The sequence below is a fragment of the Equus przewalskii genome, chromosome 28 (genome assembly GCF_037783145.1).
Source record: "Equus przewalskii isolate Varuska chromosome 28, EquPr2, whole genome shotgun sequence".
NCBI lineage: Eukaryota > Metazoa > Chordata > Mammalia > Perissodactyla > Equidae > Equus > Equus przewalskii.
Genome location: NC_091858.1, coordinates 24527718 through 24599806, shown reverse-complemented (window position 1 = coordinate 24599806; position 72089 = coordinate 24527718). Strand labels below are relative to the sequence as shown.

At 41.9% G+C, this 72089-nt stretch overlaps 3 long non-coding RNA genes across 6 annotated transcripts; 2 read left to right on the top strand and 1 right to left on the bottom strand.

Annotated features, from left to right (window-relative positions):
- Positions 1-19202: 19202 nt before the first annotated feature.
- On the bottom strand, positions 19203-56670 carry LOC103549130 (uncharacterized). 3 transcript variants are annotated; one of them, XR_011534149.1, is made up of 5 exons: positions 56406-56663; positions 24831-24932; positions 24002-24197; positions 22186-22312; positions 19203-21670 (listed from the first exon to the last, which is right to left on the bottom strand). It is a non-coding gene; the product is annotated as an uncharacterized lncRNA (long non-coding RNA). The 3 variants fall into 3 exon arrangements; XR_011534150.1 differs by lacking the exon at positions 56406-56663 and adding an exon at positions 25977-26182; XR_544434.2 differs by lacking the exon at positions 24831-24932 and having other exon boundaries at positions 56406-56670.
- On the top strand, positions 24293-34375 carry LOC139080031 (uncharacterized). The gene is made up of 3 exons (XR_011534152.1): positions 24293-24475; positions 32546-32824; positions 33143-34375. It is a non-coding gene; the product is annotated as an uncharacterized lncRNA (long non-coding RNA).
- LOC139080032 (uncharacterized) lies at positions 39916-61456 on the top strand. Of its 2 annotated transcripts, none has more exons than XR_011534154.1 (3): positions 39916-39993; positions 57035-59384; positions 60761-61082. It is a non-coding gene; the product is annotated as an uncharacterized lncRNA (long non-coding RNA). The 2 variants fall into 2 exon arrangements; XR_011534153.1 differs by lacking the exon at positions 39916-39993 and adding an exon at positions 55767-56528 and having other exon boundaries at positions 60761-61456.
- The last annotated feature ends 10633 nt before the right edge of the window (positions 61457-72089 follow it).

Sequence of the window (72089 nt, the reverse complement as noted above, 5' to 3'; positions counted from 1 at the left end):
GACAGAAGGAAAGACTCCTGGGCTTGGAGAAAGAAGATGTGATTTCAGAGCCTGGATTCTGGCATTATGCAATTGTGTGATTCTGAGAAAGTTCCTTTCCACGCTTCAGTTTTCTCCTCTAAAAAGTGACAGAAGCTTTAAGGTTCTTTCCAGCTATAGAATCAATGAGATTCAGAAGTTGTGACCCAAGTCAGCCCATGTTGGCCAACATCAGCTCCTCTTGGTCCTGTTAATACATCCTAGTTTTGTCAGCCCATGTTGGCCGTTATTGCTCCATGTCAACACTTACCTTCTGTAGAAATCATCAGTCTTAGCTCCTCAAAGTTCTTGCCCCAATCCCTGACCATGGCAGGTGTCCCATCTGCCCTCTCTCTGGTCAGGCCTTGGAACTAGACTCTTAATATATTTCAAAGGATTGAAATCCTACAGAATATGTTCTAGATCCAAGAAAATGGTCTTCTAAAATTAAGATGAAATAAAGACATTTTCAGATGAACAAAAGCTGAGACAATTAGTCACCAACATACCTGTACGACAAGAAATACTGAAGGACGTCCTTCAAGTTGAAGGAGAATAATACAAGATGGAAAGTAAGATCTACAAGAAGAGAATAATGAGTATCAGAAATGGTAAATATGTGGGTAAACATAAAAGACTTTATTTTTCTTTTCTTAATGTCCTTAAAAAGCAACTGTTTAAAATAAAAATAATAACACTCTGATGGGATTTATACATTATAAGTTATAAAGAATTAAAAGGTATAAAAAACAGGAACTTAAAGACAGGGGTATGATGTTTAAATGGAATTAAACCACTGTGACATTTGTTTCATTTATGAAGTGGGAAAAGTCAGATGTAAAGAATAAAATCTAAAGTGATCAAATATTAATTCTAAGTAGATTGTAATAAGAATGTATATTGCAATGCCAAGAGTAACCACTAAAAAATAATACAAAGAGGCATAGCTAAAAAGCCAAAATAGAAGTGAATGACCTTAACATAATAAAGGCCACATACAACAAACCCACAGCTAATGTCATACTCAATGGTAAAAGAGAGAAAGCTTTCTCACTAAGATCAGGAACAAGACAAGGGTGCCCGCTCTCACAAGTCCTATTTAACATAGTCCTGGAATTCCTAGCCAGAGCAATAAGGCAAGAAAAAGAAATAAAAGTCACCCAAATCAGAAAAGAAAGGTAAAATTGTTCTCTGTTTTGCAGATGATATGATCTCAGATATTTATATGTATAGAAAATCCTAAAGAATCCCCAAAAAAGTTTAAAAAAAAACCTGTTAGAACTAATAAATGAATTCAGTAAATTTACAGGAGACAAAATTAATATACAAAACCAATTGCATTTCTATACATCTACAATGACTTATTTGAAAAAGAAATAAAGAAAACAATCCCATTTATAATAGCATCAAAAATAAAATACTTAGGAATAAATTTAACTCAAGAGGTGAAAGATTTGTACATTGAAAATTACAAGACATTGATGAAAGAAATTGAAGAAGACACAAATAAATGGTATGATATCCTGTGTTTATAGATCAGAAGAATTAATATTGTTAAAATGTCCATACTACTCAAAGCCGTCTATAGATTCAATGCAAGTTCTATCAAAATTCCAATGACGTTTTTCACAGAAATAGAAAAACAACTCTAAAATTCTTATGGGACCATAAGAGACGCTGAATAGCCAAAGCAATCCTGAGAAAGAAGAACAAAGCTGGAGGCATCATACTTCCTGATTTCAAAGGTATGATAATATAAATAGTATGGTATTGGCATAAAAACAGATGAATTGAGAACCCAGAAATAAACCTACACATATACAGCCAACTAATATTTGACAAAGGAGCCAAGAACACTCATGGGGAAAAGATAGTCTCTTTAATTAACGGTGATGGGGAAACTGTATCTTCACATACAGAAGAATTAAATAAGACCCCTATCTTACACCTTTCACAACAATTAACTTGAAATCTGTTAAAGATTTAAATCTAAGAACACACAGGTGTTCTTGACATAAGTCTTGGAGATGATTTTTCAGATATGACACCAAAAGCGCAAACAAAAGCAAAAATAAACAAGTGGACTACATAAAACTAAAAAGCTTCTGCACAGCAAAAGAAACAATCAACAAAGGGAAAAGGCAGCCTGTGAATGAGGGGAAATATTCGTGAACTATCTATCTGATAAGGGGTTAATATCCAAAATATATAAGGAACTCAACTCAACAGCAAAAAAAACAAATACTTTGATTAAAAAATGGGCAAAGGACCTGAATAGACATTTTTCCAAAGAAGACATCCAAATGGCCAGCAGGTACATGAAAATATGTTTCACATCACTAATGGTCAGGGAAATGCCAATCAAAACCACAATGAGATATCACCTCAGACCTGTTAGAATGGCTATTACCAAAAGACAAGAAGTAACAAGCGTTGGTGAGGATGTGGAGAAAACAGAACCCTTGTGTACTGTTGGTAGGAATATAAATTGGTGCAGCCACTATGCAAAACGGTATGGTGTTTCTTCAAAAAATAAAAATAGAACTACCATATGATCCAGCAATTCCACTGATGGTATGTATCTGAAGGAAATTAAATCACTATCTTGAACATGCACCCCCATGTTCACTGCGGCATTATTCACAATAGGTAAGACATGCAAACAAGCTCAGTGTCTGTTGATGAATGAAAGGATAAAGAAAATGTGGTGTATATATATACATTAGAATATTATTCAGCCATAAAAAAAGGAAGTCCTGCCATTTGCAACAACATGGATGGACTTTGAGGGCGTCATGCTAAGCAAAATAAGTCAGATGGAGAAAGACAAATACTGTATGTTCTCACTTATATATAGAATATAAAAAACCAAAATCATAGAAGCAGAGTGTAGAATAGTGGTTGCTAGGGGCTGGAGAGTGGGGAATTGGGGAGATGTTGGTCAAAGGCACAAACCTCCAGTTACAGACAAATAAATTCTGGAGATCTAATGTACAGTATGGTGACTACAGTTCCCAATTCTGTATTATACTCTTGAAAGTTGCTAAGAGAGTAGATCTGACATGTCACCACAAAGAAAGGTAATTATGTGGGTGATGGAGATGTTAACTAACCTTGTGTTAACCATTTTGCAATATATGTGTATCAATTTTAAAAAAGCCAGAGCACTCTGCAAAGTATTAGAGTTAAAGGAGAAAAGGAGTAAAAGGTAGCATTAAAGAAAATGCATACAACAATTATTCATTATTCATTATCCATTTATTCCTACTAGGAAAGTAGCCTTTATCTGTGCACATTTTAAATGAAAAAGGTCTCCAAGAACACACTCCCTATATAAAGGGCAGCTGACTAGGCAGGATCACATGGATACTAAGTGGAACATCTAGAAACTCTTAGCCTGACTCCTAAGCTCATGCTGTGGCACTACCTTGCCATTTTATGGTGGGGAGCAGGGACTGTCAGTCATCACTGAGTGAGAACCCGCTTTCAGCCTTCAGGGAAACCCCAGACTCACGTCTACTGTGGTGGATCCCTGGCCTCACCTCTCTAGAGTACAGAAAAAGGCTGAAACATTCCACCAGAGTTTCAGTCGGTAAGACTCAGCTAATATATATCTTTTAAGGTCCTTATATGATTTTGATCAAAAGCCACACTTGGGAACCACTGCTGCCAATGTCCAATGACAGCAATGGACAAGCCTAAGCAAGGCCACATCATCATCAGATTTGCATTTTAGAAGCAGGCGCTGGGTGCCTGTGGAGGCAATGAGAGTGCTGGTGGAAGCAAGAACGATAATATCCGCCTTCCTTGATATAAGGAACTTTAGGGGCAATAATTCATTTAGATCTTCTGATAATTTTGTACGTAGGTATTTATATCCCTGTGATACAAAGGAAATCAAGGTTCAGAGAAGCCCAAGATCAAATAGCCTGAAGTGTTGGAACTGAAATTCAAGCTCAGGTCTCCTTTATAGCCCTCGATTTTGGGGAAATACATTCAATTTCTGAAATTAGGGAGAAGAATCAAAACCTGTGTAAAAGAAAAAATCATAAGCCCTAAATATCTTTAGTTTATCTTGATTAAACTGAGTGGGAAATAGAAAATTGCCCTTAGAACGCTACAGAAATAACTGCTGCTGGCAACATCTACCGATGGATGGGAGAACCAGAAAGTAAAGAAATGGTCAAAAAACCAAAGGATGGGACATGCCAAAGGGACACAGGAGCCAACCTGAAAGAGCTCCCAATGGCCAAAGCTGGAACAATCTGAACCATAAAATAATGCAATATTGGAATATTGACCCAAGAATAAAATAAATATATAAGTCCATACTGACATAAAGAAATAATGGAATAAATAAACAGGGGAGAAGTGAGGAATCTTCCTTACACAAGAATTCCCGATAATATATGTTGATACCTTCGCTCCAGGAAGTGAAGCTTAATCCCCACCTCCTCCCCATCAAGGGTAGGCTGGACCTAGTTACCCACTTCCAAAGAATAGAGTGGGGAAAGGGGAAAATAGCAATTTTGCAGTGGGGAAATTTGGCAAACATGGCATTACCCAAGTCCTGAAGGTTAATATCACCAGTGATATCATGTGGACATCATGTACCCCCTCATATCATAAGAGGAGTTGGGCACTTCATTCTGGGGTGTTCTTTCCAAAAATCCATAACCCCAGTATAACCATGAGGAAAACACCAGACAAACCCAGACTGGGGGATATTCTAGAGGATAACTGGCAAGTACTCCATAGGAAGTTCATGAAAAACAAGAGAAGACCAAGAAAGTTCAGAAACCAGAGGCAGCTAAGGAGACAGGACAACTAAATGCAATGAGGCATGGGATCCTGGAAGAGAAAGAGACATTAAGGGAAAAACCTGTAAATCCAAATAAAGTCATCTAGTTAAAAGTATTGTACCAATGTTCATTTCTTTGTTTCGATGACCATACTCTGGTTATATAAAACGGTAACCTTAGGGGAAATTGGGCGAAGAGCTTATGGAAATAATCTGCATTATTTTTGCAACTTTTTGGTAAGTCTAAAATTATTTTCAAAATAAAAAGTTAAAATTAAATGGAAACCACAGAAGCCTGGTCATCCATAACAGGAATCTTGAGAAGATGTCAGTATTTTTGAGAATACAAAGCAATGAAGTCACAATCACCTTTTGTTTAGAAGCTAGAAGAGGAGGTTATCTCGAATATATACATACTACTACCACAAGAATGAAATATACACTTACTTTGCGTCTTGTCATCATAAAGTTTCTAAGTCTTCTTACTAAAGAAGGCAAAAAGATTTTCTATAATATCAAAACATTTGTTTCAGTGGTTCCAATGACAGATAGCTTATAATCCTGTGACCAAAAAAATGTTTGTTAAAGGAAATCATGGATGCCATAGAAAGCTGTTTGCTTCAAGATACAATTTCTTATGTTTTTCATAGAAAATTGGTCATATTCACCCATTTTGAGAAGATGAATCAGTAACTTGTCTGAGGTCTGACGCTGATGTCATTCTAATTTACTAAGCCAATATAAAACGCCTGTGTAGATTTTCTTAGAATTAGAACACGGTTTAAAAGTATTCCTTCTTGTTTTAAAAAAAACAGTAAAATTAAAATAAAGTGTCTCTAATATATTCTTTGAACTATAGTCCAGTATATCACTTTTTCTTGATAACTGGGAAGTGATATATGCAAATATATATATATATATATATATATATATATATTTATAATATATATCACAGAGGATTAGTATCCGGAATACATAAAGAACTCCCAGAAATCAGAAAAGAAAAAAATAAGAGAAAGAGCAAAGGATATAAATAGTCAAGTAACAGGATAAGAAATATGAACAGCAAAAAAACTTATGAAAAGATGTTCAACCTCACAATAAATCCAGGGGAAAGCAAATGGAAACAACAGACACATTGCATGTCCTCATTCATCAGATTGGCACCAAAAATTCTTGTGCAATGCTGGTATAACCCTTTTGAAGAGCAATGTGACATTACCTAGTAAAGCTGAAGGCACACTTAGCCCCAGACCTAGCAAGCCGACTCTCAGGTACCTACCTAGAGAAACACCATGGTCTTTACTCAATAGCCCATAGAAATTATTCACTGCTTCTGCCACTTATGAATAGTTCACTGGAATCAAGTTATTGAACTGCTTCCTGTGCTTTGACTTCCTTCTTCTTTGTGTATAAAATGGGGACAATAATAGTAGTTTTCTCATGGGGATATCATGAACACTGAGTGAATTAGTTTATGTAAAGCAAGCCCCATTACATATGGCACTTGACACCACAGTAGATGTATAAATGGTAGATAACATACACTGGCTAAGTGGAAGAGGCCACTCAAAGCTACAGCCCAGATGCTCCTAGGGACTCGGGTCCCACCCACCTGCCCCACCAGTAGAGGAGATGAAAATTCTGGCACCCTTGTACCCATTTAAAGGACACCACTGTGCTACACTAGCGTGAGGACATGAGTGCTACAGTCCACTGTGCCCTAGAGAAGCTCTCGTAGAGTTGCTTCTACAAGGAGATACGTACATGGATATTTATTGCAGAAGTGTCTGTAATGGCAAAAAATTAAAAACAATCTAAATGTCCATTAACAAGAGGATGAATAAGTGACATTAATATTCATGTAACAGAACACTACATAGCTGTTCAAAAGAATAAACTAGACTTAAATGTCTAGCTCTTGGATAGAGCTCAAGAACAATGTTGAGCGAGAAAAACAAGTTTCAGATGGATACATAGAGTATAAAATGTTAATAGAAAAACATGCAGCACAATACTCTATACAATAATAGCACAAAAACCGTGGAAATCATAAATACCAAAATCACGATTGAAGTTTCCTCTGGAAAAGAGCGAAGAGAATGAAATCAGAGAGAAGTACGCTGGGAGTTTCAGCTTGGTCTGTAATGCTCTATTTATTAAAAAAACAACAATAAAACTTGAAGTATATATATATATGACAAAATGCTGTAATTTCACAAACTGGAGGGTTGGTACACAGGTGCTGTTTAAATTATGCGCTCAGATTTTCTGTCGGCCAGAAATATATTATAACTTCTTTTAAAAATCAGCAGGCCTTGGTGATTAATTGAACATGTGGGTGGTAAGGGAGAGGGCAGGGTCTTGGATGATTCCCAAGGTTCTGCCTTAGATGACGGAGTGGTACCATTTGTCAAGATCAGTGCTGGAGGAGAATTGCCATCTTTAAGCAATCACTTCATCATATAAATCAGAAAAAAGAGGGAAGTTAACCTAATTCAAACCACGATCCAGGGTAACAAAGGAACTTTATCTTCAAAATAGAGCGAGGGAAATGATCTCAACACACCCATCACGAATGAGCAATTCTGAGTCCTGGCTCAAATACTCTTGTACAAGTGACCTAATGTTCTCTCCTTACGTCTTTGCTAGATACATAGAAATCATCGTGTATGCAGAGGGAAAGAAAATGGATTATTTAATAATTGTACAACAGTTGGATGTAAAAACTCACTTAAAACCAATAAAAACTGCTCCATGTTTTTTTTTTTTTAAGAAAACTGGAAAAATGGTCAGTCAAAGCAATACGTTTGAGTTTACGTTAAATACGTGACTATGGAGGACAAGTTTAGTAGCGTGTAAACCAAAAATGCCTTGACAGAGAATGTCACATCTAGGTTGCTGCCAGAGGGAAGAACTACTTTGTAAAAGGAACCTGAATCATAGAATTATAGAATTGTAAACACGGAAGAGATTGTAGAAATGACCCAGTCGTAATCTCATCATTTTGGAGAAGAGAAAGCTGAGCGTCAAATGGGTGAAGGGACTTGCCTGAGGGAACAGGAAGGCAGATAATGGCAGAGTCTAGAGTAGGCATCATCCCCCAGAGTAGTATTTTCCCAGATTTCAACTTTATTTATTCTGTCTCTCTTCCCACCCCACCACCTTTTATTGTTTATTTGCCTGTAATATACTTATTAGTTACTTTTAATGGTTCAGGTCCACAAGCCCTTATTTGAAACTCTTGGGGCCGGCTATTTTTTGGAATTGAGGTATTTTTCTGATTTGAAAAGGTAATGTGGTATGTACAGAGTATATTCCTTAAACACCTGCAGCATCTGAGGCATCACCCAAAAATAAAATCTGTTAATATTTCTGCAGAAAAAGGTATACCCATTCACACTACATGGGATGGATAAAGGCCATAAGTAGCCTTACATGGGATCAAGGTGAGGATATGCCACCTGGTAAGTTCCCGTAAGATCAGGACTTTCCCCAAGTAATTATCAAAATCTTTAAGTGTTCAGAGCTTTTTGAATTCCAGGATTGTGGATAGGGGCATCAACTTTATGTCTGGGGGAAAACTCTAAATTCACTAGGTAAGGATATCCACTTTGCTCTTGGTCCATAGGGAGTGGTGGGGCCTTGTCTGTGTGGAGCATTGTTAGGAAGAAAGGACAGGCCTCCCTACGTCCTAAAGAAATGCCTAGTGCATGGGGGGCTGTCAAACATGAGGGTGACTGAGCCGAGCATGAGGGAGGAAGGAGTTGCTAATTTAGAAAACAACAAACATGTACGTGATTGTCAATTAGGATGTAATCACCAACTACCTTTGTTTTGCAGGATCTTAGTTTCAATCTCAGCAATAGGCATTTGTCCACTCTGGAGACAAGCCCCTTCTAAGGGTTCTCTTCTGAGTAGTCCTGCCCAGCCCCCAGCCTGTACTGGAGAGCAGCCTTAATGGGAGCCATTGACTCTGTGTATGGCCTAACCACAGCTGAATGGACAAGGGTGGGCCCCTGACCCAAGGGCAGCTAATCCAACAGCCTGTGATGGGCCTCCTAGGATACCATGAGCATGACCATAAGATTCTCTCCTCTGGGAACTGGCACTTGGATCAGTGTCAGAGACATACGTAAGCTGAAGCCATGAAGAAGCAGAAACTGTAAATAAGCAGAGGAATCAAAGAGCTAGACAAGAGCAGACGAAGAGAGAGAAGCAGAGATACTTATGGGGGAGATTGTATGTCCATAAAAGAGGGAAAGAGGGCATCACCAGTCCTTCTTCTGCTTGGATCCTTGCCAGCTCCATTTCTAGTCCACAGTATCCTTCCACTGAACTCTATTCTTCACAAGGGGGTCTGAGTGAGACTGATATTTGCACCAACAACACCTCTATGGCTACTAATTGCCAAGCACACAAAGTATCTCCTTCCTGCCCAGGCTCTCACCAGTGGGTTCCAGAAAAAAGTCTCCAGTTTCCTACCTTGAGAATCTGCTCTCTAGGCCTGTGTTTATCCAGTCAGAGGAGTTTGGTCTTGCTTTGACCCAAGTCCCCTCTTGATCACAAGGGGCTGACTCAAAATGTCTAGTTATTGGGAGCCCATTCTTGAAAGGATTCATGGATTGAAGCAATTTCCAAATATAAAGTTATTACAGAGATAGTTAACAGAGACTGTTTTTGAACACTAAATGCTGACGTTATGCACAAGTTGTGCAGCACTCTCATATCTTATGTTGTAAAAGAGCTAGATATACATATTGCAAAAAATTATATTCCAAGTTAATGTATGGTCCTTGCGCCCCAAGTTTAACTTTAATTTGCTTATAGAAGTGTAGTAAATAAAACCCTTAAAGAGCCTGATGGGGATGTCATTTCTGGGAATGTGAAGAACTGAATACCAAGACTGACCTGCTTGTTGAAAACAACCAAAACACCATGTGATGTCTTTAAAATTATTGGAGCCGGAAACCAAGTGAACACAAGAAGACAAACTGATCAGAGCCCTAAAGTCAGTTCTCACCAGGAGCACATTTGCCAAACCGTGGTGATCTGAGGGTTTGCTTTTTAAAGTTTTCCTCCTGGCAGGAAACAAGAGATAACTTCTAGGCCAAACAACAATGAGGAGTCTAAAGGAATCATAAAGATAGGACCCTAAACAATTGATGAAAGACCATCACTTAAAAAAAAAACAAAAAAGAGACCCTCACCACCACTCTGAGAAAAGAATAAAGGAAGTCCGCCCATCTTGAAATCGAGTGCCTGATGGATCAAAAGTCGTGAGTATTCTTAGCCACAATCCAGCCCTCAGGGGAGTTTGAGCCCCAATCTGCACTATCATGTAGTCAAATAAACATCAGGAGAAGAATTTAGCTGCAAATTACCCCAAGTTGATGATGCTCACAGGTACCTGGAATTAGCAAATGCTAATCCTCCCTGGAGTATTCACCTTGAACTTGAGACCCCAGGAATTCCCACACACAAAGTTCCAGGAATAGGAGGCTGGAGTAAACACACACACACACACACACACACACACACACACACAGGCACGTTGCCGAAAGGCAGCACAAACAACAAATGGAAGAATCAGATATTGGGATTACCAACTACACAATGTAAAATAAATATCTTTGACATGCTTAAGAAATGAAAGAAAGGATGAGAAACATAAGTAGAGAGTAAGAAAAGATTTATAACAGAAACAGATATGAAAAAGAACCAAATAGAAATTCCAGAACTGAAAAGTAAGACAAACATGATTCCAAACTTAAAGGAGGTTTTAATAAAAGATTAGACAAAGCTGAATAAAACGTTAATGAACTGGAAGACAGAGCTGAAAAAACTATGCAGAATGCAATACCACATAATCGACAAAAGAAAGAAAATATGAAAGATGATTAGGAGAGTTGGAGGTTAGACTGGTAAATATTTAAGTATAATTCTTAAAGTAGAGGAAAAAATAGGACAGGGTAATATTTGAGAGATAAGAGCTCAGACTATTCCAAAAATGATAAAGATCAACAGCCCTCTGATTCAGGAAGCCCGATAAATTCCAAATAGAGCAAATGAAAAGTTATACTCATGGATGAACCTGGAGAGCATTATGCTAAGCGAAATAAGCCCGACATAGAAGCACAAATACTGCTTGAGTTCACTTATACATGGAATCTAAAAAAGTCGAACTCATCAAAGTGAAGAATAGAAAGCTGGTGTCCAGGGGCTGAGCAGTTGGGGAAATGGGGAGATGCTGGCCACAGGGAACAAATTCTCAGTTATGCAGGATGAATAAGTTTTGGAGATCTAACGTACAGCATGGTGACTATAGTTAATAATATACATTGTACACTTGAAATTTGCTAAGGGAGTAGGTCTTAAAGCGTTCTCATCATATACACACAAAAAAGGACTACTGTGTGAGGTAATGGGTATGTTAACTAGCTTGATTGTGGTTATCCTTTCACAGTGTTCACGTATATCAAAACAACACATGGTACTTCTTAAATATATGCAATTTTTATTTTCCAATTATTTCTCAATGAAGCTGAGGGGTAAAAGAAAGGAAGATTCATCTAGGCAGATAGTAAGACTGTAGACCACCAAAGACAAAAAGAAAAATCTTAAAAAGCAGACATGGTGAAAAGAGAGATTACTCAATAGGAATAAAAATTAGAATAACGATTACTTTTCAACAGCAACAATGAAAACCAGAAGACAATGGAGCCATATCTTCAAGGTGTTAAATAAAAAATAATAGTCAACCTAGAATCAGGGGAAATAATTTTCAAGAAGAAGAGCAAAATAAAAGTATTTTCAGACAAAAACTGAGTTTGTCTCATGGACCCTCATCAAAGGAAATTCTAGAGGACGTGCTTCAGGTCAAAGGCAAGTTAGCCCAATTAGTTTAAGAGGCAAGAAGGAATGGGAAACAAAGAAAATGGTGAATATGTGGTTAAATTAAAAGAAACATTGGTAGAGAAAATAATATTGATAATAAGGTCTCATGGAGCCAAAAATAGACATAAATACACTACAACAATTACAAATAAATTGAAGAAGATCTAAGGTGATTGTTGTTGTTTTCTTTTTAACTGAACACTTCATAGTAAATTTTATAAGTATGCATTTAAAATATATAACTACAAAACTAGTAGGAGGGGGAAAAGTGAGAAAAAAATAACCAATCCAAAATAAGACAATAAAGATAGAAAAAAACAGAAAAGGTTGAACAATAGGAAGATGATGGGGAACGAAACATGATGAGAGAAACAAATTCAGATGTAGTATTACTTACAACAAATTATAGGACTAAATTCTCCCCCTTTAAAGACAAAGATTATCAAATTGGGTTTTAAAAATACAACACACCATTTATAAAAATATTATTTAACATGTAAGCCTATAGTGATGTTGAAAATAAAAAGGCAGCTCATAGATTCTACACAAAAGTCAACAAGTGTGGCTCTATTAATATCTGACAAAATAGAGTTTAAGGAAAAACTGTAACTAGAGATAAAGAGAAGCATAATAAGAAAGTTTAGTTTGCCAGGAAAATGGATCAATTTTTTTTTTCTGCTTTATCTCGCCAAATCCCCCTGGTACACAGTTGTATATTTTAGTTGTGGGTCCTTCTAGTTGTGGCATGTGGGACACCGCCTCAATGTGGCCTGACGAGCGGTGCCATGTCTGCACCCAGGATTCAAACTGGCGAAACCCCAGGCCGCCGGAGTGGAACGTGCCAAGTTAACCACTCAGCCACGGGGCCAGCCCAATGGATCAATTTTAAACGTCTAATAACTTAGTAATACAATCTCAAAAGATATGAAGCAAAAACTAATAGAACTATGAGAAACTGAAAAATCTACCACCAAGGTGGGACATTTTAAACCCCTTTCCAAGTAACTGACAGTTCAAAATAATTAAAGATGCACAGCTGAACATCACAATCAACAGGAATGACCTTATGACAGATATTGAATATTGCACCAAATAAGCAGAGAATTTATACTGTTTCTGAGCACACATGAAACACTGATGCAAAATGGACCATAAAAATACTCAACAAATTTCAAAATTTGGTACCATACAGCCCATATTCCCTGGCCACAATCTAATTAAATTTTATATCAGCAGTAAAAAGAGAACTTTCTACATATTTTTCTAATGATAAATTTCTGGATCACATATGTTTAGCAATTAAGAAAACATTGAGTAATTCCTGAATAATGAAGAAATTGCAATGAGAATTAGAAAATATTTAGACTGGAATTTAGTAATAATACTACATGATAAAACCCATGGGATGCAGCTAAAATTGGATTTAGAGGGAAATTTATAACTTTAAATATTTATATTATAAAATAAGAAAGCTGAAAATTAATGAGCTAAGTATACAACTTGAGAAATTAGAACTAGAACAACAGAATAAACCCAATAAAAGTAAAAATAAGAGCCAAAATTAAGAAATAGAAGTGAACATGAAACAGAGAAGATCAACAAACCCAAAAGTTGGCAAGTTCAGTATAAAGAGACAGGGAAAGAGCATGTACACAATAACAGAAATGAAAAGAGAGACATAAATACAGATCCTGTCATGATCAAAAATTAAATAAGATATCCTGAATAACTCAATGCCAATATAGTTGAAAACAGAAGCAATTGCCAAATTTCTAGAAACCCATAACCTACCAAAATTGACTCAAGAATATTAGGTTCTAATAGTACTAGAAATTAAATAACAGAGGTCAGATAGAAAGAGGTACTGTAACAGAAGCAAAGATGCTAAGCAAAAACGTATACTACATAGAAATTGAAAATGACAATAAAAATCCTGACATATTTTTTAAGTTGATAGCTCTGTTCACCAAAAAGACCTAGAAGCAATGTCATCTTAGTAGCAGTGAGCTTGCTGAGGGAGAGGCAATCAAGTGGGTTGCCTCCCCGCTGAAGCTCCTTGTTTTTGATGGTCGAAAGGTAAGTGCCATTCAGTAGCAAGAGAGATGAATGAACTGAGCTCTAAGGACAATAGTTAAAAGACCAGAATCTGCAGGTAAAACAATTACATGTCAGTCAAGATGATTGACTGTAGTTACTTGCTCGTGAAGTTGACAGATAAAATAGATTGGCAGCTTTTTATATTTTTAAGAGAATTATATTGCCAAAGAAAGTACAACCCGGGCCTGGAAAGGGTGGTCATGGTTCATACCCGTAAGTCGTTCCCCAGGCCCTTGAAACTGCATGGATGGGAAGTGGGCCGTGAGCACCGTACAGCCTGACAAAGGGCAGACTTATTACACCCGCCTCAAATGTGGCCGAAGAGGAAACTGAACAAGAAAGAACATTCCAGAGGAAGAATCAGGGGCAGAGAGGATGATGGACAGGGGAGTTCCCGCCAGAGGATAGCTGGACACACCAGCTGGGCTGATCCCAGAACTCAGGGCACACCCCGACAGGGAGATTACTCTGTGCCAGCCCTGCAGGACCTGACAACTGCCATGGGCAGTGGCTGCTGTGTTTCCCTTCTGCCCTTTCCTGAGTAAGAGTTGATGTTGTAGTGGTCTTGTTCCTACTCCACCGTGGGGTATTGGCAGGAGGTGGGCAGGTGGACAACCTATCTTCTCTTTTATAGGTTGCCGGACCACAAGGAGCCCCAGCTGAACCTGTTTAAAGGGCTCTCCATTGCCCAGAGTTCCCAGACAATGAACTAGAAGGGACTCTGGGCACACAGAGAATTAGGCTAAAGTCACTGCGCTTCATTCCCACTGGGCCTGTCTGTGGTCACTGGCCTCCTGACTTGGCTCTTTGGCATGTGTGGCTGCTTTCTCTCCACGGTGCCTCAACTGGGCTCACAGGGTTACCATATTTGACATTTTACCTTACGAAACACAACCTTTTTACTGCAGAAGTTGCTTTTTTTTTCTTTCTTTTTTTTTGAGGGAGATTAGCCCTGAGCTAACATCTGTGCCCATCTTCCTTTATTTTATATGTGGGATGCCTGCCACAGCATGGCTTGCTAAGCGGTTCGTAGGTTCGCTCCTGGGATTTGAAGCGGAGCGCGTGAACTTAACCACTACACCACCGGGCTGGCCCCTGGAAGTTGCATTTTTTTAAACTGTGAAATGTCAGAAGCAAATCTTATATAAGGGAACCCAGAACTCTCTAAGAGACAAAAGGCACGCTGGTTCCTGTTGCAGAACAATATCATCAGATGACGCGTCTTTGCAACAGGGCTTGTCTGGGGAAGCAATGGCCACTGTCTTAGCTCCTACATGACAGCACTTGTAGACTTGAAATCTTTGGGGTTCTGTGTTTTTATATAGTATCGGTTCTGACAATTTATTGGGCTTTCTTTCCACAAAGTTTTCCTTCAGGGAGAAGAGACAAAGAAGATTTTTTAAATTATAAAGCTCTCAATGGCTAGGTAAAAAGGGCCCTTGCTCTGATGGCCTGGGTGACTATGGAAGGGGGTCCGCAGGGGTGATGGTGAAAGTTGTTCACGGAGGTCTGCACTGAGGATGAGGGCAGGCATTGCTCCCTTCATTGTCCACCCGTTAGGTCAGCCCCAAATACCATTTTAAAACATGCGCAGTGTTTCTACCTATCTATACCCACAGACCTGAGAAATGGCCCTAATTCTTCAAAGATTTGTCTCCCTCTAGTGGTCAAAGATATTTTTTCAGGCCTGCAAGGGACCTAGGTCCACTAAGAACACAAAACTTTTACATTTTTGTGCGGAATATGTAAATAATCTTTGAACTTGGAAATATCACTATAGCATATAATTTTATAAGTTTTGTCATAGTAAATCCAGGAATGATGATATCAATTTCAAAGGGTTATTGTGAGAACTAAATCTGAGCATCATTAAATGAGATCATCAAAGGCATGTTGCGACGTCCCTGCTGGGAGGCAGGCTAGGCTCACTCACTGGTAAGGTGCTGGCCTTGGCACAATAGCGTAGAAGTAAAATGGGCAACAATTGTACTTCATGCAGCCTCGTTATCACTCCCAAATGGTTGAAACCAAGAACCTTCAAATCTTCAGAGGTCAAGACTATGAATGTCAAAGGTCTGCTCTAAGGGACTGCTCCTGACAAACTGGGGATGCCCTGTGGCAGGCAGAACAATGGCTCCCCCAAAGATGTCCTCGTCCTGATCCCTGGACCCTGTGTAAAGGTAGGTTACATGGCAAAGGGGAATTAACATATCAGATGGGATTAAAATTGCTAGGGAGATTATTCTGGATTATTGGCACATCCAACGAAATCACAAGGGTCCTTCAACGTGGAAGAGGAAAGTGGAAGAGGAGGTCTGAGTCACGTGTTGTGAGAGCTACAAGAACTTGAACCAATATTGCTGGCTTGGAAGAGGAGGAAGAAGGCCATGAGCCAAGGAATGTGGGCAGCCCCTAAAAGCTGGAAAGGTCAAGGATATGGATTCTCCCCAACAGCCCCCAAAAATGAGCGCAGCCTTGCCAACATCTTGATTTCAGCCCCATGAGACCAATGTCAGATTTCTGACATCCAGAACTGTGAGCTAATAAATTTGCATTAAGTCCCTAAATTGGTAGTAATTTGTTACAGCAGCACTAGGAAACTCATACACACCTTAATTCCTCTCCTGGAGGAAATATGAGATACTGTCAGACCTTGAATTCACTTATTGTTCAGAAACGATCTACCAGGGAGGCACGTACCACGGGAAGACTCAAATCTGACCAAGATTCAGATGGAAGAACATGGTGTAGTTACTTGGTGCTCCTTCCCGGCTTGAGAGGGGACGGTCCTGCCATTTTCCCTAAGCCAGTCCAGGAAGTAAGCATGGGGAAAGAGAGCAGAAGTCCCCTACACCACTGACAGGCTGCTGGACAACAAAGGCTCAGATGCCGAGGCTGCAGGACATGCTAACTGCTTATAGAAGGCTTCCTTCCAGCTGAACTTTCCCGCCAGAACTTTCCCACCTTCGGCTTTCTTACCCAAGTCTCCAGTAAAGTGGAGGCGTTGGGCCTGCAAAGGGTGGTACTGTATTTCATTAAACCCCAAAGAACCCACATCACTATGACTCAGCTGATTAGGGGTTTCTTAAGGGAGGTATGTTTCCAGAATGAGTTACGAGACCTCTTGTTCCCCAAGCTGGACTACTTTGCCTACGTGCCATGCCAGTGGCACAGGAGGCTGCATCTGGGGCTCGACCGTGATTTTGGTGGGGAGCCCCTGCCATTTGCTTTGGCTCAGGCTTTTTGGGGGGCCTTTGCTGTTGACATTCTCACTCTGCCTGCATGGTCGGTAAATACCTTTTTCCAGCCCCATTCTAGGCGTAAAAGCAGTGTGGAAAAGTTTATACACACGTTTGACTCAAGTGCATCATGTTTCTATGGAAACCCAGGCTGCTCCATAACCTTAATCCCAACATCCTTTCTGCCCAGCCCAACCTTTCACTCGCAGCTCTAAAGTAGGTTTTCACCCTCCCTGGGTATTAACCTTTGACTTTCAGGGGCTGGGGTAGCTTTGTGGAAGGCAGAATCTCCATATGCAAAGAGCCCACAAAGAGCCAAATCCAAAAAAGCCGTTTTACATCGTGTGGTCTTCAGACACGGAGGCCCCACTCCATCATGAAGACCAACCTGGTGAATCCTCCAAGAAGGATCAAGTACACCTGTGATAAGAAGGATTCTGAGGCTGCCCTCAAGCTCACCTGTAGAGTGCTGTGGTTGATTGGCAATGCCTGCCACAGGCTCAGGGGAGGCCATGAAGACACATGTTCTGCCTGAATTACACAGTGATGTCCACTTCAGAGAAAAGCAGCATATTCAGTCTCTCCTTCACATGGGCCTCTAGGAGCTCAGATCAGGGGTCAAGCAAGAAGGTCACAGGAGTCACCTCTGATCAGTCCGGAGCACACCAGCCTTCCAGAGTCAGGTTCCTTGGGGTATGGGCGCTGACGTCCCAGGCCTTTTGTCTGCGTCAAGCTCTGTGCTTATCCTGAGCATTTGGTTTAAACCATTAAGATTTAGGCCCCTCCTTAAATGGGGGCTTCTTCTGCACAGAGAAGGGGCAACGAGTATCCGATTCCTCCTTCCTGGAACTAGGGAGCCCCTGAGTGTTAACTAGGAATTCTGTGGTTGTTGCTGCAAGAGAAGGAAAGCAGCTTGAACTGGCTTAGGTGAAGTGCGAGACTATCCTCGAGAGACGTGGAGATCTCAACGCATCTCAAGAGAGGGGCAGGATGCAATTGGGTTTCGGTGCCAACTGTCCTAGCAGGACTCTCCCACCATCTCGTGATTCACTCTGTCGTTAGCTTCAGACTCTCCCACTGGCTCTTTGGATAAGCAACCTGTCTTCGCCAGCTCCTGAGAAGGATTGACTCCTTCTCTTCAATCCAATTCAAAAAGCCCGGGGAGAGAGTTCACTGGCCTGCCTTGCACAGGTAGGCCTCGGGACTGACCCCTGGGCCCAGGGCTGAAGTGCCTGCCTGGCCTAACTTAGATATCATACCCACACCTGGATCACTTAGCCCGGGGAAGGGCCAGGCCTGAGGCTCCAGAGCCGTTCCCCAAGGCCCACCACCAAGTCTCGGGGCCCCTCCTGGACAATGAGCAGAGCAGCCACCGGTTACCCCTCACTGCAACCACCACCCCACGAGCCAGGACTGGGCACAGGAAAGGGGGAGCAGCCCTCAGCTTATAGAGTAGAATAGAGCGGTGAGAATCATCAAGGTGACAGAGGCCTCAGGTGATGGAAGTGTGTCCAAAACATGGAGTCTGAGAAAGAGCGCAGCCAGCAAAGGAGGAGGAGTAATCATAAGAGAAGTCATCGTTGTAGTAGCAGCAAGAAAGATAATAATACCATTTGCTGAGCATCTATTTTGTGCCAAACATGAAAAGCACTTTACAGGTACTATTTCTAATCCTTTACAACCCTGAAAAGTAGGTGCTGTTAGTCCCATTTTGCAGTAAGGAAATGAAGATGCACAGATATTAAGAGACTCTCCTAAAGCCTCAGAACTAATAGTGCCAGAAATGGTTCTAAATGTTGGGCCTGGAAAAAGGATCAAGCAGGACGCAGCAAGCCATTCAGGAGGTAAAGCTCCTGTGATGCCCTGGGGCAAAGGGACCCAGAGAGGGGAAGCCTTTTTGGAGGGATTCTGCAGAGCCCTGGGTGGGGAGGGAGATGGTAAGGAAACAAGCCAGCCCTGAGAGTCGGTGCAAAACCTGAGAAGCTGTGCGCCAGGGACAGTCCTGAGGGCACCTATGGCTCCTACATATGTGTTAACAGCATCTCCTTTCCTTCTCAAAAGCAGTGGTGCACTGGTAAATGTTTAAAATAAGGTCTCAAAAATATATATGTATATATGATATAAAGGATGAGTAGTACACAATCTACAAATAATAATAAAATATACACTATTCTTTATTGTAAATTCCATATGTCCGATTGATTCCAACTGAATGCTTTTGTAGGTTTTTGACAAAATCTTACATCCTTGGCCAACCTGTGGTTGCAATTCAACCATGATTTGATAAACGGAGTTGCCTTCCAGTCTGCTAATTCTTTTCCTAATAAATTTATTGTCATTAAATCCGATATGTTGATCTACTCTTTTCCTAATAAATTTATTGTCATTAAATCTGATATGTTGATCTACCATTAAACTATTTCTTATGCTTGTACAAGTTATATTCGTTAAAGAGAAATCTCGGGGCTGGTCCGGTGGCCAAGTGGTTAAGTTCACGTGCTCTGCTTCCGCGGCCCAGGGTTTCGCCGGTTCGGATCCTGGGCACGGACATGGCACCGCTTGTCAGGCCATGCTGAGGTGGCGTCCCACATGCCACAACTAGAAGGACCCACAACTAAAATATACAACTATGTACTGGGGGGCTTTGGGGAGAAAAAGCAGAAAAAAAAAAAAAAGAAGATTGGCAACAGATGTTAGCTCAGGTGTAAGGCTTTAAAAAAAAAAAAAAAAGAAAAAAACCCAGAAATCTTTTCGAGCTTCAGTGCTACTGATTGCAATGTGCTGATGATCTTCACATAGCTGCAGGAATTAGAGCATTGTTTGAATCTGCATTATTTGATAATGACTGTATTTGACAACTGGCTCCAAAAAGTCCAGAAAATTTAGCAATCGACTCATTGCCCGTTGCCAGTATGGGCCAGCTCGGGTACACCACTAAGAAAGTCCCATGGGGCCAGCCCAGTGGCACAGCGGTTAAGTTCGCGCATTCTGCTTCTTGGTGGTCCGGGGTTCGCCGGTTGGGATCCCAGGTGTGGACATGGCACCGCTTGGCACGCCATGCTGTGGTAGGCATCCCACATATAAAGTAGAGGAAGATGGGCATGATGTTAGCTCAGGGCCAGGCTTCCTCAGCAAAAAGAGAGGGACTGGCAGTAGTTAGCTCAGGGCTAATCTTCCTCAAAAAAAAAAAAGAAAGTGTCCCAGTTCTAACAATAAATGGGATCGTCACCTATCTTTTAGAAGAATGATTCTAACCCTCTCTCCATAACTGTGACGTTGGTGACTGTCACGTTATGTTCTTAAGGAACCAGACGAGAGGAGGCACAGAGGACATGGCTGTGGGACTCAGCGCTCTGCATCCGTCTGTGACCCGGGACCTGGGTTACCCGGACTCTCCCACTTTAAACCGCTCCTCGCTGGTGAACAGACAGGGACACTGAAGGACGTCTTAGGAGATGCTGGCCTGTGAGTTAAGTGGACTCGTGCGATTTTCTAAGTGCTCCAGCTTCCCTACTTCTCACAACCAAGGAGAAGATGTTCTTACAACTTCCCTGTACCTGGGCAGAATCTGACTCTGTCTTTACAAAACCGAGTTTCTTTCACCTTTTTAGAAGCTTCGCTATGCAGGAAAAAGTGAATCCTGGCTTGGACACTTTTGTGAGTAAGTTACGCAGTCTCTCTCTAAATCCCCACATTCTTGGCTATAAAATGGAAATAACAAGGATGCTAACACTTAATGCCCATGACTGCGTTAAGTACTGTTTAAATGAGATAATATACATGAGGGAATCCTTATAAACTACAAAGAGAAGGCACTATTGTGTTATGCTGTTTAAATTTACTAGGTTTTAAAAGTAGTGGCATCAGTAAGGACAGCCAACAGGGCTCCAGCTGAAAGTCACACGGAAACCACATGGGAGCAGTGAGAACTGGGTCTCTGTTATGTTTGAAATTTCCTGTTCATGATGAGGACACAGCAGAGATACAAACACTTGAGATTTTTTTTTTTAACTCCAAATTTCAAAACAAAAGCTTAATTTTCTCCAAGCTATTTTTTCCAATTATTTTAGAAAGATGAATAATGTTCAAAATAGTTCCATAACATTACCCGCCTTTACATTTCCAGACAATTTCCAATTCAACAATTTTTCATTGGGCACATCCCCGGTGTCAGACACCGTGCCAGGCTCAGGGGACTCCTACCCTTGAAAAGTTCTGAGTAAGCCACTTTCTAAAAACTATGAACATGAAGATTTTTGTGTAAATCACTACTCATGTCAGCATCTCATTTCTGAGTGCTCAAATGTAACAATATTGTCACGCAAGTTCTAAAACAAACTGGTTGGTGAGGGGAACTCCTCCAGCAATAAGGAGATTCACGGGGACATAAAAGGAAGATGCCCCATCCCCATGGACCAGAGCTCCCGTCTGCAGGAGTCTACGCTCGTGGATATGAAGCCCCAGGAGAGGTATGCTTCTGGAAGGAGCGGTCGGAAGATAGAGTGGGTGACACAAGTCTCGTGAAGCCAAAGCTTGTATTCAGTGTTTTGGCCGGGCTCTTCATCAGCTTGCTTAATCCTCTGTCCAAAATTGAAAGCCGTCGTCCACTTGACGGAAGCTAGAAACAGAAACCAGAAAACCAGTAACTTTGTTTAACTAACTATACAACATTAATGGACTATAAGCTGATAAAAGCAAAAAGACTCCTTAACATTCTACAGATTATAGCTCAATTTGAAATAAATGAAAAACATTTAGGAGGTTTATAATTATTTTCTAAATAAATAGACTTATTCTCTAACGAAGAGGCCACATTTAACTTTTCTTTTTTTTTGAGGAAGATTAGACCTGAGCTAACATCTGTCCCCAATCCTCCTCTTTTTACTGAGGAAGACAGGCCCTGAGCTAACATCCGTGCCCATCTTCCTCTACTTCCTATGTGGGGTGCCTGCCACAGCATGGCTTGACAAGCGGTGTGTAGGTCTGCGCCCGGGATCCGAACAGGTGAACCCTGGGCCCCCGAAGCGGAATGTGCGAACTTAACCACTACGCCACTGGGCTGGGCCCGTAACATACATTTTTAACTCTAAATCAATCAATGGTTACCAAAGTAAAGGTCACTTGGTGACTCACTTTTGGGAGGATTTTTTTGAGTGTTGTGTTACAGTCACCCATGGGAGAGGAATTTAGCCACGTGCTTCTTGAGTCTGGAAAAAATTCATAAACTTTGGTCCAGTAATTTTCTCTCTAGGAATCCAATCTGAGGTAGTAATCAGATAAATAGAAAAGATTTATGTACAGATATGTTTGCATTAGTGCTATCTATTATAGCAAAAATATTGGTTCTAAAATTAGGTTAATAGAACTGAATATTGAGAAACGTTAAACATCATGTTTTCAAAACAATGTTTTGGGAATGTGCAATACAATGTTTACAAAAATAAATAGGATGTAAAACTATGTTTATAATAAAACATCATATGCAAGATACATAATATATTTATTATATAATATATTTAATAATACATATATGATATATATAATACACATATCACAGAAAAAATTGGAAGGAAATACACTAAAAATACTAAAAGTAATTTTCCCTAGGTGGGGGGATTATGGGTAGTTTTTATTTTATTTTATTTTTTTTAATTGCAGTAACACTGGATTATAACAATAAATAGCTTTCAGATGTGTATTGTAATATATGTCGAATTCTGTGCAGATTATATCCTGTTCACCACTCAAAAACTAACTATAGTCCATCCTCTCACATGTGAGCCTAATCACCCCTTTTTACCTCCCCCCTTCTCCTATGGTAACCACCAATCCAATCTCCATTGCTATGTGTTTGTTTGTCATTGTTTTTATCTTCTACTTGTGAGTGAGATCACAGGGTATTTGACTTTCTCCCTCTGACGTATTTCACTTAGCATAATACCCTCAAGGACCATCCGTGTTGTCACAAATGGCTGGATTTCATCACTTCTTATGGCTGAGTAGTATTCCATTATGTATATATACCACATCTTCTTTATCCATTTGTCCCTTGATGGGCACCTAGGTTGCTTCCAAGTTTTGGCTATTGTGTATAATATTGCTTTTCTGTTCATTCGGGTTTCCCACATAAGACTAAAGATTTGCCAAGAAGAAAAGAATATGTTGGCCAGGCTGACACAAATGTCGTGCTTCCTATGACAAATGTACATCCAATTCTAAAATAATAAACTGACATTATTTTTAACATCTTAAGACAAATATTTAGTGGCAATAAAAAAAAAATACCACCATGATGAAAAGTTAGGCAAGTACAGAAAAGTAAAAGAATCAGGGAAAGACTCATCCAGAATTCCACCAGTCAGAAGGAAACGCTGTTATTAAGATCCCCCAGTTGACTGAGTCGGCGGCTCTGAGCTGTGCCAGCGAGTGGGCTGTTTGCCGAGGAAGCACCTCAGGAGTTGTCACAGTGCGGAGCGGGGATGGGTGGTCACCCAGTCTGAGTGGGCACCAGACCAGAACCCTCTTCCCCGCTTCAGTCAACCATTTGCATACTAGACTTTCACCTAATATTCGACTTCAGAAAAGACTCTGTGGTGAAACAACTACAGAAATAGCCCTCGGACACCACCATCTTAAACCTCTTCTCTAAAGCTGAACGTTTAGGTTGTTTCCAGTTTTTCTCTAACATAATGGAAGGTGGAGTATCTTTGTATAGTGATCTTTGTCTGCATTTCTGCCTCTATGATTGAAATTCCAAGAAAAGGATAACCATCATTTTCAAAGCTTTTGAGGTTGCCAAATTGCCCACACAAAGGTCACCCTGTTTACACTCCCATCAGCCTTCCCATCGCACCACACCTTTGCTTGCACTGAGCATAATTTTTTTAAAAAAAGTAATCTTTGTTAATTTGATAGATTTAAATAAAATACAGTCCTTCATTGTGCTTACCCATTTTAAAGACGGTGTTTTCTCCCCCTTGGGTACGTTTTCCAAGAGCTCTCCCATCAGAAAAATCCCTTGTGAAGAGGACGTGGGTGTCCCATCTCATTAAAGTGACAAGAGCTTGTGTTGGGTTTTCTTCTCACTGGGACCCAGGCCAGGTGCATGACTTGACCTTAGAGAGAGCCAAGCTTTTGGAACAGGCCTGTATGAGAAATGGCAGATGCCAAGGTCTGAAGTCCCTCCTCCTTCTCGAACACCCTCTAGAACCATAGAATCTCAGAACTGGAAGGTGCCCTTGATAGTATTCTTCCTTCAGGCCCCTGGTTACATAGACAAAGGCTCTGAGCGCTGGAGGGGAAGCAAGTGTACCAGTTATTGGTACAGCCAGGACCAAACCTGGGTGTCCTGGGAGTCTTAGCTCAGGGTTCCCACCACCACCAGCCTCCAGCTGCCTCCAATAACCATCAAACAGCAGCCAAGGTGAGGAGTGCTCCTTCATCCTCTGTCCAAACACTCTCTAGGAAGGGTCTGTCATCATCATCTAGACTTAAGAACAACACACAAGGGTTCCCGACCTAGGGGGCGAGTGGCAGCTGAAGCCTAACTCAAGGGCAGGGGTAGAAGATAAAGGCAGAGAGAAAACAAATTGGGAGAGAGGCTCTCTCCCAAACTGGCGAGTTCTTAGAACTCAGCTTTAGAAGTCAGCATTCGAATGGCCACTAGGTGGAGCTCTATTTTTCAAAATAAGGTCTCAATCCCTTAGCTCTGAACTGGTTTTCAGCTCAAACGGCCTTAACTTGAAAACATCAAAGGCTTGTTGCAAGGATTTGCTCACCAAATCCACTGGCTCTCATCCAGATTTTATGCCAATCTATAGTCTACAGTCTTTAGTGACGCCATGAGCTAAACCTTTCCATTTCGGTCCCTTGATCATTGTCTGAAAAGTAAATACAACGGAGACATTTATAAATATTTAAAACAGAACCGGGGTTGCGGGGGGCGGATGGTCGGGGGGGTTAAAAAACGTGTATTTATCTCAGCAGCAGAAAATTTAAAATATGCATTTAAAATATATTCTAACATGAAATATATATTTTATATATTATACAAATAAAATGTAAAATACACATATATTTCTGTATAGTTGTATATAGTATACTTTTAAATATATTTTAACATAAAATATATATTTACTGCTTTTTATATATAATTATATATTTAAAATTCTTTCTGCATGTTTTTAACTCCAATTACATATAAAATAACTATTAAATATATTCTATATCATATTTATATAAATACATTAAATATAATTTTTATTTAATAAAATATTTTAAATATATATTTAGAAGTCTCTCTGTTGCTGAGTGATAAGTCTATACTTTCTAACTCCTCTAGTTCTGTTTTCTCCGTAATAATCACCAAAATCTTGAAAAAACAGAATACGTAACCTTTTTATTGACCCATTCAAGAGTTTAATTCTATATTTCTCTAGTTTATATCAGTTCACATATAGTTGAAAATAGAAAAGAAAGTGGGGATTAAAATCGAAGGGAAACAGGCGTTCGCCGTGGTTCGTCGCTTCATTAGGACAGAAAGCACAGAGACTCTATTGTAGCTAAGAGGAGGAAAGGCTTTAAATAGTCTCAACCAAATGAGAAAATACAAAACTCCTCTTCTAATTTCTTTTAGTGCTGGTTCCTAACATACAGCTGATTGAGAAAAAAGCATATATTTAACAGTCATTATTTATGCTACCTTGAGGAAAATCATCTCAGTGTCTAACAAAAAATAATAATAAATTTTTTTATTTTAATGAGATCTAATCAGCAACCCTAAAATGCAACTTTTCTCAGCCTCCCAGGAAAGCACAAAGATTCACACCATCCCCCAAACTAGGCTTGACAGATAACCTCACGGAAAATACGGGCAGACGCCATTAATGATCCGGCAGGTAGAGCTGGGTGGAAGGCGCACCTACCACAGGCTCCTCCTCAAGCATAGCCAGGTTTCACCTCAGGAAACAGAGACCACTTCACAAAGGTCGGAAGATATTTCGTGCATCCTTGCAGTTCTGCCCCTCATTCCAGGACCCGGGATCTGAACAACCAATCACACCGGGGTTCCTCTTCACCGCAGCCACTCCCATCCATTCCCCTTTAATCCATGTTCATTCAGAGACAGGAACTTACACAAACAAAATCAAAAACCCTGTGCAGAAGGTAGAAGGAACTGGGGGTAGCTCATCACATTTTAGGAAAAACAGTCCCCACAAGTAAAGTTCTCTAAGAGAAGAGTGGGAAAGAAACCTGTTTAGCGGGATGTTAGAAACCTACGTTTTTCATGCGCTTCTTGGCCTCAGATACAGTATCAGAGAACCAATTAGATAAGGTAGAAGTGGGCAGTTTGGTAAAATAGAGCTTCCGTAGGTGAGTGTCTGCCAGAAATTGGGAACAGGATCTTGTATTGTCCACCTACCCTCCAGCTGTCGCTCTGAGAGTAAGATTCCACACAACTGGATGCGACCACAGACAATCAGCTCGCCCGAACTCTTAACAAATACCAGCTCTCCACAGATGTCACTTCACTTAAGGATGAATAAATAAGGAGGGAAAACCCTATGGGGAGAACTAATTTTAAAAAGCTACAAAAAATCGGAAAGGGATTTCATCTTGATGATCCAGAAGAATCATATCTCTAAAAATAATCTACAGTGGGATCCAGAAGACTCGACAACTGACATTCTCTATAGGATGTAAAAAGATGTAGTCTCTATTAAGCAAAAGCAAGAAAACCATAAGGAAAAAGTAAGTGGAGATGAAAATTGAGTAATATAAGATAAACAAATGCTTTCAACAAGTACTTACTAAGAAACCATTATATGCCAAGCACTGTGCTCGACGTGGGGAATACAGAGATGAGTGAAACAGACATAATGCCACCTTTGTTGTAGCCTATACTTTGATGGGGTTCGTAGACAATACAATAATAAACAAATAACTTAAAATGTGATAATTGCTATTAAGAAAGTGAACAGGGTGCTGACTTAGAGTAACTGGGAGGGACCTACTCAGATAAAGTCACCAGGGAAGGCTTCTGTAAGGGGCGGTATTTAATCTGAGCCAGCTATGAAAAGAGCAAGTAAAGGGCATTACTAGCAGAGAAAGCAGCATGCTTTGAGGTAAAAAAAAAGAGTTCTGCATGCTTGAGGAACTGAAAAAAGACCAGCGTGCCTGGTGAGTGGTAACAGGTGAGAAAACATAAGCAGTGGTCAGCTCACACAGGACCTTCACAGTGAGGAAAAGCACTGTGGATCTTAAGTACAAAAGGAAGTTATTGAGTGTGAATATATATGTATATGTATGTGTATATGTATTTATATGTATCTATTTATATATAAATATTTACACATACACACATATATATACATACATTTAAATATATACACATAGTCAAGGGCTGCGTAATAACATTTTGGTCGACAATGGACAACATATACCATGGCGGTCTCATAAGATTGGTACCATATAGCCTGGATGTGTAGAAGGCCATACCATCTACCTTTGTACATGCTACGATGTTCACACAATGATGAAATCGCCTAACGACGCATGTCTCAGAACACATGCCCATCGTTATGCAGTGCATGGTTGTATATTAATTACTACTGTATAGAGAACAGACTAGAAAATACAATAGAGGAAGCAAAAAGACTCTCAATTCAGGGATGAGATGATGGTGTCTTGAACTGAAGTGATGGCAGTAAAGAGGGAGACAAATTGACAGTTTAAAGCAATATTTTGAAGGTTGAAACAACTGTGAATGGTTGATGAACTAGAGGAAGACATAAGGGACAGCAAAGGGTCAAGCATGATTCAGGTTTCTGGCTTGACAACACGGCAAATGGACACAAAAGGATAGTAAGAAAGACTAAACACCCAATAGCAGGGCCGGCCCCATGGCTGAGTGGTTAAGTTTGCACGCTCTGCTTCAGCGGCTGAGGGCTTCACCAGATCCCATCCTGGGCACGGACCTAGCACGGCTCGTCAAGGCATGCTGAGGTGGCGTCCCACATAGCACAACCAGAAGGATCTACAACTCGAATATGCAACTATGTATTGGGAGGTTTGGAGGAGAAGAAAAAAAGAGAGAGCGACAAGGTGGGCAACAGTGTTAGCTCAGGTGCCAATCTTAAAAAAATTTTTTTTAAAAACCCAATAGCAAAACTAAAACCACGTTGGAGGTAGTGAAGAGCAGAACTGAGGAGGCAGAAAATAGAAGGTCTGATGGGAGGACAAGCTTGAGAGAGTCTCCCAGAATGCAGAGCAAAAGGGAGCAGAGATTAAAGAGATGGCAAAGACGACAGAGAATATAGAACTAATAACTAGCATTTCTAAAGAAGAAACCAGAGCAGTTGAATAAAAGCGACAGTCAGATAAAAAACCAGTTTCCTGAAACGAACAATACCTAAGTCTAAAAATGTAAAAACCTGTCCTTCAACCAGGAAAATTAGAGTCCGACATCTGGATATTTCCTTGAGAAATGCTTGAATTTACAAAACAAATAATCAGATTTTTTTTAGGTTTCTGTAGAGAAAAATGCAAAATCAATGTGGCCTTAGACTTTTGCTCCAGAACGGTAATTACCAGAAGGCAACCGAACTACATCTAGGGGTTTGAAACATAACAAGTATGACTCAAGAATTCTACAGCAAGCCAACGTCGTTACTCATTTATGAAAACAACAAAATGATATGTTCACATCAGCAAGAACTAAGAAAATATACTCTCCACGTGTTCTTACCCACAAAAAAATTACTCCACTCCTCTCTAACAAGGGCTGACTTACGAATGAAAGAGTTGTGATATAGAAGGAATGAGTACAAATAGCTTTAATTTAGTCACAGAAATAAGTCTAAAAAGATGTGTTAAATATAATTTCAAAATAAAAAGTAAATGAAAGGTACATTATACTTGAAAGAAAAGTTATACAATAAAAAACATACTACTAATAAAAATTATATCTAAAATCCCAAATATCTACAAAAACTGGGACATGTCAGTAAAAGTTTTGACAGCAAGTGAGAATATTCTATCTGATTTGTTTTGGATAATTGCTATGAAGAAAATAAATAGGATGATGGTTTAGATAATAGCAGAAGGAACTACTTAGATGGAAATGCCAGGGATGATCTCTAAAGAACTACAGTTTCCTGACTCTTCTGGAGGCGGAGTGAAGATGCTCTGAGAGAACAAAGCATTTGTATGTTGATCTGTAGTGTTTATTATGTCCAGAATTGACCCAATTGGAATGATATGACATAGCTGGAACTCATAGCCAATACAGAAATAGGAATTAAAAGCACGTTATTTCTTAATTCAGCTTTAGCTGATAGATAGGTAGTTTAAGAAGATAGAGCAGGTAGCTTACTCTTCATGTTATAATCAAAAGAGCAACATTTAGTGAATATTTACAGAACCATTAGCACATCATTCAAGTTAAATCAACCCTTATTCTGTATCTTGTCCTCATAAAGCTGAACAGAATATCTGTTTATAAAGAGGAGCAGAGAGCTTTTCTGTAATATTGAAAAGTTTGTTTTCATAGTTTCAAGGGCAACTGGCTTGTAACCATTACACCATGAATATTTATTGCAGGAAACAACGTTGGTTTAAATTTTTTCTGTTGTAGAACATTGTTTGTTTACTTAAAATTGTAAACTATGGTGAGTTCAATATCCACTTAGTTCAAAGGTGGGAAAATTTTTTCTTTAAAGGGACGGATAATAAATATTTTCGGTTTTCCGTTCTGCCACTGTAGCATGAAAGCAGCAATAGAAAATACATAAATGAATGGGCACGTCTGTGTTCCAATAAAACTTTATTTAAAAAACAGGTAGCAGGCTGGGTTTGGCCAGGAACCATAGTGTGCTGGCCACTGAGTTAGATTCAGTCCTCTCAGTTTGTGGAACTTATTTCTCTAATGATTATCCGCCTTGCCCTGCCTCAGCCGCTTTCATGATGGTACCCTGAGCCACACTCACGCCATTACTAATAACCGCCACCTCTCCATAACCCCCATTCATCTGCCCCGCTCAAGGACCACCATTTTATCTTTCCCACTTACTCCCTCTAGAACCCTGAGTCATGTAATCCTTCAACCTCAGCTTGTCCTTCCGCTCCCCTGATGTCCTCTGTCCTCCCTCCACAGCCCTTCATCCGGGGCGGAAATCAGCATAATCTCCCCCTTGCATAAACCTTCAACTCCCTTGCCCTTCTGCTTCGTCACTCACTTGGCAAACTTCAACCTAGTTACCTCCAACTCTCCACATACCGCACAGCTGACAGGGCCTGGAGAAAATTCCAAAGCCATGCCAACTGGCCTCATTTTAACTTATAACCATAAATCTCAAGAGGGCACTTTCTCTGCCATTTCCAGAATCCAGTCAACCTCCCACTCTGACTTCACACCTTCTCTCTCCATAAACCACCAGCACCTCCTCCACCACCATCACTCGCAGCCCGTGACAAGGCTTATCATTTCTCTGTAAGTTAGAAGCTGTCAGAATAAAAGTTCTGCAGACACCTGCCGGCCAGTCCCCACCTTGCCTGTACATGTTCCTACCTAGGGCTACTGCTTCACGTGTGTGCTAGATCCATGACCTCTTACCTACTTAAGGACACACTCCAGCAATTCCTCTCTCTCTCCAGGGTCTCTACTGAATGATTTCTTTGGGTATTCAAACAGCTGCTATTTCTCCTCTCATTCAGCTATCTATTTCTTTCTCTCTCTCTCTCTCTCATTCTGGGTGGTGGTGGGACCACGGGGCACGGCAGAAGACCCCACTCTGAGAAGGAAAAGCAGGTCAGGTAGAGTGAGATTGTCCTCCCCCAACGGGCAGGACCAGGGCAGAAGGAGATCAAAACTACAGCGTAGCCCCAAGGCTGCCCAGCCCCATCCCTCCAACTTTCCAGACAAGTGCTGAAAGAACAAGAAGTCCAACTGGTGCCAGCTGAGTTTATTTGAAAAGGCAAAGAGTTTAGTCTAGTTTCCAACAGCCCGGGGCCCATGCCCTGAGCCCAAGTCAGCCTGTGAGCAGAATTTAGATGCTTGTCAGGAAGGCCTATGCTTGCTCACTAAGCTTTTGAGTTGTGTTGTCCTTTCCCTTCTTGTTCTATCAAACGATCTTTATAAGAAATTCTTGATTGTCTTGACAGAAATCAGTGAAATTCCCACACTCGTGCTGGGATGGCTCAGATGATGCGAATGCTCGGTGAGGCCAGGCGTGGTGGCTGCAGGATCTGAGAGAACATAGGGTGCACCCAGGTGGGGAGTGGGATGAAAACAAAAGTGGGGCAGAGGAGGAGGAAGGGAAAGGCAGCAGCTTGGGTTGAGCTCCTTGCCCGGAGCTTGGCTCTCCCACGCTGGAAGGGAGGGGGGCCTCTCCATCCCCCACCAGAGTTCCAGGAGTCAATTTGCATATCGGCAGAGATGAGATGGGAGTCGGCTTGGTGCCTTGTGCATGGCATGGAGAGGCCTCTGGGAAGTTAGGAAGATGGAGCTGGTCTCTTAGAAAATGGCCCAGTGGGCAAGTTAACCATTGTCACATGCCCTTCCCCAAAACTTTGGGCATCCAATGCCCACAGACTCAAGGCTTCATGCCAACCTGAGCACCCTACCATGGGCCTGTCCTAACAATGCCCATGTTTCAGATTTTCCTAGATTCTCAACCCTCCCTCCAACTCTGGATTCCCTATTTTCTATGTATTCAGGGCCTGCTAGGTATGCAACCACATTCTGATAAACTCACCACAGGGTCCAATGAAGTCTCGACTACTCTTTGTGTAAGATACTTGAAATTTTGCAGATCTGCCCAGTCTTGAGGACAAAACTGGATGCTGAGAATTTCTAGGTCATTTCCTCAGTGTTGGATGTTCACTAGCGGGTTTTAGTCAACCCACACAGAGGCTTTGCGACCGTCACATATAAATGTCACAAAAATAACACAAATGTACTTTCAACTTCAAGATGACCATTTGGGACCAGTAACCATAGTAACATCCAGAGGCACCCGGAAGAAGTGTGGTGGATTCCTCCAGCCCCTGACATGGGTTTCTTCATCTCTTACTTTCCCTCTCTTGCTTTTCTACTCTTTTTTTTTTTCCTCCCCTTTCTCCCTTTTTTCTTGATTCTTTCCTGCCCTCCACACTCTGGAATTATTTCTGGAAGACAGGTGCATGCCAGAATGTCAGCCTCAAGAGGGCAAAGAGGGGGTTTTCTGCTTTGTTCCCTGTGTCTAAGGCAGTGCCTAAAACTGTGCCAAGCACACAGTGGGAGCACTGTCTGGTGAATAAAGGAATGAATGAATGACGTATGTGGTCACCATCATCACATTTCTAATTCCCACCAGGGTTACAGGTCAAAGCCTATTGCTTTCTTAATGCCTCACATCGACAATGAGTAATTGTTTTCTAGAATCACACCCCTCCTCCAACAAAAAGTCTTCATTGAGATTAAATAAATATTGCCTTTGTGAATCTACGTTTTCAGGTACCATCCACTTCGCAGTCACTGCTGGACCAGAGCTTGCCTCTTGGGATGCTCCAGAGCTGGAAGGAGACCTTGGAGCTCATGCGGCTTCCTGCATGGGTTTCCATAGAGAATGTGACACACGACTGTGAAGACCATTTTGTTTTCTAGAGCTCTGTTTCCTCTTACTCCATCCCCATTCAGTCTGTGAAAATTGCCCAATGGAAACCCCACATTCTGCTCTTATCAGTGGCCGTTGTAAGTGTGGCTGTCACAAAATATGGCTGTCGTAAGGGCAGGGTGAGTCCCCCCTCCTCTCCCTCACACTTTAGATCAATTCTCCAAACATTCTGTGAACGCAGACTGTCCATGAGCTCCTTGGTCTGGTAACAGTACCTGACCAGATGCTCCACCAAGCACTTTCCATGCGTTCTCTCATTTGATCCTTATAAGAACCCCCGGAGACATGAACTGTTATTAGCCCATTTCACAGGTGAGGGAACTGAGGCTTACTCAGGTTAGATGACTTGCCCCACATTACAGATTTACTAAGTAGAGGAGTTAGGATGTGAACTCAAGTCTGCCTGGCACTAAAATTTATTCTCTTAACTTCCACAGAGAACTCCAGGTGAGGTGACAAGAATCAAGCACAGGTGCTTGGGTTTCGAACTCTCAGAAAGAGTCTTCGCCCTGGGCACATTTCAGAGAGCAGATGCCTCACTTGTGAACATCTTGCACATCGAAACTGCTGACAAAAATGTTTTTTGCTTCTGCACTTTTTGTTATAAGCATATAGTGAACCACCTATATTTAGCATAAATGGGCGTTTGTGAGTGGTCTTGGGAATCTAAATATAATGTATTTCGTTTCTAAATTACAAACAACCAACTTACAAGGGGAATTTTGGTCTTTAGCCTATTTATGAAATCAGGCACTTTCTGAACTAAAAAAGAGGAGGAAAGGAATGAGCATTTATTGAATGTTCATTATATACTACCCACTTTACAGAAGGATTCCATCTAATCCAGTAGCCCAAGGAGAAAGGCCTCTCCCTCATTTCACAGGTGAGGAAATGGAAGCTCGGACATAATGAGTGGCAGAATCAGGATTCGGACCAAGTTCCAGCTCCAAATCTGACTGTTTCCATGGTTCCTCTAGTTGGCTGGCATCCTCCCCACACTGAGCATCCTGGGGCCAGACTGAAAGTGGGCCATCTCCCTCCCAAGCACTCCCCTAGCAAGGAGGAATCCTGCGGCCGGGACGCCCAGCACAGTGCAACGCTGAATGTCAGCTGTATGTGTTTAGCGAGGCTGCTAAGACACTCAACATGAAGGGGACCACCTCGGGCCAGTGACCAAGAGTCTGTCCTTGACCAAACTCTAGCCAGGCTCCTCTGAGCCCTCTTCTCAACTAGTGCTCAACCTTGTCCCATAAAGACTTAAACAAAACACTAACATAGTTTTTAACAGCTCAAGACCGTATCCCTAGGATGACCCTAAACCCCACTTAAGGTATTGCCTGAGAAAACTCAAGGCTGCCGAAAGAACTGACTGTTCCAGCAACACTTGAAGACAGGGCCCCTGTCTCCCTGCCAGTGTGGGAGGGTAGGAGCCTAAGTGCCAGCTAGCAAACCCAGATGGGTTTCCCATGGACCAACCCCTGCCCCCATAGTTTGTAATTTTTCACTTCCCTGACTGTACGGAGCCCCTGGTCACCCCCCTCCCCATTCCTTCTTTCTTCCTTTAAAACACTCAGGTGCTTCTGTGCAAATCAAAGTTGAGTTCAGTTCACGCTGGGCTCTTTTCCCTATTACAATGGTATGTTACTGATTAAAATCCGTCCTCACCACTTTCACGTCCAGCTTGGTTTATCTTTGACGCCAGTCAGCTGGGGCAGACAGCGCTGCCGCCCCAGTGACTGTCACTCTTAATACTCCACTGCCCCCCGCCTTGCTGCTAGCACCCCTGTCCCGCCCCCAACACTAGTCCTAGCAATCACACCAACTGGCCTCCACTTCCCCAGCCTCCTGATTCCTGCCTTTTTTTCACGTCTTCCTGGATTTCCACTTCTTGTTTCCAGAAGAAAAAGTAGGAGTCACCCAAGTTGGGCTGTGGTGTGAATTAGAGAAGTGTTTGGCCCAGATGGGTGTTCAGGCCACTGAAATAGCCCACCCGAGCCCTACTCCTTCAGATCCTACAGAGCAGTTTATTAAGGGGATTGGGAAAAAGCAGCACACTTTTTGGAGCTCAAGAACTGGATGCTGGAGAGAAAGGAGATGTTGCTGGGGACTCTGGCTGTTGCCTCTATGCTGCTGGAGCAGCCTCTGCAGGGGTCAGCGCCCACCACTAGGGAAGAGGAGGACTCCAGGGGAGAAGGAAGCAGAGCTCCTTGGCTCTTGGCCACCTTTCGGGGGAGGAATTCTTCAGGGCTGGCTTCTTCCCTTCAGTCTTTGCTGCCTGCTTTTCAAAACCACTTTGTGTATCTGCAGACGGGGCATCAACTGGGATTTCCATGGGAGTTGGGTAATTTCCAGATAGCTCACTGTTTCCTCCCGAGCTGGGCACAAGACCTGACACATCTAATGCTTTTAAGTTTTGTTAAGTCATTACTTTGCTTTGTGACGAGTGTTGAGGGCATAGCGCAGCATCTGAGCCGGGCTCTTCCTTGTGCATTTGGGCAAGTAGTTTGAGTCTCTAGACTAAAGTATGTTCATCTGTAATGTAATGTAATGTAATGTAAGATTCTTGGAGTTATGATATATAAAGTATCTTTAAACTTTAAAATAATATTTGAACACTCCACATTTTTATGTTTTTCTAGCACTATGCTGGGCAAACAGTGGTAGCCTGAGAAGTTGAATTATGGAGTGCTTACATATGAGTCTTGGAGAATTCTGGGACTCTTTCTCCCACTTTATGACCCATCTCCTTACAGTGTGGCATCAAAGGAAATATAAATCCAACTCCAAAAATAGATAGGGCAAAGTCACCATCCATCTCAGCAAAACTGCGTTCAATTCCACTAACCCCCAGTGTTCCTCTGCCGAAATTTCTCATCTTTCTTTCTCCCATCCCCCCTTCCCAAGGTTGTGAGCTATTCCCTCCCACCCAAGGGAACCTCTCTGCCTACACTAAACTTTTTCAATTCTGCAACCCTATACATTACCACTGAAAGGGAGGAGGAAGAGGATAAGGTCTTCCTATTCTTGTCTCTGTCATATATGAGTCTAAATGCCATGTAACAACATTTTCCCAAGAGATACAGTTTTACTTAAAGTGCTAGCAATATAGATCCTTGACCTTTCGACACAAAGTTCCTCTAGTTTCTCAAGGCATTTTAGGTCAGTGCCTTTCAAACATTAATGTGCATTGAAAATCTCCTGCAGATTCTGTTAGAAATGCAGATTCTGGGATAGGACCTGGGAGTCTGCATTTCTAATAAACTCCCAGGTGATGGCCTGTGCAGCCGATCCTTGGACCTCACTTTGAGTGGCAGGGTTTAGATGACCTCATTTGTTCTATAATTCCCTTAGAAACGCTGCAGTGAAGTTATTAAAATTATTTTCATTGTTGCATTTCTCATTTTACAATGAGGCAACCTAAGGAATCCTGGCTGGCCTGTGATTTCACCTCCTCTTGGCTTGGAAGCCAGAGCTGGAGGTCTCTGGCCAGTGGATAGTGTGTTGGAGATGGTGCCATGTGGTGCCCTGTCTGAGATGGACAGAGACATGTTAACAGGAAACAGTAGTTGGGACATTTCTCTATGGGTCTTTCATGAATCAAAGATCTGGCTACTGTTTGAAAGAATGTCTTGAATGGGTTTGTTGGAAGATCCAAGGAACCACTGTTTAGGCCGGTTCTCAAATGTCATTGTAGCCTGAGGCAGGAGCAGTGTGAATGAGTTTTTTCAGTTGAAGAGAAAAGGCAAGAGTCTTGAAGCAACAGGGAGCCACTGGGCTAATCATTCAGCTGAATCTGCCCAGCTCTTGTTAGCATATCCTCCCTTACAGAGATGGACTGAAAAGGGAAGTTGGAGGATTCAGGCTATGGAAGGGACAGAATGACCTGGGGGCTGAGGGCTGGGGACTAGAAGTCTGATGTTCACTGGAGAACAAGACCCAAGAGTTGATGATCACACTGCTGGGCAGAGAACATTAGAAAGGGGAAAACATCAGCCAGTTGCTTTCTTAAACATTATTGTAAAGCAAACCATGTCATAACTGAAGGGACCTCAGAGACCTTCTGGTCCTAACCCTCCATTTGCAGATAAAGGAACATCCAGGAAGTTGGGGGACTTGCTCAAGGTCATACTACTAGTTGGGGCTTTTAGCTGGCTTTTGAACTCATGGTCCTGAGCTCTTCATGACTGAACGTGTTGTTTCTCACATTCATTAACACTAACACATGAAATTGTGTATAAAAATATTGTTCCCAGGAATTAATTTCAACTCTATTTCTGAAACTATATAGGCAGTGACCAGGAAAAAGTCAGTGAAAGAGGTCATCGTCATGTCCCCCAGAGCCCAGCGTGGCACCTGTGGGCACAGTCTGAGGCTTGCTTAGATGTCCACACGTCTCTCTAATGGAGAACTGACTACATACCCATGAGCATATTTAATTCCCATAACAGTCCCTTAAGTAGAGAGTATTACTCCAGTTTTACAGATGGGGAAACTGAGGCTCAGAGTAAGTAAATTGCCATAGGTCATGCATCTGCTGAACTGGGATTCAGATCTGGGCCTGACTTCTCCAAAATCTTGTGCTTCTGCCACCCTCTGCCTAGTCCTTCACCCTGCTGTTCCCTCCTTGAGTGTGCCAGGAGCCCTCACCAGATGCTCTGGGAACAAGACTTGGTTTTCTTCAACACTGGGAGAAGGAATGGAATCCAGGGGAAATGGTACCTGAAGCTTGCCTAGTGGGAGAGGCAAGATAGAGGGAGGACAAAGCAGGACAATCGACGGCAGAATGCTTGCTTGGTTTTCAACCTTCATTGTACGGTTTTTCCTCTCTGCTCTTGTTTCTATGAAGGGATCAATCAAGGTACTTTCCAGCAACTCTTCAGACTCTTGTTTTGATGAGCTGGAACAATAGTAGTTGTGTGGGTGGTGGGAGCCCCCTTTCTCACTTTTCTTTCCTTCTTTCCTGTCCTGACTCGAGGAGCAATAAGTCACCCATAAAACACCCCAAGAGTGTGGCAGGTCTGGGCAATACCCAGGTTTCTGCTACCATTTATGTGTAGTAACTACTCAAGGTTTCCTGCCCTTTAACAACATGTGTTGAGTGCTTGGGAGAAGAGCAGATAACTTCCATAACCCTCATATCTTTGCTCAACATTGACCATCAGATTGGACTTCTGTTCATGTCTGCAGTAAGGTAGTCAGCTCGAAAGCAGATTTCTATTGGGAGAGATATTTTTCTCAATTTTTTTAATAGGTCAAAAACCAAATTAGATGACCCACATTGTAGACCCAGACCATTTTTCCACGTAGATAGAGAAAATACCCCCATCCTTCAATGACAGGTAAGCTGGTTAGGCTACGATCCTTAGACAGAAGAAAGTTGTGACGTGGAGGAAATGGAGAGCCCAGAGCCTGTCCCCTCTGGAACTGAGGGGTTTCAGAAGAAAGGAAAGAGATAGATTAAGGAGGACAAACTCTGGGGTTTTGGTTTACCCCGTCTCTCAGGACCAAGTGTCCTGAGACCTCCCAAGGAAGGGAGGAACATTAGAAACACTGGATCACTGACAGGAGCCTGGAACCTCAGAACTGGCAGTCTACTTCTCTGGGCAGAGGAAGGGGAAGCTTCAGGTCCTCAGAGAATGCCAGCCTTCAGCCCCCCCGCACATCCAAGATGGCACAAGATAATGGCAAGTGGGTGACATAAACCTAAGGCAGGGCTTCTGGATGCACTGGGTCTACAGTGGCACACTGGAGTCCCAACAGTCCCAGGTGCCACAAGAAGGGAATACAGCCGTCTGAGAATGCCATCAGCCAACAGAGATCTCAGATCACTTCCGAAAAGCTTTGTAAGAATCCCGATATCAAGATCAGAAAAAGTGACCAGGTCCCCAGACTCTGGTGGGGGTGAAGCACATCACTCCAAAGGGCCAGATGAAGCCAGCAGCCCTTCAGAGGGACCAGTGCAGGAAGCTGCCCAACCCAGCCACTTTGTTGCACTGACTGGATATAGATAGTGGACACAAAATGGACCTAATCGTCTTGTCTGCCATGCGATTGCGTGAGCCACACCTCTCCTCCATAACCAGGTGAACAAACTTCACTGGTTCACGCCTGTTGTCTGGAGATAATTATTAACTGTGCCCCTTTTCCCTCTCAAACGTGTCCTGAATTGATCTGACATGAGTGGCCATAAAATAAATATTATAGAATATGGTGCATATTGTGATTCCATTTATTAACTAGAAAAAAAATCACCTATATGTCTAAGATTTCTTGATGTTTGTACATCTGCAAAGAACATGTTTAGAAGGACACTGCTAACAGTGGTTCCCTGGAAATTGAGTGGAAACATGGAAAGTGTCATGCTATCTTTATATGCATGGCTTGTTGTACCAGGCATGTGTTTTTTTAAATGGAAAAAAAAAGCATCTCATTTGGAGGATGAATTATAATGGTCACCTTGAAGAGGAGCCAGGAAGGACAATGGAAACTGAGACAATGAGAGCCTGAGCATTTCTGCTAAAGGAACTGAGCATTTTTCCTACACTGAGACAGTTTATGTTACCACAAAAAGACTAAGTTCACCAGATCATTCTAAACATAGTTTAGTTTGTTTTTCCTATTACCCAATGGGTTTGGGCTCATGAGGAAAATCAGATCAGCCACAGGGAAGAAAAGTAAACTTTTTCTGTCCCCATCTAAGGATAAGGTGAGTAGTTTTGTGACCAGGCTACAGTTGAATCCTGACTACTAATTTTGAAAGGTTTGTTACTCATTTCTTCCAATAGACAGAAATTGCACTATTCTTTTGCGAGAGCATAACCTGCTTTATTTCTCATCTTAAGGTTTCACTCTTGGTTCACACTCAAGCCTATCACCAGTGCTAGATCCCAACAAATGAGAGTGCATAGCAGGTCACCGTGCGGCAGATGCGTCACAGGGTATGGCTATGATACCCTCGGCCTTTGAGAGGTCAGGTAGGGCCGAGCAGCTGGAGCCCCCTGGGCAGTCACTTCTGGTCTGGAGAAGCCTCTCCATTGGCCCCAGGGCTTGGATACATATTATCATTTGCTGCATATGCCATGACATGAAACAGCTTGGGAAACACTCCTAAGCAAATGAGATCTTGTGAAGTATTGTGGTGTCAACAGAATCATTATTGCATCAAAATCTGAGAACACTCAGATAAAAGTTGCCCTACCTATGGGCTCCTGGGGACATTTTCATGCCTTCATGGCAGCAAGTAGACTTCAGAATCTACCTCTGGCCCTGTCCCTTCGTGGCCACAAAGGTAAGAATAAAGGGAGAGTCAGGGTCTGTAGAAGTTGGCAATTTGGGAACCCCTATGGAACAAACTCTTCTCTGGTTGCCTGCATTCCTCATTGCAGGAAGAGGATGTATTCATATAAGTCACTTGAGTTTTAGTATCGGGAGAGGAAAAGGGAAACTAACATTTATGGAGTTATGGAGAACCAAAAATATATACTCTCTACGTGCTGCACACTAGTCTCTCAACTAATCTTTCAACTACTCTGTGATATGCTATATGTCATCAATTTTAAGACACAGGATTTCCCCCCACAATTTAAAATCTCCGAAACTGAGAGCACCTTCAAATAAACAACCTCTTACAACCATTGTTTGCCAAGTAGAGGTCATGATCTAGTTATCATTGCCTAAAAATGCAAGAACATAAAAGTGTCAACACAAAACTTAGAATGACTTGGAGGAACGTCCTAGAAATAATAGTATAACCTGCTTTCAACCCCAGGAATCAAACGATTGTGAAGAGGAGGTGGGGAAGGCAGTGAAGCAGACGTGTTCAACAACATTTCTGAAGGAAGAGACGAAAGTTAGCTGATGCTACATAATTGTAAAGCCAGTTTGAGAGCCAGGCCAATGGTTTTGGTCTTCAGTGGATTATTTTAAGAAATGCTGCATCACTAAGGTTTTTGATAGTAACGTCAAGAAAAATTATCCAGGGGCTGGCCCCATGGCTGGATGGTTAAGTTCGTGCACTCTGCTTCAGTGGCCCAGGGTTTTGCCTGTTTGGATCCTGGGCATGCGCCTAGCACTGCTCGTCAAGCCACGCTGAGGCAGCGTCCCACATAGCAGAGCCAGAAGGACCTACAACTAAAATCTACAACTATTTACTGGGGGGACTTTGGGGAGAAGAAGCAGCAAAAAAACAGAGAAGATCGGCAACAGATGTTAGCTCAGGTGCCAATCTTTAAAAAGAAAGAAAGAAAGAAAGAAAAATTACCCAAAACTTGGAAATAAGGCAAAGAGAGGTTGGCATGTCATTTCAATGTCGTATAGGTCATTCAATTGTCTAATGGAATGTACTTTTGTTTGACTTGCTAACTGCTACTGGGTCAAGATTCACAATTTGTGAAGTTACATGTTAACTTATAGGTTTTTGTCTGGTAGGGATGCAAATGATCTTTGTCTAATAGAAAAGATAACTCTGAAGGTACGTTTTATTGTCCTGTAGGACACTAAGCAGTTTTGTTTCTAATCTAGCAATCTTATTCCCACATACTTTTTCAATACCTATACAACCTTCGTTCCTGTCGTTCTCCTCTGAACCAGGTTTACCATCCTACTGGTTCTCACATTAAGCTTTGACGGTTGTTATTCTATACTTGCATAAGAATCTTGTTTTTTTAACTTTTTGAAAAGCATATACTCCAACAATTATGGGGAAAAGTGATTCAAAAGAGACTCTGACTATGAAGAAGTTCACCAATTTATTTTACATTTACTTTCTTTTTAGGTGTACAAAAGGTGATTCTATATTCAAAATATAATTAAGTCCAAGAGAGAACTTACAGTAAATTTATAATAAAAATTCTAAGTGATAGGAAATTATCAAATTATCGTATCATAATTTAGTGGGCATTGGTACACAAAGGAGTCAAAGAAATGCAGATCCAACTGAAGCAGAAAAGGAAGTCAACTACAATCTGGGTGGGAATTGAGGAGGAACGCAAGATCTAAATATCTCAAACCCAAAGGTGTGGACCACTACACCCTACAATTTGAAGGGCATGGGCTATGGCGGCTATAAATTATTCTCCTGTGTCCCATTAACGTCATAGGATGGATCGGTACTACAGTCCGGGGGGCTGACGAGTAACCTTGAGCATCAACATAGAAAGCAGAATGGACATGGGTCAGGTTGACATACAGTTTCTTTATAGGGTAAATGCTTTTTAACACCAAGAAGATTTGGATTAATATGTAAACCAAATCCATCATTAATACCATTGTATTATATTTCAGGATAATCTGTGTTTACTTGGAATGTAATGTACTTATCGTATTAAAGATCATTTGCCCTATTGAAGGATCTAACTAATGAGCCTTGTGATTCCAATTTAAAATGTGCTTTTGAGTTATTTACACATATTAAACGGAAAGGAACAAGATTAATTATTTTATGTTTGAAAACAATATTGAGTCATTTCACAAACTTAACAAACTGCCTTATTTATATTTTGTTTCATCTGATTTTAAAAAGTTATTATAAAGTATTTGGAAAGGCTTTTCAGGCAGATGTGCTCAAAAAGGTGTCTTAATATGATAAGTTTACAAATGGAATTACAATGTTTGAGGGGATCCCATGATAAACTTAATTGGCCCCCTTAAATATTCTAAGTGTATTTCCCTATTTTTTAATATTCAGGTTTCTTCTTAAGTATTTCAATTGCTGATTGACAGACTTTCCCAAATAGTAAATATGATTGTTGTGAACGTACTTTACTAATAAATAAAATAAGATTTGGAAGTTGAACGTAAAAACTAGCTTATTTTTTAAATTTTGTAACTCCCATAAGTTGAATATTAATTTTTCAAACCATATAGTCACTGAATAATCTTTTCTACACCCGGACACCCACATTAACTTTTTAGGGGGTGGGGGGTAGAGGAGGAGGATTGGCCCTGAGCCAATCTGTGCCAATCTTCCTCTATTTTGTATGTGACTTGCTGCCACCATAAGGCTTGATGAGTGGTGTGTAGGTCCACACCTGGGATCCGAACCCACAAGCGCCAGGCCACCAAAGTGGAGCACATGAACTTAATCACTATGCCACTGGGCCAGCCCCCACGTTCACTTTTGAGTAGAGCAAGCCTGGTGCAGAGCAGGAAGACGGCCCAGCTCATCGTCACTTCCCCTTTCTGAACCTCCATCTGTACAATGCGTAGGTCCTCAATGAATGAGAGCTCTTCTAGTCTCTTCTTCCTTGTCCCTGCACAGTCTGATTTTTCTTTCAGTCCTAACGTTTCAAACACTGGGTGTCAGTATTGCTCAAAAGCACAGACCTATTCTCAGAGTCAGGATGTAAATTGTTTAAGTAAATCCATTGACAAATCATGCAAGAAAGCTTTTAAATGTCTTTGCAAGCTGAACGGCAGCAGCAAAGCCAATTGTTATTCAGATCCCTGAAGTTGGCGTGCAGGTTTCACGAGTTCTTCCACTCGACCCGGGCAAGTCTGCAGTTCTGTTAGGAACTTTCCAACCCCATCTGCCCTTTCTAGGCGCTTCCTTTCCATGCAAGGAACCACTTGTTATAAAACAATGGAGGGACTTTGAATTGCTGGTCCCCTTCATTAAGAGTAACTGCTCCCTGCAGGCCTAAAAGCAAGAGGGAGGGGAAGAGGATTTAAACACAGTAGAGGGAAAATGGACAATGAAAGAGATAAATTAAATTGATCACAGCTTATTATTAACAATGGCGGAAATAAATCGAACTCAATAAATTGAGGCTCTCAGCTTCTGGAACCCATCTGGGCACCTGACGTTCACCTGCAGCATCGGAAACGCTTCATCCTGTTGCTCCTCATTTTATGCTTCCTCTTCTCTATCCCCAAACGCAGGTAGAGACATGGATTTGTTTGGTTGGTTGATTGCTTATTGTAATTGCTTTAACCACAACTGCCCAGTGCTTAGGACTCAGATTATTCTCCACTTGGGGGTTTTCAAATTGGACTTTCTTCTGCCCCCTTATCTTATCTTGCTGCTCTTCCCCCACTCCACCAAAGGGAGAGCACAGTGCCGCTGGCAGCAGTGGGCAGTTAGAAATAAACAGTCATGTGTGACTCTGGCAAACTCTCTGGTCTGGTCGTTACCTCTTCTCTCTCTCTCTCTCCTCTTTCCCGCTCACCCCTTCTTTCTGTTCTCTCTTCTTTCTCTCTGTTCCTTTTTCATAAAGTGAAATCTATCTACTCCATGAAAGAGTTTCTCTGTGAGTAATTCTACCACTTAGTTTTCTAACATTCATTCTTGACTTTTGAGGGGGACTTTTGCCATTTTGTCTGACACTTCTCATGATTTAATGAACACGAACCACTTTCTCGATAAGCCAAAGAGAAAGGGGCTTGTGGGTGTTAACCACCTAGCATTGCCCTAGGAAGGCAGTATGGGGCTCGGTGCTCCATGGAGGAAATGAAGAGTTGAGTCTGGAATGCATGTTGTTATTCAGCAACTTGCAGGTGCCCTGCGCAGTTGGGGGTCACACTCTCTAGTCTGAAAAGATCTTCCAACAGGAGGAAGCCATTGTCCTTGGCCTGACCGAGTCCCCGCTGAAGAAGCTGGAGGAAGGAGACAAGACTGCCTTGCTGCTGGTCACACAACCAGTGAAGGATCAGATTCTCTGGGTACAGCTAGGCCAACTGCAGTTTGGGCCTGGACTCCAGAAGGGTCTGGAACGAGCAGAAGTTGATACTGATTCACCCTCAGCAGCATCGTAGCACTTTGCTTCCATGCTCCACCCAGCTGCCTGGCCAAGCTCTCCTCTTTGTCAGTTTCTGTGGCTCTTGGTCATTCCATCATCTCAGTGGGATCATTATTTCTATCACCCACATTGTTGTCTTTGGTGTTACGGAGCCTTTAGAAAGCCTTTTGGCTAGCATATTTTGGAATCTGACATCTCTGCTTTGGACCCATCAGTTGACTGGTATTTAATTACACACTGTTTGGTAATCTGCTTTTTCCCCTGGACAATTATGGTGGACATTTCCCTTCTGTTATTTAGTAGACTTCTAAATATTATTTCGACAGTTGTGTTGTAATCCATCACGAGATATCCCACGATGTATTCCTTCCTGTTGGACATTTAGGTTATTTCCAAATTTTCAGGACTCCAAATAATGCCTTGATAAGTATCAGTGTAGCAAAATCTTTGCAATCATTCTTTTAAATATTTTAAAAATACACATGTACTGAATGAACACATGCTCTTGGTAATAAAGCATTACAGATGTGAGTAAAGTCCCTATTAATAACCAGCTTTAATCTGGTCACAGTCATTGTTATAGAGATAACTACTGTTATTGGTTAATGCATGTCCTCCTCTTTTTTAAGGTGTTTGCATGTATTTTCATGGATCTAAGTAAAATATATAGTGCTGGATAGTTTTTATTTGTGAGGCTGGAAGTGGTGCACAGATGCTAACACGCTGTATACATATTCACTCAGCAGCGTATCTTAGAGGTGTTTCTATGTCAGCAGAGGAAGCTCTGCACCCCTCTCTGTAAGTGCTGCGTAGGATTCCACAACGAGGACAAACCCCTGCTTATTGAGCTATTTCCCCCTTGCCAGGTATTTGGGCTCTTTTTAGTTATTGGTAAGACAAGAAAGGCTGCATTAGATCTTTTCCTCCTGCACATGTGCAAATGTTTCTCTGGGAAGATTCAGAGAAGCAGAATGGTTGGATCATAGAGAAGTCACAGTGGTCTAATGGTTAAGGTCTGGTGTACCCACCGCCCCAGAAGCAGCCCAGGTTCAGTTCCCCAGTAAGGGAACCACACTGCCCATCTGTCTGTTGTCATACTGTGGTGGCTGTGTGTTGCTGGGATGCTGAAAGCTATGCCACTGGTATTTCACACACAAGCAGGGTCACCCGTGGTGGACAGGCTTCAGCAGAGCTTCTCGATTAGACAGACTAGGAAAAAGGAGCTGGCTGCCCACTCCCAAAATACTTGACCATGAAAACCTATGAATAGCAGCAGAGTGTTGTCTGATACAGTGCCAGAAAGTGAGAGGATGGCACAAAAAGATTGGTCAGGGTTCCACTGTGCTGTACACAGGGGCGCTAGGAGTCGGAATCAACTCCACGCATTAACAACAACAAAGCGAAGGCACGTTTTTAATTTTAAAGGATCCTGTCAAATCTCCCATCAAAGTGGCTACACAAATAACACTTCCACTAGAGATCTGATGAGGGTGTGTGTGTCACTACAAGCCTGCCCATGTTTATGTGATAAAACTTGGAATTGTTGCCGCTCTGATTAAAAACAGTCTCTTGTATTTTATTTGCATTTCCCTGATTTCTAGTGAGATTAAGCATCTTTCCAAGTTGATTGGCTATGTTAGGTCACATTCCTGAAAGTTTAGTTGCTGGGTCAAATGACATGCAGTATATGTGTGTAAGTGCATCTCTATTTCTATATCTGTGTATCTATGCCTTGGGGTATGTATGTGTCTTTCTCTTTATTTATTTATTTTTTGCAGGGAAAGATTCACCCTGAGCTAACATCTGTTGCCAATCTTCCTCTTTTATTTTTTTGTCCCTGAAGCCCCAGTGCATGGTTGTATATCCTAGGTGTAAGTCTTTCTAGTTCTTCTATGTGAGCCTCTGCCACAGCACAGCTACTGACAGACGAGTGGTGTGGTTCTGTGACTGGGAGATGAACCTGGGCCACTGAAACAGTGACCCATCAGAGTTGGCTCTCTATCTCTTTAAAGGTTATATATATTTTTTTCCAACATGCCCTTCTGTAATAATTCAAGCAAATGTATGCTCTCACTACAGAATATATAACTCTATTTTTTCATACTCTCTACAGCATGGAGTTCTAAATCTTTTGGGGGTTTTTTTCTGAAAATTTGGAAGGTAAATATAGCAACTCATTTATTTTAAATTGTTTTCATTAAGAGTAAGATTGACTACTTTCTTACCATTTTTTGCACTTTATATTTCTTTTCTTTGTGAACGGTTTATTTCTTTATTTCTCCTATTTTTGTGTGGCGTTGTTCGTCTTTATTCCTGTGTGGATTTATAAGAACTCTTTATACACATTAAGAATGTTAACCTTGTGGCCAGCCTGGTGGCACAGTGGTTAAGTTAGCATATTCTGCTTCGACAGCCCAGGGTTTGCTGGTTCAGGTCCCAGGTGTGGACCTGTGCACCGCTTGTCAAGCCATGCTGTGGTAGGTGTCCCACATATAAGGTTGAGGAAGATGGGCATGAATGTTAGCTCAGGGTTAATCCTCCTCAAAAAAAAAAAAAAAGAATGTTAACATACACCTGAGGGTTCAATAAGGTCCAGATAGTTCAATAAAAATTATATCCCTAACATATTAATACATAATATAAAAATATATATAATATGTAATAATATTCCTAATAATAGTATAAATTCCTCACAGTGTGGTAGCATGCTGCCGTGGAAGGGGCCCCTGGGAAAATCCACTTTGGGGACTACAGCCCCTCAAACAAATAAATGTAACTTTATAAGAAGACTGTCTTCCTCTGGTTTCCGTGCTGTCTTTCCATTTATAAAGCTGGCTGATAGAGCGTCGAGATAAAGCAGCAGAGTTTGAATGTTTGAGTGTGATTAGACTCCAGCTGTTCACTGTTAAAGGATCGGCAGGTGACTTATGCCAGGTCATCGCAGGTCCCGGATGCCTGGCCGTTGTGCACAGGAGCCAAGACCACACCAGCTTCAAGGGAGCAAGCAGGGCTTGAGGCCCCAGGGCTCCTCTGCCGTCCCACAGGCTGGAACGTGCAGCTGGAGGGGTCACTGAGGGCCTTAACTTCTCCCTTTTGGCAGGGCATCCTTCCATTCTCCCCATCAGAGAAAGTTCGCCTTGGCTCAACCTGTTTCTTGAAAGTCTGTGTTTTCTGGGTAAAAGCTCCCTCAGTGAGAAGAAGAACTCATCCTTGGTTTTATCTCCAGAACTAGAAAGCTAGTTGATAACAAAATAAACACACATAATGGACAGTATGGAATCTATACGTAAGGCTGACTCACAAGATTGGCTCACAGCACAGCCCCTAGCCTAGAATCATTCACAGCGGGTTCAAATCCCAGCTCTACTCTTACTGACACGCAGCTTTGACACAGGGCTCCACTTTCCAGACATCAACTTTCTCGTCTGTGAAATGGGAATCATATTATTCCTGCCTGAGGAAGGCAGAACAGCTGAATTAGTCCACCCATGGATTCTGGCCCAACAAGCATTTTATATGCAATAACTCTAATCATTATTTTTCCCTCTACTCTCAGAATAGAGACAGATCTCTGTGTGAATGACGCTTTCCGCAGTAGTAGGAAGGGGCATATTAGGGCGTATAAATTTCTTCTGAAACACCATAGTTATTAAGGAGCCTAGTATGGTTAGAAGGACTTTTCGTGTTTGTCCTGGATATGACATCAGGTTTTTCAAAAATCTCACTTCGGTTGAGGAGTCTGGCAACCATGGATTACCCAACAACGGTTACCATGGCTGCAAGGAGGAAGCAGAAAGAACCTCCCCACAGTGTTTACTGAAGGGAAGGGAGTCAATAGCTCCTGTGGTTAAGTGATGACTGTGCTTAGGTCCTTCAGACTCTAAGACAGAAATGACTGCAAAACTCATAGAAAAACACAGCCACCCCTTCCCAGGAGATCACAGAATGTACCTCAGCACACTGAGAGAAGTCGTTCCCGACTCCATCGACATGTCCCCCACAGAGAGACATGGCGAAGGCCTCCTTTCTTCCACGTCGTAGGGGATGTTCTGTCCTGAGTTTCACCATATTCTACAGTTGTGTTTACATTCTCAGCATTTTAGGAACACTTTTGCTCATGAAATAAAAGTGGCTGATTCCTACTGGCCCAGATTTCTGGATTAATTGTATAATTGTGGAAATGGAGGAAGAATTCATGAAGTCACTGGTGCCTCCCCAACCTGTATGGGGCTGTTTTCATTGATAGATGGTTATGATCTGTAAAAGGGGGATACTGATAGTTGTTAAAGGAGAATGAGCTTTAGTTGGGCAGATCTGGCTTTGAATTCTGTCTCTACTCCTTAGAGACTGTGTGACACAAGTTAATTATTTAGCATCTCTGAGCCTCAGATTTCTCATCTGCAAACTGAATATAACACTTATATTGAATATCACACTTATGTCACAGGATGTTGTGAGCATTAGAGATGGCATAAAGAAAACAGTGAGCCTGGTATGGGAATACAGTTGCCTTCCGTGGAAGGCTGAAAAATGACCCCCCAAAGATGTCCACGTCCTCAGCTCTGGAACCTGTGACTGTTGCCTTCTATGGCAAAAGGGACTTTTCAAGTGTGATTACGTCAAGAATCTTGAGGTGGGGAGATTATCCTGGATTAGCTGGGATGACCCACCACCAGGTGGGCCTGGTGTAATCACAAGGACCCTTATACGAGGAGGTAGGAGATCAGAATGAGCAGTGGAAGAAGGTGATGTGACCACAGAAGCAGAGGTTGAAGTGATGCAGCCAAGCCAGGGAATGCAGACAGCCTCCGGAAGCTGGAAGAGGCAGGGAACGGCTTCTCCCCTGGAGTCTCCAGAAGGAACCAATGCTGCCAACACCTTGGTTTTAGTCCCGTGAGACTCTTTTCAGATACTCTGACCTCCAGAACTGTAAAATAATAAATTTGTACTATTTCAAACTACTGGGTTTGTAGCAGTTTGTCACAGCAGCAACGGGAAACCAATACAACTTTCTACAAATGGCGGTTATGTTCACGACCAAGCACAATAATGTTTATTCAAAATGTGGAAAAAATTTTGAAAATTGTAAAGTACTGTGTGCAAATTATTATCATCAATGTTCCTGTTTTATTCTGCTTACATTTAAACCAAATCTGCTGCTTCTGAACTTTGTTTTTTAATATTTTCCTATTTCTGTATCCATGGATGGCAAAGCCATACTTCCATCCTTTTTACCATTTTACAAGAAGATTTATATCTTAAGAGACAGTCCAGTATAGTCCTTGCCTCACAGGGATATAGACTATTGACCTCCCACCACTCATGGGTTTGTGTCACATAAGACACTCTAACTACTTGATCTGAGCACTAAGGGTGAAGAGCTAACGAGCAGGGAAAAGAAAACAAGGTACTCAAGTAGACAGTGGCAGAGACTGCCAGGAGTCTCCCAATATCCATTCTCTCCATATTCTATAAAGATTTTTATCTGGGCACATGGCCACCCAAATAGGCACGTCATTTCTCAGACTGCCTTGAAGGTAGGTATGGTCATTGACTAAGTTCTGGCCAACGAAAGAGAAATGAAATTGACATATGCAACTTCAAGGAAATGTCCTCAAAGGGAAGCTCTATGCCACGCCCCTTTTTGTATCTCATTCCTGCTGGCTGGATGACAGATGTGATGGCCACCTCCAACCACAACACAGAAGCCAAGTGTTGAAGACGGTGAAGCACCAAAATGGAAGGAGGTGGTTCCTTGGTGACTGTGAAGTCAATGTACCAGCAGTCCAGTTCATATGCCTATGTTCACATCAAAATCTATCTTGTTCGAGTAGCTATTTTTATTTCTTTGGTGGTGGGATAGAATTGGTCATTCACAATCAAACCAAACCCTTACTAGTATAAGACTTATTACAGAACTTACTATACAGGAGTGTTGGTATCACAGCTTACTATAAAAATAGAAATCCTGGAGGAAGCATACAATATCTTTATCAAAAACAGGGAAAGAGAGAGCATAAAAGAGATGTAATTGTACCATAAATAAAATCATGATTTTCAATTGTTAAGATAAGCATAGATAAATTGAAGTCGATGATGGTAAGGATTGAGACCTGATGAATAACTAGGAAGGTCAAGTGGAAAGGAGATGAAAACTTAGAGGAAAAATTCAGAGACTGAGGAACACCAAGGAAAATGTTAGCCTTGAGGACAGACCCAGAAGAGCAAATATGTGATTACAGATCTGCAATCTCTTATCTGAAACCATTGAAGCGGGAAGAATTTTGGAATTTAGATTGTTTCAGCTTTGAGAAGTAATACAGTATATAATATACATTTTGATGTGTATATATATTTTATGTATGTATATATTTACATTTTTATGTATGTTATACATATTTTACATTATATATATTTACATATTTATAGTCTATACTATGTAACATCCCCAGAAGGATATGGGAAGCACTCTGAAATCAAACATTTTCAGGAGCAAAACACGTGAATATTCACTCTAATTTTTTAAATGACTAAAAATAGCCTCACATCAGTTCCGGTTATGTTTTTCCACCAAATGTGTTTGCTGAAAATTTGTTTTTTAAAAAACACAACAAAATAAAAATAAAAAACACAAAAACTTTAGATAAGGGATTGTGAGCCTATATCAGGATTTCCAGTAGAAGTAGAAGAGTACTCATGGAGGAGAGATAACAATTCAAGAAGTAGAGGAAAATTGTCCCTAGCTTGAAGAAAAGCTGAGTCTATAGTCTGGAAGAGTTTCATACATTCTAGGCTAATTGATCAAAAGAGGCATACCCTAATTTTTAAAACTTCTGAATTCCAAGGACAAAAGGGAATTTATTAAAAACTTCTTGACTTTCAGAAGGGAACATTTGTTACATACAAAGGGAAAAATTAGCTGACATTTGGCTTCTTTTCTGCCACACTAGGAACCAGAAGGAATTCTAGGAAACATTATAGACTGCTGAAAGAAAAGGACTATAATGCAGGAATCATATGCAGCCAAGATATCGTTCCCTGTTTCAGTGAAAGAAAGATCTTTACAAATATGCAAGGACTCAGAGACTACAGCACATAGATATGGAGCCTAGGGATATAACTGGAAAATAACTTGACTGAAAGGTCAATTTACCAAGACATCTACTTATGAACAGGATGTAGTAACAGGAACCAGATCTGTCTTTCTGCCTGAAACAGCTAAAAATCTGGACAAAATATATACAACAATGGTTTGCAGACTTTGACTATCAAGCATCACGAGATTGTGCTTCCTGAGAGAGAGGAATCATCTGACTGACCCAGCTTACTGCCTGGAGAGAGTTTCCAAGGCGTAACATGGGGAGGAGAATCCTGCTCAGCCCAGCTGTCTCCACACTTTGAGCAGATGGTGATGGAGCTCTGAGACCCAGGCAGTTAGAGTTGCACAGCAGAGTACCAGAGGAGAGAGCTGCAGAGAGACAGCACCAAAGATCCTCAGAGGCTCGCTCTTGAGACTTTGGCACACTATTGATGAGAGTATGCCTATGAGGAAACTATACAAGGCCAGAGAAAGGACCCCCGGAAAGAAATACAGGGAATGCAATTATATTGACGCAGGTCACGCCCACTGGGTGACCTACTGTCTATGGCGGCTTTCGCTATAGTGCAAGTTGAGTGGTCAAGACAGAAACAGTGTGGTCCACAAAGCCTGGAATACTTACACTTCATAGAAAAAGTTTGCTGACTCCTGGTGTAGGGGATTAAAAAGAATACTTTCGAGTTGAAATACTTGGGCTCAAATTCCTACTGCATCACTGTGTGACCTTGAGTAAGTTACTTAACCTAAGCTTCAGTTTTCTGTCTATAAAAATGGGCATAATGTAGGCACCTTCCTCACACACACATACAGTGGTTGTGAAAGTTAAATGAAGTAAAAAACCGAAAATGCTCTCAACCCTAACTGACATTAAAGAAAGTAAAAGAGAAAATAAATAATTTTTTTAAAGGTTAACTATTTTTGTTCAGAGGCAGACAATTCTCAGTTGCTTTGGGGTTTCCATCATAAAATCAAGCCATGCGATTGACCTAATACCATCTATAACTTCTGCATCACTCCCCCCACCTCCCAATGTGACTAAAAGAGATGGGTCAAAATGGCATTTTTAGTGCTATTTGTGCAAGCTGTATGTCTAGGCAAGCTCTAAAATCCGTGGTAACACAGTCATATCACCCCATCCTCAAGGTGAATTAAAAATTCCAGGGGGAAGATGGTTTCTTTATCTCTTTGCCCCTTCCAGTGTTAAGGAGAGGGTCTTACATTTAGGAACACTTGATAAGTGTTTGGGATGGATGATGGATCAAAGGTGGGTTAGATGGATGGACGGGATGTATGGATGGATGGGTGGATGGATGGGTGGATGGATGGATTGACGGATGGGTGGATGGATGGGTGGATGGATGGGTGGATGGATGGATGGATGGGTGGGTGGATGGGTGGATGGATGGGTGGATGGATGGGTGGATGGATGGATGGATGGATGGATTGATGGATGGATGGATTGGTGGATGGGTGGATGGGTGGATGGATGGGATGGATGGATGGATGGATGGGTGGGTGGATGGATGGATGGATGGGTGGGTGGATGGATGGATGGATGGGTGGATGGATGGGATGGATGGGTGGATGGATGGGCAGATGGATGGGATGGATGGATGGATGAATGGATGGATGGATGGATGGATGGATGGGTGGATGAGTGGATGGGTGGGATGGATGGATGGATGTGATGAATCTTCATTGAGGAAACGCTGGGAACAATTTCTCTGTGAAGTGAATAAACAAAGGAAAGTTCTAGGTCTGCCCGCTTTGCCTTCCCATTCACAGTCAACAAAGCCTAAGGCCACAAGTTCCCAGTTCATATCTCTTTGCAGTATGTTTCAGAGGGTTTGTCCTGATTTTGTTCGTTTTGGGGATTTTGCATCTCTGACTATAGAGGTTGACCACGCAGTATTCCTCTACTCATGACACATTGTCATCATTGGGCTGTGCAGGGCCTTTCCCTTGGTTATTGATTTATTAGCTTTTGCCAACTCAACTCCCTATAGATAACCATTGGAATGTGTTTAATCATATATTTTTATTTATGCCAATTTTTTAAAAATATTGTGGTTTTATGCATGTATTTTCTATTTGCAAAAAGTCCATTGTATCCTCTATCTCCTGCTGCTTCTTACCCTTTTGTCTCAGGGCCACATTCCTAAGACCCACCCATGCTGCTACATGCACGTCCAGTTGTTGTTTCTGAGTACACCATTGGTTCCACGCACATATCTGACCTGTCGCTCTCCACATTTTGTTTTTTTAAGGTACAATTGAAAGTAACTTGCCAGTTTAATCAATCCTGTCTCCATGATTTGGAAAAACATGAGGCACTACATCTCTTTGACCATGACCGGAACGGGGCTTGAGCCCCCAGGAAGAGAGGTGGAGGTCAAGAAGAGGTCAGCCTGGGTGGAGGAGCAGCTCTGTCACCCCTGGTGTCCTTGGTCATGTTGCTCAGCCTCTCCCTAGGGTCTTCTTATCTGCAGCAGAGTCAATAATCCCTGCCCCACCTATCTATAGGGCTGAAATGAGGCTGAAGAGAAACAATAGGTGAGAAAACAGGCTTGAATAGTATCCCTAACCACATACAGGTGAGCCAGCCTGCACCGTTCCCTTCTCTAGCTGGCACCCAAGCTCAACCTGGTGACTAAGAAAGCAAATGTGCCCATCCCCACGCTGCGATGAGGCACTCACTCTCAGGGTTATGCAATCAATTAAATGGTACTCCCCAGACACCCCTCTTCCTCACCTCCAGTGCTGTGCCCCTCCTGGGGGCTCTGTAGGGAGGTGCATCCATCCCTCAGGCCATGCGTCCCAGCACCTGCTCCCTCTTGATTTTCACCGCAGTCATCTTCTCCCGGCCTCGTACATCCCCTCCGATTACCTCGATTCACATGTCTACTCTATAACCTGCTGTCTGGAAACAATAGCCCTACCAGGTCTCCATCCCTCTGATATCCCACAAGAGAGAATTATGGCTGGCTTTTATGATTATATTACTCAATTTCGCTAAGTCCACTTCCATATCTTCTCAATAGTAACAACAAAAACGTGAACTCTATGTGTCAACCAAAACGTGGGAAGAGCGTACCCAGCGCAGGTGTGGACACAGCCTCCTGACTCCCTCAGGCAGGGATGGTCAGGAGCAGCCTGCTGGGGCCTCTCTGCTGGAGGCAGAAGGACTTTCACCAGATCCACTCAGCAGCTCTTCCTGACCCCTCTTTGTCCCCCTTGTTCCCTTCAGCTAAGCTGTCCGCAGGGGACAGGAATTCCTCTGGCTCTTATGCTTCCTCTGCTCCCGCACATGCTTCTAGGGCGGCCGTTAGTACTCAGTATTATTGATTGGTTGGCAGGTCTGTTTTTCCTACGAGGCTGTGGGCTTCTTGAGGGCTTATGCCGGTCACATTGCTCCACTATTTAAAGCCCCTTCAGGACTCTCCCCTGCCCTAGGGACTAAGTCCCATTTTCCTTATCATGGAAACCTGGCTTTATTCTCCTTTCAGCCTCCTCTCCCTGAATCCTTGCTCCCACTCTATGCTCTCTCTGTACAAAATTTCTTTCAGTTTCTCCAAGGAGCCATATTCTCTTGTTTCATGCTGTCCCCTCTGCTCCCAACAGGTCCTCGCCACTCTCTGCTCCTCTCACTTGAATAATTCAGCTGTCCCCCAGGTCTCAGGAGTCAGTCCTTGTTCACAGGAATTCTTTCCTGATTGCCACGTCAAGATTAGGTACGCTTCCTAGGTGAGCACTTGCCACATGTGGGCCTGTCTGCTGTCATGCTGCATCTCCTCCACCCCTACCCAAATCCCCAGCTTCACAACATCCTTTGTACGCGTTGAATTGCGTCCTCTCCCCCACAAAATTCATATGTTGAAGACCTGTCCTTCATTACCTCAAAATGTGACCTTGTTTGGAGATAGAGTCTTACAGAGCTAATCAAGTTAAAACGAGGTCGTCAGGGTGAGCTCTAATCCAATATAACCATGTCCTTATGAAAAGGGGAAATTGGGAGGCAGACACACACAGGGACAACGCCATGGCAAGATGAAGGCAGAGATTGGGGTGATGCTTCTCCCAGCCAAGCAACGCCAAAGACGATCAGCAAATCACTGGAAGCAGTGGGGGAGGCATGGAATGGGTTCTTCCCCACAGCCCTCAGAAGGAACCAACCCTGCTGACATCTGTGAGACAGTGAACTTCTGCTGTTTAAGCCACCCCGTCTGTGGCACTTTGTTATGGCAGCCCTGGCAAACTCATGCAGGTGGCAATCAGGTTTCTTTTCTGTATTTTTTGCCGCTGCGACTACAGAGCTTAGCACAGCGCCTCGGACACATCATGGGAGCTCAAAACATAATGACTGAAAGGACAGTTCATCCTTGGGGGAACAAACAAGAGATATGGTTCCTGCACTTGAAGATCTCACAATGTGATGGAAAACACACAGAAGGAACAAGACAATTCAAAGTGTGTGCTTAAGGCCGGGGTCAGAGATGTGGAAGCTCAGCGTCCTGGGCCTGCCGAGCCCCTAATTCAGATGGGAGCAGGCGGTGCAGGGCAGCCACCCCGGAAATCTCCCAAAGCCTCGATCTTGAAGTACGATTTAGTCAAGCAGAGAAAGAGAAATGGACAGAGAGACAGAGAGAACAAAACCCCACGGCAAGAGAAAACATGGGCTGTTTGTGGACCTGTGAGTACTTTGATGGAGATAAGCTGGAGCCTGATTGATCATGAGGGGTCTTGTAAAACTGGCTGAGTCTGGGAACCAATGAGCAAATTTAAACAGAGTGACACGCATGGGCAGGCTTGAGTTCTAGAAATTTCTCTCTGACAAAGTGAGGATAGATTACAGAGGGTATGACTCACCACCAGGATATTCTCTGCTCTTTGTGGACCTTAGAAGTTGGAGGAAGTCTTTCTTTATCAGCCCTCAACCTCAACAGCAAGCAACAGCCACCGGGCTGGGCCTGGCTGGGAAAAGCCTTGAAGGTATCTGCCCTGACCCACAGCCGGGCTCCTATTTTGTCCTTTTAATGGGCGGTCATATCTCCTCACTAGACGTGTTGTATGCCTATTTTTAAGTCCAGACAATCCCCACCTCCCTTGAAGCTGCGTCTAATTCTTGGACGTTGGGGTAAAACCACAGGTTTTTCCTCATTCCTCAAAGCCACTAGCTCGAAGCACGTAATTGTGTGACGCTGGGGAAGAAGCCGTGGACGTCTGCATCCTGTTTCTGTTCCCATTCCTATTTCTCTGGTGCACAAAGCAAAATCACGCAAACTATAAAGACCATCGGGGAGAGGGGAAACAGGATCCTAAAGGGATGAGGCTGCCCCGGGACAGACCCTTCCCCAAAGGGGACAGGAGGCAGAGGAGGGGCTCCAGGATCAGAGGCCACCCCCTCCGCTGCATGGCACACACATGGGGTCTGCTCAAAGTAAAAACATGGATTTGGGTCCTGTCGCCTTGGTCTCATTATTTTTATTGCCTCTCAGTGGTTGCCCTGAACGCTGTGCTCAAGATGGGAAGGAAAGCAGGCTGACACAACTCATCTGCAGGACGGGGGAGGAGAGCACCGTGGCACACAGCCTGAGGGCCCGGCTTCTGCTTCCTGCGGCACTGTCCCAGCTGGCCCCGGGCCCCATGGAAGCCAACTAGATGGACATGCTCTCAGCACTGCAGGTGTTTACAGTACCCACTTGCCCCTGCAGACCCCAAATGCCAGGGGACTCATCTGCTGATCGTGGTCGGGGCTGGTGTTGACATTTGCATCAGTCAGGCCAGAGCCCACCTCAACGGGTCATCCTTCTGTCGGCACTTCAGAGGCACTACAGGACAGCTGCAGAGCTGGGGCTCACCACAGAGCAGGGCTGCCACCAGTGTGGGTAGAAGCTCACGACCTGGAATTTCCCTGCTGTTATGGATGGGCCTTGATGGGCTTTTCTTTGACTTCCTCTTGTAGACCTTTGGACAGCGCTATTACCGATGCAATACATGCAATAGCGTCCTGTTCCACTCCAGGAGGGGCTGCGTTTCAGCAATGGGAGGGGTTTGCCCCATACCCTGAGGGGCATTTACTAGGAGTGAAGGCCAGCAGAGCAAGGGCAGCACACCCAGCCAATCCATCAGGCCCTGGGAGTCTGCTGTGTGGCAGAGACTGCGGAAGTCTCGCCCCCGCCCGCTTACCAGGACATTTGGGAGAATTCAGCAAGCCATGTATTCTAAGCCCTGGCAGATTTAAAGGGGAGAGAGAGAAAGTCGGGGCTCTACAGGTCAATTTTATTACTGTTGTCAGGGACAAATCTGTAGACAGTGTATGAGAGCAGAGTGTTGAGACAAAGGACTTTCAACGTCAAGGTAATGAACTTGCAATGCAATTTTTTAAAAAACTATGAATTGTCATCAATATCCCAATTGATATATTTCACATTTAAAAAATCAAGGTTTCCATCTTCTCTGGAAACATACGAAGACGTAGCAACATTCGGCACATATTTCTGCATGTCAGCAATCAGCTCGAGCTCAGACACAGCTCTTCCCTCTAAATGGAGCCATGTTGTCCAGTTTGCCAGAATCCTACTGAGTCGCTTTTAATCATTTATATTACTTGCCTGGCTCTGCAGGCATTTGAGTTGGGGGGCCTCACGCTTACTCGCTGGGCCCCAGAGGTCCAATCAAGCAGGGCTTGTAGGGAGAAGCACCTCTCTCTTATTTACCAACCTGGCCCAAGGGCGGACACGTGACTCTTTCTCCCTATTGCCTCATCAAACCTACCTCCCCAGTCTACACAGATAATACAACATGGAACCAGTTCACTGAAGCATTACTAATGGTATGGGATAGCAACTCTCTGTGGACACAGAGAATTCTGAACATCTTGACTTCGAAAATACAGCATTCTAATCTTCAGTGTAGGGTTTGTGAACTGCCTCCCGGATCCTGGGGTTGGACTTAACTCCTAGCACCTAAATCCTTTAAAGCATTTCTCAGTTCCTCAAATTTCAGACCCGAGAAGTGAGGCTCAGAAAATCCTCAGGATTCCTTCTCTTGTTTGCCAGAGCCCCACCTTCTGAATTCCGGTTTCCCGTCTGAGGACCTGCCATTTCACAATAATTCACAATGGGAAAGCCCCTCCATGTCAAAGAAGACCGAGCGTGCCCAGATGGACTGCGACATTAATATTCAGCTTACAACAAGATAATCACCTCCCATGACAGACCCCAGCTGTTTATGCAAGAGACACGTGGGCATCATGTTCGACCCTTGCTGTTCCATTATAAGCATCAATTCTGCCCACACTGAGTGGGGATCTAAACTTTCATGTGAATGGAAGACTCACTCAGCTATCAGCTTCTTAGGCCTGCAGAACTTTCTTCAACTAATTCAGCTAAGCGTTGCAAAGCCTTGTGCCCTCCTCCTTTGCAAAGCCCTACTCCCCAGTGTAAGATAAACTGGACTCGTCTGAGTAGAAGGAAAGAGAGGGGATTTATGGGGTGAAGATTTGATTTCAAGCTTCTCTACAATTTAAATGCTCTGCAGCTCCCTTTCCTCACCTGTCTGCTCCACCCTGCCCGTGTGAGGATCAAATGACATAAGAGAGTGAAAAACTCTGTTATGAATTCTCGCATAAAGTTAGTAATTAACTAGTACCGAGACTGCACGGAAGTTTCTGTGAGATGGCTTACAGCGATTATGTACACGCCAAGCGGGCAAATACGTCCTCCTGGGACATTCATTCTGTACCTCTGCAGCACGGCTATTGTCTGACTCATGTCTGCAGGATTAGAAGGCCGGTTTCTCAGGATGCCGGGAAAATCAGGCCGGTTGGCAAATCAATAATATCTGGTGAGAGGCCTTATAGAGAATCATGAATGAAAGTGGCAAAAATTAATCAATTTTTATTTCATTATCAAGTGCTTAATACTTATGATATAACAAATATTAAGGATAATTTTAATTACTTTGAACGTCATCATTAGTTATTTAATAATTGATTATAATATGCTTATTCAATTAATAATTATAATTATTGAATAATTAATAATTTATTCTGTCATGTCTGTTAATTAGTTAATGCACGAATGATTAAGTAGGTTGTGGGAGGCTGTTGCAAAAGGTGAGACAAATTCAGAGGGAGAAGGCAGAAAAGATATCTGTTCATGTCATTGGGCCTCCAGAGAACCACAAGAATACATACCTTGGAACCGGAAATGAGTACACATGCTCTTCTAGAATATGTTCTCTGCACAGGTGTTTTAAGTTTCAAATATTTTTACCTGATTTTTAAAGAATAAATCATCATTGGTATAGATTTTTTGTATTAAAAAAAATTCATGGCCCCAAATTGCAATCTGCTGTGAAAATTTGATCAGGAGAAAGGTTTCTCATCACACAAAATTTGGGACATGGAGAACGTGTTTTCCCCAGGGTCCAGGGGAAAGTTGAAGCCCTGGGCAGAAGGGAAATTAACTTGATCTGGAAATTCAGGATTGAGAATGATTTTCGTTAGGTTCTGAGCCAATCAAAGGAATGCTATTTGTGTGCCTTTAGCTAACAACCTCACCTGATACCCGCCTACCACGTCTTGTTCAACAGAAAGGAATATCTATTTATCATCCATTGAGAAAATGCCCTTTTTGCTCTCAGTGACAATTTTCTCAAATAAAAAGCCAGATTGAGGAAGGAATGCATAAACTAAATGGAATATTACTTGGCCATAAAAAGGAATGAAGTTCTGACACATGCTACAGCATGGAGGAAACTCGAAAACAGCATGTTAAGGGAAAGAAGCCAGTCATGAAAAGACAAAAATTATATGATTCCACTTGCATGAGGTACCTAGAGCAGACAAATTCATAGAGACAAAAAGTAGATCAGAGGTTACCAGGGGCCAGAGGGAGGAGGAATGGGGCATTATTGCTTAAAGGGTATAAAGTTTCTGCTTGGGATGATGAGAAAATTTTGGAAATAGATAGTGGAGATGGTTCACAAAATTGAAAATATAATTAATGCCACTCTACTTTAAACTTAAAAATGGTTAAAGTGGTAAATTTTATGTTATGCGTTTACCACAATAGAAAAATACCAAAATTAAAATAAATAAAAAGTTGGGATGCCTTGGGCCGTAGAGTTCCACGTAGGATCCTTTCGCTGAAAGGTTAGACAAGACCATGTTTCCAAGGCTTTTCCATCACAGATCACTCATAAACCTTCTCTTTTAGCTGGACACCCTCTCCCGGCCATGCCTGCCAACCTCACAACTCTGCTTCCAGTCTCAGCTCCACCAAGAAAAGCTTCGGAACCACAGAAACGCGTTCTGGGGAATGAGTTTGTTTAAAGCCTTCGCTGTTGGTTTTAGTCAAAATTTTTAAAATATCTTAAAAGCACGATTGATATATAAACTAAAATAGAACTGCAACTTCAGAGAAAATAAAAATAGACTTATCGTAGACTAGCAATTAATACCATGATAAATCTATTTTCATATTTCTTTTCTCTTATTTCAGAAAGTAAGAATAAAATGGCTTTGCTTAAATATAAAAACCTAACCATCTCTTCCCATCTTATCTACTTCCTTGTACTAGATGGTTTCCCCAAACCTAACAAGAGTTCCCTAAAGCTGGTTCTATCATTAAAATTATAGGAGATCTTGCAGTTAAGGCTTGGCCCACTCTGAACAAATATTCCCAATCTCCAATTTCAAACCTATTTTCCTCTTCCTGAATTGATTGCATATTGACCTAGAGAAGATAAAGACAAAGATACTTAGGAAGGTAACACTGGCAGCCAATTGGGTAGAATAGCTGGAAAAGTCCATTTAAGAGTGAAATGATGTATAATTAAAGGTAGGTTATCACCAGTTTTTGAATTCTTGCTAGATGTTGAAATTAGATGTATTGAATAAAAAGCATGGGGCTTAAAGTCTGAGGAACTTTAAAAATGCTTTCAAAATCCCAGCTCTGCTTCTTAGCTGCTCTTGGCATTGGAGAAGTTACATATCCTCTGAGTTTCCGTTTGCTCATCAGTAAAATTCAGTCAGTGGCACACAGTAGGAACAACACCGGAGTCATTGAATAAGTGGATAGAGGAACGGTTGATATTCATCGAATCAAAAATTGTTTACCAAACCCAGACTTAGCGGATCCAAGACAAAGAGAAGGGAGTTGACAGAGAATTATGTTTTAATGGAATAACAAGGCAAATGGAGAAAGGAGATTGATTTTGAAAAAGTTGAAAGAGCTTCAGAACTATGGAGAGCCTCCTGACTGATTGAGGTATTTAAACCTCAAAATAATTTCCCAACCTCATTTTTAGTAAAGGAAGGCAGTTATATTTAAAAAAAAACCAAAAAGTAAGAGCGAAAACACGTGCCTCTATGAGCCCGAATAAATCCAGTTTCTACAACACTCAGGATGACCAGTGGGTCGAGGCAAAGCAGAGTGGACACTTCTCATAGTGACCTAGAGCTATTACAACTTGCTGTCCTGACCTTAAGATGGTTCTGGGTGAACCCAGAAGACAAGATGTTTTGTCAGACTCAGGTTCAACTACGTGGACCTCAGAGTGTACAACATACTGTTTGCTGCGCCTGCCAGGACCCAAGGCAGAGTCAGTTGTGTGCACGCCTCTGTACCCACAGCCACAGGCATTCTCCACACTCTGGTTTACTAATGAACGCAGAAGGGGTCATGAAAGCCTGAAGAACGTGTTTTCCTTTTCTTCTCTTTTCCTGCACAAGTGCCAGTGTGTTAAAAGTGAGAGCAAATAGGCAGCCCGTGTTTTGATTTGCTGATGAACGAAAGCAATGCACGTGCCCTGCTCTCTGTCCTACAGTACAGAGAAAGGAACCTAGAAACTCAAATGTGGGGAGGCGATTTCTCCGACACTCTCCATTCCTAACTTCGGCTCAGCAGTCCCATCCTCAGTACTGAGGGGGCTTTCTTCATTGAGTCATAAGGGTAACCTCCAGGCTGTCTCCAGAGGTACAGGAAGTTACCTCATATTAGCATGGTGTTTCTTTAAAACTACTTTTAGGAAAAAGTGTCATTTATTCAACAAATTTAATGCACATTGATTCTTTAGGCTTATTGCTATTGATTTTTCAAAAGAAAAAGATAATAAAGAAGAGAACTTCAAGGATTCTACATCCTGCTTGAGGAGTCAAACATAAAAATTAAATAAGAGCTATACACAGAGCACACTTATATGATTGATTGAAGATAAGATTGAGAGCACTACCATTTATTGAGCATTTACTATGTTCCTTACTGACATAGGTACTTTCACTTACACCTCTGATTGAACCACACTGTAAGGTGGGAGACACCGTCTGGATCTTACAGAGGAAAGCTCTAAGCTCAGATGGTTAAGGTACAACATAAGTGGCTTCTCATCCAGTTTCTGGTTAAAAATCCAGGAGCCATGACACCACATCAAACCTAATGAGGAATATTGCAAGTTTTCATGAAAAAGTCATTACTGTAGTTTGATGCAGCCAAAAAATCTCCCTGGCTTTCCTGAACAGTGCCGCTCCCAGCTGGGCAAGCACAAGGCCTTATAAGTACAACTCGTCTGCATTCCATTGGCATCAATCCCAATCAGACAGTCATCTCTCTCTCCTATTCCCATCCTCTGGGCTTTAAACAAGAGGTAACTGCCTTCCCAAGGAAGCGTTTTTCTGACACTAATAAAGAGCAAAGACCCTTTCTGAACACTTTGCTGCTGTCCAGTAACACCTCGGTGGAATCATTTAAAAACATAGCGCTTTTGTGTTTATGTTGGTTTGCTTTTCACAGAGTGATCACAAAGCATAGTTCAAGGTCAAGAGTAAAAAAAGTTAAATTGATGGTAGCTTTTCAGTATGGCTTCTCATCGTAGTGGCATGGAACGGTCAGCTTTCTCTACTGTTTTGTGGTGTGCAATTACACACTGGACGTGTACACATTGATGTAGTATTGATAAATGCAAATCGGAAAAACAGAAATTTCACGTGGACAAGTTAACGTAGACAGTGGCTTGGCCGTTCTACACGTCATGGGCATAATGTCCAAAATAGCTCATCCCGCAATGGTGCTTTGGCTCTCAACTGATCACCTTATTAACATTTAGATTCGACAGGAAATATTGTTTTTAGAGAGTCTGGAATTTTAAAGAGTCTAAGGACTCCTCATGGTCTTATTTCTTTTATTTGTGGGGTCCCCGAAAGGAATTTCACAACGTAGTTAACAGCAAGAAGTAAGCATTTTCTTCCTTAACAAAACAATAGTTGACTGACACAGAGGTATAGAACCACTCGTGGGGTGTTCATGGTACAAAGATGTGAGAATGGGAGCAGAAAAAAGGCATCCACCACACTGTGGAGGGGCGGGGGTGGCACTTAACAATATTAAAAGAACAAACAAATAAAATAACTGACTCAATGGGAAAAAAAGTTGGAGTGGGGCAGGTGTCCTGTGCCTTTTGAAATTAAAAAGAACACAGGGCTCAGGCCAGGGAGGAGAAACTGTAGCCCTCAGGGGTTTTCTTGGCTCAGGGCTATCAGCCCTGCCTTAAGTGTCGTTCAAAAGCTGAAACTGATTCATCCACACAAAACAACACAAGAACACAAACACACACATTTAAAAAAATGGTTCCTGGAGCTGCTGGGTGCTCTCTTTTAATTCACTCCTAGCTCAATACCATTTGGTTAGTTTCCTAAGTCTTGCTAATAGAAGAACTGAGGTAGCTTAATATATGAACTGTTTATGTTGAAGAACCAATATGTAGAAACACAAGGGGTCATGGAAATAACACTTCTGCTACAACAAAGGTCCTTTACAATAGAGCCAAGCTTTATTCAAGCCTCAGAGAGAACTTCCTTGAACTTAGGAATGCAAACATTCACATGTGGGCGTATGTGGGCCTCTGTGCCTGAAAAGAGGGAGGTGAGGGCTACAGGTCACCCCTCCTCAACTTCGTGACCAGGTGGTACGTTACAATGAAAGCAAGTCTCAGACTGAATTCAGCAATAAAATAAACACTTGGAAGCCAGCAGGCACAAAAAAGTTGTACAGCCAGTTCTATAAACCCAATCAAGTGCCCATTGTCCGTCCCGCTGGCACTCTGACAAACCCCTTGCGTAACAGATTCACTTAAGGCGGAGGTGACGCTATCCCACCAGCAAGATTTAGCTGAACATCTAGTCAGAGTCAGGTGCGAGAATCTGCCTACAGGCTGTGGATACAGGTTCTGTTTCAAACCTTAAGACAGAGACAGCATTTGGAAGGACATAGAGTTCCCATTGGGCTTTCTAGATCATAAAACCCCATTTAAGCAAGGGCAGAAGTGTCTGCGACAGTATTTTCAACCAACTCACGTGTTCTGAACACCTCTTCTTTCACCAATGAAAATCTCTTCCAAGATCCATTGTGCTAAATAACAAAGCCAGTGGTGTTGATGGGGAATGAAGACGGGGGAGTGCTTACAGCTGCCTCCAGAGCGGGAGCTTCTTAACGATCTTTCCAGTTCCAGCAAACCTCCCCTGGAGGGTGTATTCATTCCTGAGTAGAGCCCTTCAATATTAACTAACTGCCCCTGGGGGTCAATGAAAAACCCGGAGACTGACGTCACACTCCCTCTGCCAAAGTTCTTTAAATTTAATTGCAGACAGTACAGCATTTTTGTTATGATGTTGTATTGTTTTTAGTCAGAACCCAGACAGGGGATCCAGGCTCACAACTGGGCTCTGGACTTAAGAGAGCCCTCTCTCCTTCCTGGCCCCATGGTCTGGAGTCTCTTCCAGAATCTGCCCCACCTCAGACAGGTAGGCCTGCTTCTCTTGTCTGTGTCTTGAACCAGCCCTATTTACCAGGTGATGGGAACCAGGTTAGAATTCAGCTCCTTTGCAGACTCATCAGTGAAAGGAAGCTGAGGAAATGACTTTAGCCTCAAGTAATCAGTTTGAACTTGAGCATTTCCTTTGTATAACTCTCACATGCCCTAATGTCTTTTGATTTGTTATGAAAGGCACAGACTATCAGCCCCATTAATACCAGCAAAAAAAAAAATCATAAATACTATCTCTGGGCATCCTTTGATAAAGCCGCTCTGACCCAACTTCAGACAGGTCCCTCTGAGCCCTCTTTTTGACTAGTCCTCATCCTCAGGCCCTCTCTTTGGCATCCCCACGCCAGTTGTAGCAAGAATCCTGCCAAATCAGTCTAGTGAGACTCCCCCTACTCTTGATATCTGATCAAATTCCTCCTCCACAGCCCTTGATATCTGATCCCCCTGGCCTGTCTTCAGTAAGAATCCTAAGTTGGTTTAGCAAGAATCCCCCTGCCCTTAATGTCTCCCAGTCAGTCATTTTCCATCCACCAACCCCTTACCCTCGACTCTGCTCGTTGGCTATAAATCCCCAGTTGCGCGCTCAGAATTGGGCCCAAATGAGCTTCCCTGTTGCAGTAGTCTTGACACCTTTCACAACAGTCCTGAATAAAGCTTCCTGACCATTTTAACAGATGTCAGAAGAACTTTTTCTTTAACAATTATAGTGCTGTGACTCAGATCAGATCGGATTCATCATTGGACCCCCGGGCCTCTCACCCAGGACCCCAAATACACACCTTTGAAACCTTTGTCTTCACTCCTGACTCATTGACCGAGGATCCATTGGTGAGTCCAACTCCTGAGCCACTGCTCCAGATGACAGTCCACCGAAGCACAGTAAGGACAGATTTTGAGTCTAAAGATTCTGAGTATACTCTCTGAGGTTGGGTTAGTCTCAGCTTCTTTGTTTGAAAGGTACCTTCTGGCTGGAAGTTCCTCTCGGCTCCTTGTTTCAAGTGCAGATTCACTCCCTGACTCCTGGGCTGGAAATTTTTCCCCGGCTTTTTGTTCTCTCTATTTGATTCGTCTTCTTTTATGAGAAGTGCTCAGTCAACTGAACCTCCCCTCCTCAAATCCCTGCTGACTACATGCTCTGTTACTACAGTGCCAACTCGGTCTGCTTCACTTCTTGTTGGCGTGACTTCACTGAGGATAATTTGGAGCTTCAATAGCTTCCCCAAACTGGCACATCTAAGACCTCTCCCGCTTCCCACCACTTCCATTCCTTCCTCCTTTGCCATCTTTGATCTTCCCTTCAGCTTCTTGAATCCTTTCATATGTCCCCCTTCAAGCCCCTACCTCCTCTGTCCCTCTGTCTACCCCTGCCAGACTTTTCCCTTCCCACTCCAGGCCCTCAGCTTCTACAGTCACTGGAACTTTACAGCCCCTACCCTCCATCAGGGGCTCTCAAGGAACTTGATGGCCCCCAAAAGCAACTACATATCAGGGCAAAAGAAAAGCTTAAAAGTCTCCTGTACAAACATTGGTAGAAAGCGTTAGCCCTCATATTGAGCAGGTAACCTTAACTTGTTCCATGTGCCAGAAAGACAATTCAGATCAAAAAAATATAAAGTGCAGCAAAGAGGAGAGCCAACTATTTTATATCAAGCCATGAGTTTTGTATTACTGTATTTATCTGACTCTTAGCTAAAATTTTAGAATGAAAGTTACAAGACCTCCCTTTGTGCTTGTTCATATGTTTACGGATGTATGCATATGTGAACGTATGTTATATAGACGTGATATTTTTCTATCTCTGGATGGTATTACCTAATTAATTTATAAAATCCTGCAAAGGAGCTCTATTCAAATTAGCTTAGAGATAAATAAGTGCTTATATAAATTAAACTTTCCTAAAACTCTGCAAAATAAACATACTAACCCAAATGTTTTTCAATGTCATGTGATTTGAGTAAATCTTTGACAAACAAGTATAGTTTGATATTAGTAGTTTAGTAAAAATGGGTATGTCTTCTGAGTTGTCAGCATTAAGTATGACACATTTTTGTTCCACTTGGGTTTACGAGTCAAACAAGGTAATATTATATCTACAAGATGCTTAAGATTATAAACACTATAAATTCGACTTAAGAAAAAATGTACAAGTAAAGATGCAGTAAAAATGAATTGCTTTACGTCTATTACTTCATGTATATCAAGGGCAGCAGTAAAGCAAAACAAAACAAAACATAATGTGTGCAATTGATTTCGTATCCTTTAACTTTGCTCAATTCATCTCTTAGTCCTAGTAGCTTTTTTGCATCAATCCCACTGACTATTCTAAGTAGAGAATAACGTGTTTACAAGTAAAGACAGTTTTCCTTCTTTTATAATCTAGATGACTTTTACTTTTCTCCTTGCTTTATTGCACTGGCTAGGACATACGGTACAATGTTGAACAGAAGTCATGAGAGCAGCCACCCTTGTGTTGTTTTGGATCTTAAGGAGAAAAATTCAGACTTTTACCCTTATGTATGGCATCAATTTTAGCTTTTGTGCAGATGCCGTTTATTAGATTGAGGATGTTCCCTTCTATTTCCAGTCTTCTAAGAGTTTTCTTTTTTATCAAGAATGGATGTTGCATTTCTATATACTGACAACAAACCGTTGGAAATTGAAATGAAAATAAACAACTCATTTTTTTTTTTCTTTTGAGGAAGATCAGCCCTGAGCTGACATCTGCTGCCAATCCTCCTCTTTTTGCTGAGGAAGACTGGCCCTGAGCTAACATCCGTGCCCATCTTCCTCTACTTTATATGTGGGATGCCTACCACAGCATGGCGTGCCAAGCGGTGCCATGTCCACACCTGGGATCCAAACCAGTGAACCCCAGGCTGCCAAAGCAGAATGTGTGAACTTAACCACTGTGCCACTGGGCCGGCCCCAGAAACAATACATTTTTTAAATTAATTTTTCATTGAGGTAACATTGGCTTATAACATTATATAAGTTGCAGGTGTACATCATTATATTTCGACTTCTGTGTAGACTATATTTTGTTCACCACCAAAAGTCTAGTTGCCATCCATCACCGTACGCATGTGCCCTTTTATCCCTTTCACCCTCTCTCCTCCCCCTCCTCCTCTGAGAAGCATCTTTAACAATAGGATCAAAAGTATTAAATACTTAAGGATAAATCTGACAAAACTCTACAAGTTCTGTACACTGAAAATTATAAAACAGTACTGGGGGGCTTTGGGGAAAAAAAGGAAAAAAATAAAATCTTAAAAAAAAAACTATAAAACATTGCAGAGAGAAATTAAGACCTAAGCAAAGAGATAGATTGTGTTCATGGGAAGAAAACTCAATATTATTAAGGTGTCAGTTCTTCTCCAAACTGTCGGAAACATCTCCAGTGCAATATCGATAAAAAATCAGCAGGGTTTTTTTGTATGTGTAGAACATGATAAGCTGATTCTTAGAGTAGCAAAAATAAGTTTTAAAACAAAGGACCTAAAAAAATAGGACTAATATCACCAGATTTCAAAACTTATTATAAAGGTACAGTAATCAAGATAATGTAATTTTGGCATAAAGATGGACAAATAAAGTGATAGAGCAGAAGACAGAGTCCAGAAATAGGCCCACACGTATATGGATAACCAATTTTTTACAAAGATGCAAAGACAAGTCAATGGAGAAATAGTCTTTTCTATCCTTCTATTCCATCATGACAGCAAGTGATACTGGCACAATTGGTAATCCATATGCAAAAAGAACCTTAATCCATTCCTTGCACAATACATAAAAACTAACTGAAAATGGATCACACATCTATATGTGAAACCTAAAACTTCTAGAAGGAAACATTTGTGATCTTGGGTTAGAGCTCTTAGATATAATACCATAAGCATGATTCATTAAAAACATAAATTGATAAATTTGACTTCATCAAAATTTAAAATATCTGCTCTTCAAAAGACACTATTAAGAGACAAGTAACAGACTAGGAGAAAATACTTTCAATGCATATATCTGATAAAGGGCTTATATCCAGAATATATAAAGAATGCTCAAAATTCAATAATAAGAAAATAAACCCAATTTTTAAATGGGCAAATATTTTAACAGACTCTTCACCAAAGAAGATATACGAATTGCATATAATTACATGAAAATGTGCTCAACAGCATTTGTCATTAGAGTAATGTACATTAAAACCACAATGAGATACTGTTACACCGTATTAAAATAGCCAAAATTTAAAAGACTGAACACACCAAAATTTGGTGAGAATGTGGAGGAATTGGAACCCTAATATACTGCTAGTGGGAATATAAAAATAGTACAACCATTTTGGAAAATAGTTTGGCAGTTTCTTAAAAATTTAGATATACACCTATTGTATGATTCAGTCATTCCACGCCTTGATATTTACCTGAAAGAAATGGAAGCAAAGACTTGTATATGAATGTTCACATAAGCTTTATTGGTAGTAGATCAAAATAGGCAACACCCAAATGTCCTTCAACAGGAGAATGGATAAACTGTGGTATACACACACTATGGAATACTAGTCAGAAATGTAAAGGAATAAACTATTTATTGCTACATGTGACAGCATGGAGGAATCTCAAAATTATGCTGAGTGGAAGAAACCGGAGAAAAAGAGCACATACGGCATGATTTCACTTTTATAAAATTCTAGGAAGTGCAGACTATTATAGGATGACAGAAAGCAGCTCAAGTTTGCTTGGGAAAAGGAGAGGCGTGGGCAGGGAGAGAGGAAGGAAGCATAAAGGAGAGCAAGGAAATGAAACTTTCGGTGGTGATGGCTTCGTGGGTGTACACATGTGGCAAAACTTCTCAGATTGTACACTTTAAATGCGTGCACCTAAATATTGTCAATTATACTTCAATAAATCAAAAAAAGTCTCCACTTCGTGCTCAACACACTATTTCTCCAGTTTAGAAGGTCCCATCTCTGGTTACTGTCAACCTGGTTACTGAGTGAGAAACCCAGCATAGAAGTTAAGTTACAGCTCACGGCTTGATCACTGGCTCTTTAAGTCCTTGTTAAGAAAGGTCAGGCATCTTCAAGATGCCAAAATGAGTGAGGAAATTAGACTGGAAGGAATCGGGGAGGCAACATAGATCAGTGGGAAATGGATGGGACAAACGTGGGTTCCAGGAGATTCTGACAGCTGTGTGACTTTGAGCTAGCTTCTTAACCTGCCCAAGCGTACTCCTTAGGGACATTTGGTCACAAGCATGAAACTGATTCAGGCTGAGATTTCAAACAGATAAGAAGCAGAATCTCCGTAAATAAGTCAGACAGAGAAAAACAATTATCATGTGATTTCACTCATATGTGGAAGATAAACAAACACATAGATAAGGAGAACAGATTGGTGGTTATCAGAGGAGAAGGGGACAGAGGGAAGGAGAAAGGGGTAAAGGGGCACATGTGTACAGCAACGAATGGAAACTAGACTTTTGGTGATGGACGGGATGCAGTGTATATAGAGGTCAAAATATAATGATGTACATTATGATTTATATAATGTTTTAAACCAATGTGACCTGAAAGAAAAAGAATCAGCAGCTCCAGAGCACCTTGATAGCAGAAACGAGGTCTCAATAGTTTCATCCAGATTTTTCCTCCCTTTGGTCATGAATCAAATTCCAGAGTCAGAGAATCCAACTGGACCAGTTTGAGTCACATGTCTACCCATTGACTAGAGCAAGAATGAGCATCTTATTAGCAATTATAACAAAAGGGATTTAGGAGGCTATCAGCAAATGAAGGTAGAATAGACGCTTGATGCAAAAAACAACAAGCAGCCACTTTACCAGTTATGTACTGCTGCATAACAGATTTCGTGACTTAACACAACAATGATTTATTATCTCTCAGAAATCTGTGCGTTTTGTGGGCGGTTCCTCTTCTAGTTTTGCTAACTCGTGAAGTTACATTCAGTGAAAGGCAATTAGTTGGAAGATCCAAGATGGCCCCAGTCATGTGTCTGGAAGCGGGTACTGGTTGTCAGCTGGGGCATCTCCACATGGCCTCTCATTCTCCAATAGGCTGGGCCTCCTGCATTCAGGGACATTACAGGAGAATGTTCCAAGTGAACAAAGGCAGAAGCTCTTGAGCCGGGCTCTGGAACTCGCATGTCTCTTCGAGCACATTCTGTGGGCCACAGTAAGTCACAAGGTCACTTCAAACTCTAGGGAGTGAAGAGAGAGACTGAGCCACTGCATGGGAGGAACGCCTAGGTCATGTTGCAAAAAGAATGCATACTAGAAAGAGAGGGACGTATAGCCCCTAAACAGTCAACCAGTGCATTAAAAATATTTTATTTTCCTCAGATATGAAATGAGAATAATGGGGCTGGCCCCGTGGCCGAGTGGTTAAGTTCACGTGCTCCGCTGCAGGCGGTCCAGTGCTTCATTGGTTCGAATCCTGGGCTCAGACATGGCACTGCTCATCAAACCACGCTGAGGCAGCGTCCCACATGCCACAACTAGAAGAACCCACAACGAAGAATATACAATTATGTGCCAGGGGTCTTTGGGGAGAAAAAGGAAAAAAATAAAATCTTTCAAAAAAAAACTTTTGAAATGAGAATAATAATACCTAACTTCTAGGGTTATTATGGTAATTTAATGAAACAACATATTTGAAAGGTCTAACACAAAAAAACACTTGTTGAAAGGGTATCTATTTTTAAAGTCATTGTG